Genomic DNA, 72,089 nt, shown 5'->3' with positions numbered 1-72,089 from the left:
GCGTAACGACTCAAACCTCCTCCGCGTCGGCAGCGCCTGGTTGTTAACTATTACAATATCCAGGAAAACTTAACTTCGTTCTGGAAGAAGCTTTAGAGAGGGACGTTAATAAGGGAGACAAAGATCAGAATATGGATGACACATCGTAGGAAATATTGAGTTGGGCAGTACAGAGAGATGGAAATATTACCACAAAATAGGAAAAGATAGAGGCAGCGACAAACAAGCCGCTTTGTCCCATCCTGTGATGTCCACCATCAACGTAACATGAAATTGGAACATGAGACTCATTCATCAATTTCACCTACACTCAACCTGTATACTGAATTAACAACACTTACAGTTCTCAAAGGAACGCTGCCGACATACATGAAGGAAGATAACCATGGTACTAAGAATAACATTGGTTTTCATCCGCAATAAATTTGTAGCCACATTTCGTGACCACATCCTCCATTTTTATGGAACCTTCAGAGTGTATACTCGCGGTAATGCAATTCATCATAAGTAAACCACCACAATTTGAGAAGAACGGTGATGTCCGTACACACTAACAAAAAAACTTTTATTACGTAATTAAAGATGTCAGTGGCTCACAAAGGAGTTCAAAATGTGACTCAATAAGCATACTTAAAATGTGAACAACTACATAAAATGTCTGAAAGGTAACAAAACACGTTGTAAATCTAACTGAAAAACATTTCGTCTGTACAACTCTTTTTGTCACGTGGACGAATTTTTATTAGAAAACTGGTGTCATACAAAAAACTAGACTGATATGTAGCTGCATTAGTATGTCTCAAAAATTGCATGTTAAATGTTTTAAATTAGGGCCAGTGCACCTTTCAGGGACTTGTAAGTGGCTGGCATGTAGCCATCCATTGAACCTAATCACTTATACATATCTTGCAAACAGACTCGTTCCACATCATTTAGATAAAAAACTTCCAATGGCCTATGGAACCTGTAGAAACCTAATTAACTCAAGTTTTATTCAGATGACAGAACATACCTCTTGAGGGAATTCATCCAGCAAATACAGCATACGAAGTTTTTATTAGTATTGTAATCGTATTGGTGAATTATAACAGTAGAGTATAATACTATAATGGAAGGTAGACTTTTCACACCAATTTATATTGCATGGGGATTAAACATTTTTCCAGAAACGAATCTATAATAGACAGAGCAAAATCAATACCTTTCGAATGGAATAACTAAGATGATTGTCACTTGTTGTGAAATGGCTGGTATTGTCAAAAATAATTTAAATTCAGTAAAAAATAATAACAACAGTGATGAAATAGTAACACTTACTGAGCTAAATGTTTCGAGAATAGTCCTTAAAATTCGTGCACAAAGAATAATAGGTCAGCAGTAAATATAAAAGATAGACATTTCTTGACAGAATAAAACTCTGCGGCGAATGGACATTCAAATACATACTGCTTCTTTCGCAGATAATGATGTTCTCAGCTTTTTCACGCTTTTAATAAAAAAATGTGTTAAAATAATATTTTTTTAAATAAAAATTTCATGACGCTCAACTATAAGAAAAATTATATTTGAGAATGATGATTTCTGGAATAATCAATCGCCATGTACACATAAGTCAGTAGTCCATAGCGAGTATATACGTTATTTCACGTTCACAATACGGTTGACGTTGACTGTGGGTTTATCAGATACTGTTTAGCAAATGTTACCAACGTTGACAGATTAAGAGCCATAAATGTTTGACAAAGGAAAATGTAACTAAAGGTAGAAAAAAGAGTAAAGCTACTGCATTGTACGCAGTTTAACGAATCTGGCACTCGTCACAGCTATCCATAACGCTACAAGCTAGCGTACTCATTAGACTCCCTCTTTGTTGCATCACTAGGAGAAAATACGTTGCTTTTTTGTGTATTTTTTAAATTATAGACGATACTCGCATTTGTAATATCATTTCAAAATTATAATAATTATTTTCTTCTTATTTCAGGTAAAATCTTCACTTGCTTGAGCTCGTGTTATTGCCGAATAAGGTAAGAAAGCTTGCAGGTAAAGTGTTTGTGAGCGGTATGTGGTATTCGCATTGAATCATATATTTAGAGACGCAAGACTCATTGCTAGAATAAGCTACATTCTGAAAAACTTGAGTATCAGTAAAATAAGACAGATGGGCTTCAGATAGATGAGTCAAGTAATTTGCAATACTTATTCCAAACTTCTCAGAGAGTCACTTCTCGAATTTCTACTTTTTTAAGGCCTGCCACAAATCTCTCACGAATGTACCACTAGTGATTGTTGGGAGTCAGCATCATATATACGATAAAATTATAATATTCCTCTAATATCTTTTTTTCAACGGCTCATAATATTTAGAAGCTATACCAGTATCTCCTACATAAATTTATTTTGTTTTGTGGATACCACACATATATCCCAATATATGCTTTTAATGGAGTATAAGAATACATTGGTGTGACTAGTTATGACTTGAACATTGACATTAAGTTCTGTTCTAGTACTGAATTGTGGAACACTTACCTAGAACAAGTAAGTTAGAATCCTTTGTTCAAATTCAATCTACGAATTCTTTCTTTAGTTAAAGCGTTAGTTGCATAATAAATTTCTTGGCTGATTATAATATGTTTGAAAATCTCGAAAAACTTTAACAGAATTCAGTTCTTGGCTACAGCGATGACTGTTCGAAATATTGTTTCAGTTCGGTGTACGAGTATGTTTCATCGTTCTCAAGGGTGCATGCAGTGTGTCAACAAATGTACGGCACAAAAGGAGAAGGACATATCTGTTTTGTCGTTCCATTCGTTTCGAATTATAGCAACAGTAAACATATACGAAAAATACACTCCTGGAAATGGAAAAAAGAACACATTGACACCGGTGTGTCAGACCCACCATACTTGCTCCGGACACTGCGAGAGGGCTGTACAAGCAATGATCACACGCACGGCACAGCGGACACACCAGGAACCGCGGTGTTGGCCGTCGAATGGCGCTAGCTGCGCAGCATTTGTGCACCGCCGCCGTCAGTGTCAGCCAGTTTGCCGTGGCATACCGAGCTCCATCGCAGTCTTTAACACTTTAGCATGCCGCGACAGCGTGGACGTGAACCGTATGTGCAGTTGACGGACTTTGAGCGAGGGCGTATAGTGGGCAGGCGGGAGGCCGGGTGGACGTACCGCCGAATTGCTCAACACGTGGGGCGTGAGGACTCCACAGTACATCGATGTTGTCGCCAGTGGTCGGCGGAAGGTGCACGTGCCCGTCGACCTGGGACCGGACCGCAGCGACGCACGGATGCACGCCAAGACCGTAGGATCCTACGCAGTGCCGTAGGGGACCGCACCGCCACTTCCCAGCAAATTAGGGACACTGTTGCTCCTGGGGTATCGGCGAGGACCATTCGCAACCGTCTCCATGAAGCTGGGCTACGGTCCCGCACACCGTTAGGCCGTCTTCCGCTCACGCCCCAAGATCGTGCAGCCCGCCTCCAGTGGTGTCGCGACAGGCGTGAATGGAGGGACGAATGGAGACGTGTCGTCTTCAGCGATGAGAGTCGCTTCTGCCTTGGTGCCAATGATGGTCGTATGCGTGTTTGGCGCCGTGCAGGTGAGCGCCACAATCAGGACTGCATACGACCGAGGCACACAGGGCCAACACCCGGCATCATGGTGTGGGGAGCGATCTCCTACACTGGCCGTACACCACTGGTGATCGTCGAGGGGACACTGAATAGTGCACGGTACATCCAAACCGTCATCGAACCCATCGTTCTACCATTCCTAGACCGGCAAGGGAACTTGCTGTTCCAACAGGACAATGCACGTCCGCATGTATCCCGTGCCACCCAACGTGCTCTAGAAGGTGTAAGTCAACTACCCTGGCCAGCAAGATCTCCAGATCTGTCCCCCATTGAGCATGTTTGGGACTGGATGAAGCGTCGTCTCACGCGGTCTGCACGTCCAGCACGAACGCTGGTCCAACTGAGGCGCTAGGTGGAAATGGCATGGCAAGCCGTTCCACAGGGCTACATCCAGCATCTCTACGATCGTCTCCCTGGGAGAATAGCAGCCTGCATTGCTGCGAAAGGTGGATATACACTGTACTAGTGCCGACATTGTGCATGCTCTGTTGCCTGTGTCTATGTGCCTGTGGTTCTGTCAGTGTGATCATGTGATGTATCTGACCCCAGGAATGTGTCAATAAAGTTTCCCCTTCCTGGGACAATGAATTCACGGTGTTCTTATTTCAATTTCCAGGAGTGTATCAGTGCCTAAATAGTGTAGTTCATCTCTTGAAACATCATGCTCCTTGAATTTACTGTAAACGTGATGACATCGTTTCGGAAACGTGCCGATAGGGTCTACTGCCGCAGTGTGTAGAAATTTTCACTTTACAGTAATTTTTCCCCCATCCACATGCCAGTAAACTGCCCAGAAAGTAAGTTAGTCTCAACTCGTGCAGACAGAATGGTAAGATGGTAGTGTAGGGTATTACGGTACCGGCGAGGGTTACACGGCGTGGGGCCAACAAACGGTACGGGAAGTGCAGTTCAACATCTCAAACCTACACACAACGAACAATTTCTAAGCTGTAGCTAGTGAGACTGTCGACAACCTTATTAACTGATTATGCGAGCACGACTAATTATTCGAAACATCACTAATAACCGATTGGAGTATCGAATAGGAAAATTAAACAATTGAAATAGTCACTGCTAAAGGGTGAAGGGCATAGCTTAGCAGGCCATAACAATGTCTAGGGGTGGGTAAGAATGACGCACATGTGACAGCTCACAGTGATAACGAAATCGCTGCTTTCACAATAACTACTTTACAATTTCTGGCAGTGATTTAAGTGACAAGTAGTAACTAAAATTAGTATTTAATATTCAATGCCATGTGTCTACAAGTTGGCTGAAGTATGTACTTCTTTCTAAGAATATTGTGTCACTTTATCGGTGTGGCTACCATGTCGGTGAGAAGTCACAACTGGAAATCACAGCTGCAACTGAAAGTAGCTTTAAACATTCAACCCCAATTGCTATTCTTACATCTTTCTAAGAACTTTGTGTCAAGCAATCGAGTTTGGCTGTGATTTTAGTGACATGTGGCAACTATAAGTTGCAATTAGCAACTGAAAGCAGCAATTAACACTCAACGTTATGTGCCGTCTGTGGATCGGTTTTCGTAAGTCGTTCAAAGAAACTCGTGTCTCACGCTATGGATGTATAACCTAACTATGGCCAAAGAAACGAGCCAAGGTGTTGATTTGGTCTGAGAGAAATGCTACATTCGGTGCTTTACCTGGCAGCAGCACTAGTACGTTTGTCTAGAAAGTGACATCGGACTCCTCCTGAAATCTTGGTTGTGTAATGTAGCCTGAAGTGTAGGCTACATCGAAAGGTGATAATTCGATTGAGAGTCGGTGAAGCCATCGAATGGGAATGCGAAGATTGAATATGATGACAGGTTGACGCATACTGTGCGATTGCAGGATGTTTACGTTCGCGCCATATTTAAACACAATTAATGCACTTTTCATCATAAACACTAAAACTGCTAATTAAATTCAGAAAATATGTGTTAGATAATGAACAAGGCTCTAACCAATATATTCATGTTTATCATTCACATATATTGTAAATAAACGAGGGAAAATGCAAGGGGGGGGGGGGCTATGTGATGTATACTAAAAAATTAACAGTGGGGTATTCACACGACAGATATTTTCTGAACGCTACAACATGACTTCTGTTTGTATCACTTGTACTACATTTCAAATAATCCCAATGTCAACTTTTAACTGGATGGTCTGTAATTCCCGCTCTTTTCACTAGCATATCATCAACCGTGAAACACATAACCAAACCTCTATCAGTAACTGCTTAATAGGAAATTTATGCGTATGGAACGACTTTAACAGGAGGCGAACGGAATTTTCATTATTCACTCACAGAATATTTCACATTTATTTGTCATATCTTTCAAATCCCATAACGACCTTCTTGGCACACTGTTGAAATACTCCGTTCGCTCACATTACAGGTTAGTTGCTTTGATACAGTTCACCTAGCCAGAAATACCAGTTGGCAGTATACTACCCAGTGTTCGTTAGTTGCTACTATGATAAATCACAGAAGTCTCAAAACTCTCAGAAATCGCATTTTAAGTTGGTGGACTGCGGAGAGAGATGCAAGTAGTTAATTCGTGAACTACAGTTTTACTCTGTGACAAATCGCAACTATAATAGCAGTTACCAAAAAGTAGCATTCACGGAAATCACAGATATCGGAACGTCATAATTTAGCCTATCCCTCCAGCAAATTAAGGCGGCTGCACCTCCAGAGCAAAGCGGTAGGCTCGCATAGCTCTGAGAACGAGAGTGCATGCACCACGTTGTCTACATTTACATCTACATTATTACTATTCAGCTCACAGTTAGGTGCTTGGCAAAGGGTTCACCTTCAAGCTGTTTCTCTACCGTTACACCCTCGAACAGCGCAAGGGTAAAGCGAACACTTACATCTTCCTGTGCGAGCTCTGATTTCTCTTATTTTATTATTATGATCATTTCTCACTATGTGGATAGGCGTCAACAAAATATTGTTACAGTCTGGGCAGGAAGCTAGTGCTTGAAGCTTCATGAGAAGATACTACGACTACGAAAACTCTTTTGTTTGAACGATTACCTCCCCTACTTTGCGATAGTACAGAATGAACTGCCGTTCTTTCAACTCCTTTGTTACCCGTAAGTCCTACGTGATGCAGATTCCACACCGCACAGCAATGCTCCAGAAGGGGGTGGACAAACGTTGTGTCAGCAGCATCTTCAGTAGACTGTTAAATTTTAAGCCAATATATCACAATCTTTGTTTTGCTTTTCCCACTGCATTATCTATGTGATCGTTCCAGTTTAAATTATTCTTGATTATAAACTCTAAGTATTTAGCTGAATCTACAGCCTTTGATTTGTGTTATTTATCACGTAACCGAAATTTAGCGGTTTAGTTTTAGTATTCATGTGGATTACTTCACACGTTTCATTATTTAGCGTCAACTGTCACTTTTCACACCATACAGATATCTTATCTAAATCATTTTCCAATAGGTTTTTAGCATCTGATGACTTTACAAGACGGTAAATAATAGCATCATTCGCAAGCAATCTAAAGTAGCTGTTCACATTGTGTCGTTTATGCAGATGAAGGACAGCAAAAGGGCTATAATAATTCCTAGGGGAATGACAGTTATTACTTCTAGTTTACTCTATGACTTTCCTTCAGTTACTATGAAATGTGACCTTTCTGACTGGATATCACGTATCCAATCAAAAAACTAGGACATTATCTAAATTCACGCAATTTGATTAGAAATCGCTTATGACGAACGGTGTCAAGAGACTTCTGGTCATCCAAAAATACAGAATAAATTCGATGTCCCCCGTCTACAGTACTCGCTACTTTGTGAGAGTAAACGGCTAGTTGTGTTTCATAAGAACGATGTTTTCTGAATTCGTGTTGGCTATTTATCAGCAAACTGTTTTCTTCGAGTTAATTCATAATGTTCGAACACAATATATTCTGCAGCAAATCAGCATTAGTGATATGGGTCTGTAATTCTGGGAATTACTCCTGTTTTCTTTCTTGGGTATTGGCATGATTTCTGCAACTTTCCAGTCTTTAGGTACTGCTCTCTCGGCGAGCAAGTGGTTGTATGTGATTGCAAAGCATTGAGCTATTCTACCAGCATACTCTGAAAGGAACCTCAGTCGTATACAGTGTGGATTGTAGACCTTACCTTTATTAAGTGATGTAGCTGCTTCGTTACAGCGACGATATCTACTTCCTAGTTACTCATGTTGGCAGCTGAATTCTGAAATATTTAATTAATCTCCTACGGTGAAAGAATTCCGGAAAATCGAGTTTAGCAACTCTGCTTTAGTGGCACTGTCATCAGTAATATCACCACTGCTATCGTGCAGTGAAGGTATTGATTGCGTCTTTCGTTGCGTGTTGCCGCTGGCGTACTTTACGTACGACCAGAATCTCATAGTGTTTTCTGCCTTTGCGCTAGCTGTACGATTGGCGAACGCTGTGAGAAATGTAGCACCTCTGGTAGATAGGATGCTTGGACAAAGTTTGTTACGGAACGTCCATCATCTTTCTACAGAATTTACTGCTACAGAAAAAATTACGTGAGAGGTATGAAATGTTGAAAATAGAGGACATGTAATGTTAAAAACACAGGAGAATGACAGGCTTAAGTATCGGCTATCATGATGTAGGAGTAATGGATAACTCAGAAAGGATTCACATTGCCAACGAATGACAGCAGTTGGGGTTGACATACAGCACACAGTTTTCAGGAATGCAGAGTACAGTACACAGAATAATGTAACAACAATGTAAAAGGTAATTCAGCGCTATTATCTATTTAGTTTGCCTGTTAATTTAAATTAAACGTTACTTTTAGTACAACACCAATGTCTTAAACATTTGACCAATGTAAATAGATGTATACTAATACCAAAGGTCATAGAAGTCGTGGGAGACGCAAATGCTTATATACATATGGCGGCAGCATCTCGTGCACAAGGTATGGAAGGGCAGTGAATTAGCTGTCATTTGTACTCAGGTGATTCACGCGAAAAGGTTTCCGACGAGAGTATGACCGCACGACAGTAATTGACGGACTTTGCACAAAGAAACACGGTGCTAGACGCATGGGACATTCCATTAAGGAATACAATATTCCAAAGACCACAGTGTCAAGTATGTGCCGAGAATACAAAATTTCAGGCATTACCTTTCACCACGGACAGTGCAGTGGACGACGGCCTCCACTTACCGAGCGAGCTCAGGGGCGTTTGCGTAGAGTTGCCAGTGCTGATAGACAAGCAATTGTGCCTGAAATAACAGCAGAAATCAATGTGGGAAGTACGATGAATTTGTCTGTTAGGACAGTGTGGTGAAATTTGGCGTTAATGGACTATGTGCTATGGCATCAGACGACCAACGAGATTACCTTTGCTAACAGCTTGACATCGCCTGCAGCGCCTCTCCCGGATTCGTGAACGTATCGACTGGACCATAGGCGACTGGAAAACCATGTCCTTATCAAATTTTCCGATTTTCCGATCTCAGTTGGTAAGAGCTGATGGTAGGGTTCGCGTACGGTGCAGACCTCACGCAGCGGTGGACCCATGTGGTCAACGAGGGGTTGTGCAAGTGGTTGGTGCCTCCTTAATGGTGTGGGCTGTGCTTACGTAGAATGTAATGGGTCCTCTGGCCCAAATAGACCCATTATTGACTGAAAATAATTATGTTCGGCTACTTCGAGACCATTTGCAAAAATTCCATTCATGTTCTCAGACATGGATGGAGCTTTTACAGATGACAAGTCTCCGTGTCACAACTGTGCGCGAATGCTTTGAAGAAAATTCTGGACATTTCGAGTGAATGATTCGGCCTACCATACCACCCAACATGAATCGCCACGAAAAACTATAGAACATAATCAAGAGGTCAGTTCGTTCAAAAAATCCTGAACCGGAAATACTTTCGCAATTATGAGTGGCTTTAAAGACAGCATGGCTCAAAATTTTTGCAGTGGACTTCCAATGACTTGTTGAGTCTATGCCGGCCGCGGTGGTCTTGCGGTTCTCGGCGCTGCAGTCCGGAACCGCGGGTCTGCTACGGTCGCAGGTTCGAATCCTGCCTCGGGCATGGATGTGTGTGATGTACTTAGGTTAGTTAGGTTTAAGTAGTTCTAAGTTCTAGGGGACTGATGACCTAAGATGTTAAGTCCCATAGTGCTCAGAGCCATTTGAACCATTTTGTTGAGTCTATACCGCATTACGCCGGGCAAAAGGAGATCCGACAAGATAACAGGAGTTATTTCATGATTTTTGTCACGTCAGTGTAATTGTAAGTAGTCCCGCCCTCAGGCAATGAGCGTACGGGAATCATACGCAGTAGCCCTGCACCGCTGCTCATGGCAAAGTCCTAGTGGAGATGGTTTGTTTATGTCTTCCTCTGATCTGTTGTGAAGTATCGAGTGTGTATCTGTGTCGTGTGGATGACAATAATGAGTGCTTGCGCAGTCTGGTGTTGGGTTGTCTTAAGGATGAGGGGAAGGGAGAGGGCGCCAGCACATAGACAACTTGTCTTGAAAAACATCAAGGGGACCACCTGTCTTATCGCCCTCATCCGACGGACGGATCCCCACCTACAGCGCCACATGCCCTCAGTTCATGAGATACTGCGAAGAGGTTTGGAAATTTAACCAGGACATTCGCACAAACACTTGCGATCATAAACTTTAAGGCACCTGACTCTCCTCCCCTTGCCGTCAACATACTAGTAGTGAAAATTTCATACACCATCAGGATTCGAAAGGGCTTACACCGACCTCGAGCGACACCGCACAAAAGTTCGTTACCGACCTCGGCTGCGGAAACGTGTGACTTAATGTATATGTGTCTACTTTTAGATGAATAATTTCAACTTGTTGCGCGACACGCATGCTGGGCAAATTAGACATGATACCGAAATTTAACATAGGTGTAAACGTGACAACATACTGATTGTATTGCTCTAAAAAGGACATTAGAAGCAGACATCATTCACTGTAACTAATAATATCTTTTGTTAGCACTTTCAGGTTGTTCCCCTTTAATACGAATTTACGCTTGTCGCTACTGCTGCTGATAAGTGTCCCACTAGTTCAGTGTATATATTACATTTACGGCTTACCTTTCTACACTGTTTCACTATTTACTTTAAAGACATTTAAAAACTATGTTACGGGTGTATTCCCACTGCGAGCAACCTATCACAAGTAAATTTATAATGTTTTTTTGTCCGCAGTCAGTCATGGAGCAATACAAACCGTAGGGGCACGCTCGTGGAACCCAGGTACCGCGGCTCGAATCCAGTTCAGTACATGGTTTCAACTTGTCATCGCAACGAATAGGTCTGCTGGTCTAAACAAGAGATGCGTACCAATGCTGATGAAACTTTCGTAGGTGTTAAGTCGCGTCATATTTCTTTTCAATTTTGCAAAATGCTTGATGTCTTCACCTCACTACCAGCACATTTCTTTAGAATTTTACTATAATTCCCACGTGTCCTAACATGTAAAACATTTTATCAATGAAAAGCCCAACGAAAGCTGTCAGATGTACAAACGAGGGGGTGTTGGAAAGTCATGCCCCGAATTTTTTTATGTGAAAACTCATAATGCTTAGTAAATAAAACAAACGTTATTGCCGTTCTGCATCTTTATTCTTCAAGTCTACATACTTATTTCACAATATAGTCACCCTGGTGAGGAAAAAATTTCTCCCAAGAAGAGACTGATTTGTTGATACCATATCTACAGAATATTTGAGTTTTTGACGGAGCAACAACCGCACCTTTGGTTGCACCGCTTGGTCCCAATTAAAGTGAAGTCCGCGAAGGTGTTTTTTAAGTTTTAGGAACAGATGAAAGTCTGATGGTGCCATGTGGGGACTGTATGGAGGATGATGGACGACACTGAACGCAAGGCGTCGGAATTTTGTTATGACGATCGTTTTCCTCTAAGTAGGACGGAGTCAGCAAAATATTTTCGCATTCGGAGGAGGAAGTCGAAGATTGAAATTTTGTGAGAAGATCCCGCCCCAACGGAAAACCTTTATGTTAGTGATTGCCACCACGTATCATGTACATGACACTCTCTCCCTACTTCTTGCCAATACAAAACGTGCTGCCCTTCTGTAAGCTTTCTCGGTGTACTCTGTTAATTCTATCTGAACCTCGCGGAGTGGCTGTCCGGTTAGATGCGCTAAGTCACGGATTGCACGGCCTCTCCCGTCGGAGGTTCGAGTCCTCCCACGGGCATGAGTGTGTGTGTTGTTCTTAACGTAAGTTAGTTTAAGTAGTGTGTAAGTCAAGCGACCGATGACCTCAGCAGTTTGGTCCCTTAGGAATTAACACGCATTTGAACAGTTCTATCTGGGAAGGGTCCAACACGGCGCAGCAATACTCCAAAGGAAGACGGAGAAGCATAGAGTAGTAGATCTGTTGCATCTTGTAAGGGTTCTTCCAAAAAGCACAATCTTTGGTTTGACTTCCACCCAACACTTTCTATGTGTCCTTTCTAGTTTAAGTTTTTTGTTATTGTAGTTGCTAAGAAATTATTTGAATTTACGGCCTTTACATCTGAGTGATTTTCGTGTAACCTTAGCTCAACGGATTCCTTTTAGCAATCATGTGGGTGACCTGACATTTTTCATTATTTAACTTGCTATCTTGAGAGAAAGTGAAGAAGAATTACTCCACTTAACGGAATGAACAGTCTAATGAGAACACAGTATGGATTGAGAGTAAATCGAAGAAAGACGAACATAATGAGAAGTAGTAGAAATTAGAACAGTGACAAACTTAACGTCAGGATTGATGGTCACGATGTATATGAAGTTAAGGAATTCTGCTACCTAGGGAGTAAAATAACCAAGGACGGAGCAAGGAGGACATCAAAAGCAAACTAGTTATGGCAAAAAAGGCATTCCTCGCCAAGATAAGTGTCCTAAAATCAAATATCGGCCTTAATTTGAGGAAGAAATTTCTGAGAATGCACGTCTGTAGTACAGCATTATATGGTAGTGAAAACCCGAACAGAAGAGAATCGAAGCATTTGAGATGTGGTGCTACAGACGAATGTTGAAAATCTGGTGGACTGATAAGGTAAGGTATGAGGAGGTTCTATGCAGAATCGGAGAGGAAAGAAACATGTGGAAAACACTGATAAAGAGAAGGGACAGGATGATAGAACATCTGTTAAGATATGAGGGAATGGCTACCATGGTATTAGATGGAGCTGTAGAGGGCAAAAACTGTAGAGGAAGACAGAGATTGGAATACATCCAGGAAATAATTGAGGACGTAGGTTGCAAGAGCTACTCTGAGACGAAGAGGTTAACACAGGAGAGCGTGGCGGGCCGCATCAAACAAGTCAGAAGACTGATGACAAAAGAAAAAATGGTTCAACGATAAACGACAACATAATCTGCAAACAATCTAAGGTGGCTGCTTAAATTGTCTCCTTAATCGTATAGATAAGGAACAGTAGAAGGACTGTAACACTACAGCGGGGAACGCGAAAAATCATTTCTGTTTTACTCGATGACTTTCCGTCAATTACTACGAACTGTGACTCTTCTGAGAGGAAATCACGAATCCAGTCAATAATTGAGACGATATTACATAAGCATTCATTTTACTTCCAAGGTTCTTTTGATGTGCGATATTTAAAACCTTCTAGAAATCTAGAAATACGGAATCAGTTTGAAATCATTTGTCAATAACAATCCACACTTAGTGTGAGTAAAGTACTAGTTGTGTTTCACAAGAACCTTGTTTCTTAAATCTGTGCTGACTTCGTGTCAACAGACCGTTCTGTTCGAGGTAAAATATAATATTCGAACCCAATATATGTTCCAGAATCCTGCTGCATTTCGACGTTAATGGTATCGGCCTGCAACTTACTCCTATTGCCTTTCTTGAATATTGGTGTTACCAGGGGAAATTCCCAGTCTTTTGGTACGGATCTTTCGTCGAACGGGCGGTTGCATATGATTTTTAAGTACGGAGCTATCTTATTAGCATACTTTGAAAGGAGTCTAATTGGTATACAATCTGGACCGGAAATTTGTTTTTATTAAGTAATTTAAGTTGCTGCACTGCTTCTAAATTCTTCATGTTGGCAGCTGCTCTTAATTCGAATCCTGGAATATTTACTTCGTCTTCTTTGGTGAACGTATTTCGGAATGCTGAGTGCAGTAACTGTGCCATAGCGTCCGTGTCATCATTGCTGTCGCACAGTGAAAGCACTGACTGCGTCTTACCGCTAGCATACTTCAGATACAACCAGAGTCGCTTCGGATTTTCTGCCAGGTTCCAGGACTAAGTTCCGTTGTGGAGACTATTGTAAGAATCTTGCATTGAAATTGAAGTGCGTGCTAAATTTCGAGCTTCTGTAAAATATCGCCAATATCTGACAATTCTGTGTTCAATTCGCGTTGTTTCTGCAACAGTGTTTTGACCTCCGCCTTTTCTTAATTTATTTGATACAAGTCTCTGAGTTGCTGTTGTTGTTTCTTTGAATTCAAGCCACATCTGGTATACACTTTTACTTTTAGCTAGTAAGGGATGGAAACTTTTCTCAGTAAGGTGTCAAGCAAATTTTTATCTGCTTTTTTGAATACATGTATTTGTCACATATCTTTAGTGGATTTGAGAGTCAGGATATTCAGTCCTGCTTATACAACCTTGTGTTCACTAATCGCTGTATCCGTTTTGATACTCGTTGTTACCTCAACATTATTTGTTTTTAAGTGGTCAAATTTGTTTTCGTAACTGTTAGCTATGCTAGTGGGCTCATGAACTAATTGCTCGCAATGATTTTAGATAATGCTATTAGCACAATTTTGGATGATGTTTTATGAGTACCTCCGGATTTAAACGTGTATTTTCACCAATATATCGAGGACGAATTGAAGTCAGCACGAATTATAAATGTGTGACTCGGGTAAGTGTTTGAAATTAGACTCAAGTTTTCTTTGAATGTTTCAGCAGTTATATTATCTGAGTAGGGATGTCGTTAAGGCTCGAATTATTATTTTATTCCGGTTGCCAAGAGCGAACTCTATCCGTACTGACTCACAGGAACTGTCACCTTCAATTTCACCACAAGGTCAACTACTCCTAACAACAGCGAACACACCATCGGACCTGTACTTAGCCTGTCCTTTGTGAACACCCTAGGTCCTTCCCAATAATTTCGGCTGAACTTGTCTTCGGCTATAGCCAGCTTCCAGTGCCTATAACGGTTTGATCATCAGTGTTTACTGTTAGCGCTTGGAGCACTGATACTTTACCATTATAGTTAAGACAATTTACAAAAGTTATACCAATGTTTACTGGATATACTTTCTTCCTGTCTTCGACCTGCACTCTCTGAGACTGATGCCCTTTTTGAGTTTCCCCGATACTCTCTCACCTAAGAATTCGCCCTGTCCGCGCCACGCAACTCCCATTACCCGTGTAGCCGCCTCCCACGTGTGATGGACTCCTGACCTATTTAGCGGAACTCGAAACCCTGACGGCTCATAGAAGAGACACGTGGTATACACTGCGTAGTTAAACTGACAGTGCTCCGGGTGCTACAGTGCAGGCAGTACACACTACAGGACGCTGAAACACAATAGGTATGTATATTAATGGGTACGCTTGTGGAGTGCTTTGAAATCGAGCGAGGTGGTACTCTAGACTCGAATTCGGGAGGACTACAGTTGAAACCCTCGTCCGGCCATCTAGATATTGGTTTCCCGTGATTTCCCTTAATCGCTCTAGGCAAATTCCGGGATGTTCTAGAAAGGGCACGGCCGATTTCCTTCCTCAGCCTTGACACAATCCGAGCTTGTGTTCAGTCTCTAATGACCTAGATGCCTTCGGTCGTTTCACTATTTTGAAATATTTATAGTTCCATTCCCTACCACCAAGTAAAAATATAGCGCTGTAAGCAGTCAGAATGTGAAATGATTCCTGTTTTGGTGTCGACATGCTGTTGGTCGCGTTGCAACGCGTCCTGATTTCTCTCGTGAAGTGACTATTGATTGTAGAGGGTTAAGAAGTCCGACATTTTCCGTACGACACGCAGTGGCTACTGAGAAGGAAGACTGTGCACTGCTGGTAAAGTTGTTTTATAAGAACGGCAGCAATAGCAACGCTGCATTGCGGGAATGTCACAGACAGAAACAGCTGCGAAGAGGCCCCATTTCCATAAGTGGACTATAGAATATGATCAGGAAATTTGAAGAAACACGTGAATTAGCTAGTGCAGCAGGCAGAAGGGGGCGGCCCATTCCCATGGCAGTTGTTCATGAAGTTGCTGTAGCTGTAGCCGACCGTGCAGCACATGCCTGAGATTCTGCAGCCAGGTATGCCTCTGTGAAAGAGGCAGTACTTTAAGTGTCCAGCATATGTGTGACGAATTACAGTTCATTCCAGATTCTGTACATCTTTCTCCCTCCCTCCCTCTCTCTCTCTCTCTTTCTTTCTCTCCCTCTCTGCACTTGCAGAGTGCGTCTGTGGGTGTGGTGGGTGTGTGGCTGGCTCGATACCAACGGTGAGTTGATGAGGAGTTGGTGGATTTTAGGCTTGACGAACTAGAGGCCATTAGACCCACCCCCAACAGCACTCAGCTTTCGGGATTCTGGGAGTTGGCGGATCGAATCGACTCGGTGAATCAACTAGGAGGGTCGATGTGGCGGCCAGCCTGAATTTGGTGTTTAGGCGGTTCGGCACATCCAAGTAGGTGAATATGGCTGACAACCACGTCCCTTAGCAAGTTACAAAATTCGCAGACATTTCAGACACGTTTGCACACTTTCGCACGAGATAATAATAGACGTAAGCAGATGAGGTTCATATATTCTTTCACGGAAGGTAAGAGGTGGTGACAGGAAGGGCATCTTCCCACCCTCTGATACTAACATGACCAAAGAAGAAAAAAACGTAGCGTACCAACCCCGTGAAAGTACGTGTTGAAGGCTAGGGGAAAGAAGTAGAAGAAAGAATCAGAGTGGTTTTATTTAATATGAAAGCAATATAACAGTTCCTACAGCATTAATTTTGTTAACAAAGTCGTAGTAAAGTTTATGTTGTGCTACCTGGCAAGCTAGGAAAATTGTGTGACGTCTTCGATATCTCATACGGAAACTCATTAGCTTTTTAAATACCTATTCATGAGCCATCCTGAGGCACCTTGCCACAATTCGCGCGGCTTCCCCCCCCCCCCCCCCCCCCCCAATCGGAGGTTCGAGTCCTTCCTCGGGCATGGGTGTAAGTTAGTTGTAGATTAAATAGTATTTACGCCTATAGAGCGATGACCTCAGCAGTTTGGTTCCATAGGAACTTACCACAAATTTCCAGTTTCCATGAGCCATAAAGTGTTAGCAAGAAAACCGAAAGAAAGAAGCATACAGTGCAGGAAGATAAATGAAGCACTCAGGAGCATGGTCAGATGTCAACGTAGCTTCGTACTCGTCAACACCATCGGCGGATATTTAAATGATTAGAGTTGTTATTCTCTGCAACAGGCAGAGTAGCCAGCAGAGTGCATTAGTACGTTCGTCTTCAGTGTTGTCACCTGGTCTTGCAGGGTATCAAAGGAGCATGAAGAGCGTCTGATGTCGAGTGATCACTGTCAAGGACATGGGGATCCTGCATAATCGTGTGAGTCCGTGTTATCTGCACCTGACCGAATTCGAAAGGAGTCTCTGCTTGGGTCTCCATTTAGCTGGTTGATCGAATCATGCAATATCCACATCTGCACCGGATATGTGAAAACTAGTCAGCGACTCCCTGCGGCATCCCGTGTCATCCTGCAACACTAGTCGTAGTCCACCAGCAGATTGACTAGGGTATTACCGTCTTATGCACAGGCTGCCGCTAACACTACATTACAAAAGGTGGCCTTTGGAGTGGTGCTGTGACCCGGCTGTATGGACTACTAATGAAAGACGTTGCATTGTGTTCAGCAATTAATCGCGTTTCTGTGTTACTCCGATTGATGATCATCGACAAATATGGCGACGTGCTGTGGAGAAGTCTTGTCCTTCTAACATTTGCAAGAGGCAGCGCTGTGTTACTGCTGACTAAGTGGTGTATTTGTAGTTACCACGTATCACTTCAGGTAACGGGTCGTAATGATTGATGGAACTCTGACGGCGCAAGAGGAACGCCACGAACATCCTGTGACCTAATGTGGTACTTTTCAGTTGCCATTTCTCAACAGACAATGCTCATGCACACGTGGAACATGTGGGTGCGAACTGTCTGCTTGATGCTGAAGTACTCACATGGCAACCAATGTCTTGAGCTCTCTCCCAAATAGAACGTTTGTGGCACAAGATTTTGACTTCTTCCGATGCCAGTATCCGGCATATCAAGGACTAGTTACTACAACTGTAGATCACCTCGCCTCAGGAGGGTTTACAATGGCTTTATGACGTCCTTCCGAACCGTATCACTGCGTGCATCAAGGCAAGAGGAGGTTCAGTTCATACTGATAAGTTTACTCGTACTACCAATTTGTTTGTAGATTTGACTGGATTTTGTGATCATCAAAATAACGTCACATGCCCTACCAAGCCGAGAAGTTTCATTTCCTCTTCCCTTTCTGTTCATTTTTTTAAAATTCTGTTTTCATGAAGTGTATATTTCTGCGTCAGTCACGAAGTTTTATTGCTTATATTACAACGTTTCGATGGTTAACCACTACCTTCTGTTAGAAGGGGTCTTTTACATAACTGTTATTAGTGGTGAGCACTGATGCTTTTGTGGAGCAGCATAAGAAGCGGCAGAAAAGATAGTTCTTTTATGAGTTCCTACTATTATTCCTTGTCACCGTGCCACAGAAACACATGAAACGTAATTACATCTCTCAGTTAATTTTCGGTTTGCTACGACTTGACTGTTTAAACTGTTTGGTGAAAATATATAACGTATTTGATGCATAGCAGTGTGTGTCTGATGTACAGTGAGAAGCATAAGCAAAGTTTAGGTGTAAAATGCTGCACACGTACTGGTTTATTGTACCATACGTCCCTCCAAAATCTTTCAACCATCTGTCTTATTACGTACAAAGCTTCTGTGATTAATTCACTTACTTATTAACAGTGTAAGTCACAATCTAACCAGTCGGTCTTCTCACTTGAAATTTCCAGTGGTTACCATTACTAACAACCATGTAAGAAACTTCTTCCAACGGAAGATAATTGTTAAACAACGACGCCCATAGTGTGTGAAAATTTTCGTGGTCGAGGCAATACTATACAGTTCCTTCATTCTGATATTTGTAACCGTCCCTTCTCCTTCATTATTTATATGTGACTTGATTCACTCAATGAAGGGCGTTCGTCATATCAGTTAAGCAAGCCGTTGTTACTTGAAGCATTTTCTGTTGCACTTAGGAAATCATAGTTATTGATTTCCTTGAAAGGATAACAGTCTCCCATTGAAACATAGTTTGTTAATTATTTCACAAACAATTTACGGTTCCTCATCAGACTTTCCCTATCGAACAACACTCAGGTCGCTTAGCAACAAATCAGTAAACTCTGATTCCTCAAAAGAATCAAATTCTCTTGTGTAAAACAGCTTAAAACTTCCGTTTACTGTACAAATGTGTTAATGATTAAATACGTGACGTTAAGCATGTACGGTGTAAAATTTAGGAAAGGTTTGAAATTTTGTTGAAAGTTTGTTCGAAGTCACTAATTGGTGAACACTCGATGAGCATAGTCTGGGTAATTTCGCTCCGCTCTCTTATAGAAAAGAGAGCTTCCACTCATTTCTATGCTTATGACGACATATCCCCTCAACTTCTCAACATTACAGAACACCAACGTTACTGCAAGAAATGGACTGCTGACACCGATATGTTTTAATAACATATCGATAATATGAGTAGTCTTTATTAACAGTCGCAGTTTTCACATCGTCCATAATGGATGTAACTGATAACATACCAAATAATAAAGGCACGTTAGCGTACTCAGTACCTCTAGTGAAGATCTTGAATTGTTAGTATAATACAGGGTGATTCAAAAAGAATACCACAACTTTAAAAATGTGTATTTAATGAAAGAAACATAATATAACCTTCTGTTATACATCATTACAAAGAGTATTTAAAAAGGTTTTTTTTCACTCAAAAACAAGTTCAGAGATGTTCAATATGGCCCCCTCCAGACACTCGAGCAATATCAACCCGATACTCCAACTCGTTCCACACTCTCTGTAGCATATCAGGCGTAACAGTTTGGATAGCTGCTGTTATTTCTCGTTTCAAATCATCAATGGTGGCTGGTAGAGGTGGCCGAAACACCATATCCTTAACATACCCCCATAAGAAAAAATCGCAGGGGGTAAGATCAGGGCTTCTTGGAGGCCAGTGATGAAGTGCTCTGTCACGGGCTGCCTGGCGGCCGATCCATCGCCTCGGGTAGTTGACGTTCAGGTAGTTACGGACAGATAAGTGCCAATGTGATGGCGCTCCATCCTGCTGAAATATGAATTGTTGTGCTTCTTGTTCGATCTGAGGGAACAGCCAATTCTCTAACATCTCCAGATACTGTAATCCAGTTACAGTAGCAGCTTCGAAGAAAAAGGGACCAAAAACTTTATTGGCTGAAATGGCAAGCGAACAAATGTACAACTAAATGAAACTTTATAGCTCCCTTAATTCGCCGACAGATAGTGCTTAGCTCTGCCTTTTGTCGTTGGAGAGTTTTAAATTCCTAAAGTTGTGGTATTCTTTTTGAATCACCCTGTATAATAGCTGTTCTCATTAATCATTTGTACAGATGGCGGTAGTATACCGTAAACAAGGTGTAAGATGGCAATGCATTGGCGGTGCTGTCGTTTGTATTCATGTTATTCATGTAAAAAGGTTTCGAAAGTGGTTATGGACGCACGACGGTAACTAACAAATTTTGAAAGTTGAATGGTAGTTCGAGCAAGACGCGTGAGACATTCAATCTGGGAAGTAGTTAGAGAAGTAAATTTTCCAGGATCCACAATGATAGAATTATGTCGAGAATATCAAATTTCAGGCATTACTTCTCACCCCGGACAGTACCTTGGCCCACGGCATTCACTTAACGACCGTTTGCGTAGAGTTGTCAGTGCTAACAGATCAGCAACAATTAGCAAAAGAAACTGGAGAATTCAACGTGGGACATACGCTGAATGTATCCGTTAGGACAGTGCGGCGAAATTTGGCGTTATTGGGCTATGGCGGCAGATGGCCTGCAGCGCCTCTCCTACGCTATTGACCATGTCGATTAGGTCCCAAACGGTTGGAAAACCGTGGCCTGGTCAGATGAGTCTCGATTTCAGTTGTTGAGAGCTGATGGTGCGGTTCGCATAGTTTGCAGAACCCCAGAAGCCATAGAACCAAGTTGTCAACAAGGCACTATGCAAGCTGGTCGTGGGTCCATATTGGTGTGGACTGTGTTTATACTTAATGGACTGGGCCCTCCAGTCCAACAGAACCGATCATTGCCTGGAAAAATTATGTTCGGATACCTGCAGGTCATTTGCAGCCTTTCGTGCACTTCATGTTCCTACAGATGTCACCGGGCCACAATTTTTGGCGATTGGTTTGAAGAACATTCTGGACAATTTGAGAGAATAAATTGGCGAGCCGGATAGCCCGATATAAATCCCATAAAACATTTATGAGACATAATCGAGAAGTCAGTTCGTGAACAGTATCCGGCACCGGCAACCCTTTCGGAATTGTGGACGGCTATAGAGGCAGCATGGCTCAGTAGTTTTGCAGGGGATTTATAAAGACTTGTTAACTCGATGCCACTTCGAGTTTCCACACTACGCCGGGCAAAAGCAGATTTGACACGATATTAGGAGGTATTTCATGACCTCTGTCGTCTCAGTGTAATTTATCGGTGAGCAGTGTTGTTAGTGTTATGTAGGTACGACAGTGGTCGACGCATTAATCCCCTACTAGGTGGCTGCGAACGAGCGGGCCGAAAATCAATAAGTGAAACTTGTAAATTTTTGATGCCGCAGTATCTTTGACATTGAACGTTTACAAATCAAGAGTGTAGAGTGCCAGTGGCGTCGTTCTTTACGAGAGGTGGAGATAAGCCACCGTTTCGTAGCGTTTTAGTACCGGTAATTTGAAATTACCCGCACGCCATTTATCGGTAATCTCGCCGCGCCAGACGTATTAACAGCTACAGTAAAATATTGACTGAGGCCACCGGGTATGACGGCGCTTGACGCAGGCTGCCCGCAGCGCACAATGGAGCGGCCCGGCAGCGCGCGCCAGTCGCAGCCACAGGCACCTGCACGCGCTGGCGCCAGCCTCAATGGCGCAATTAATTGTTGAAGAGCAGGGGGATGCTGAGCTGGCCGCCAGTGCGCTCCACCCCGCCGCCGCTGTGCTCACTCGCAGCCGCCAAAAGCGAATCAGATTTCAGCTAGAAGTGCTGTACGGCTTGTTCCGTGAAATTCAACACTAGCCGAGTTGCTACTCCAGCACATCGTGAAGGCTACAGACCACGGAATTACACATTCGGAGTCTGTGGGGGTAAACTATAGACATGTATCATTTATAATACAGTGCCTGACAGAAAAGGTGAAGCACCCAAAGACATGGTTGGATATTAATGTAACTCCGTGCACGTACACGCCATCGGCAGGTATGTGTATATTTAGAGTTACAGTTCTGTGTGACAGGGAGAACGGCCGCCAGTGTGCATTAGTATTGTTCAGGTTTAGTGTTGTTATCAGACCTGGAAGAGTGTCGAAGGCACTTCAAATACGACAGGTATCAATGACAAAGGACATGAAGGTGCTACGAACGTATATGGGACAGCGTTATCAGCACCTGACAGAGGGCCTCATTCTTGATCTCCGTTTGGGCTGATGGTCGAATCGAGCAGTATCCAGAATTGTGCAACATTCTGATGTGACAGTGGCCTGATGATGTATGGCTGCGTGGGAACTTGAGGGCTGGCATACGCGTCGTCGACGTTCATTCAGCTATTTCTGATCGCCACGAGGGATGATCCGAAAACAATTACTGGACTTCCTAGTGCATTCTGTATCATCTCACACCACTGGCTGGAGACGAGTGGCAGTCAGACTAGAGAATTAGTGCCCCATGCGTAGGCTGTATATGAAATGGTACCATGAATGGAAAGCTTTGACAGCTGATGAATGGTACTGCATTGTGCTCATCGACGAATCGTTATTCTGCCGTCGATGGTGAGTATGGCGACGACCTTTGAAAGGTTCAGTTCTTCCAGTGTTTGGGAGAGGGAGAGTGGTGCTACTTCAGGAGTTATGGTGTGAGGAGGCATCGAGTATGACATCAGGTCGGGGCTGTCAATGATTAGGGAACTCTGACGACAACACATACGTCACTGGCGTCCTGTGTCCGTACGTGTTACATCTCTTGCGACAGTATTTTGTACCCGTGTTTGAAAAGGGCAGTGCTCGTCCACAGATGACACGTGTGTCTATCAAATTTCTGTGTAATAGTGAGGTACTCCCATTGCCTGCAAACTAGATCTTTATTAGAGAGAACGAGTGTGGAACCAGTCCGTATGTCAGCTCTGTACCAGTGCAAGAAACCAAGGTATCAAGAACAAGTTATGGGCTAGCTTGCCTCAGATGAGAATACAATGGCCTTATAACACCCTTCCCAACTGGATAAATGCTTGTATCCAAGGTATATGGGGTCCCATACTGACAAGTTCTTTGTCAATTAGAATCGCTATTGTAATCACTGAAATAACAAAAATATCAATTTAACGATGTGAAGTTCCATTTTGTTTCCTCCTCCCTTCCTGGGAGTTGCTCCTTTTTTTTCTTTTTTTTTGTGTGTGTGTGAGGCAGTGGATACTGAACCCGTCCGGCTGGTGGTTTTTATGTAGGTTTTTAGCACGACGTAATGAATTAGGATCAAAAGCAGCTGCCTGCATGAATAATTTTGAAGTCTATACTCTTGGTCTGATGAAGCAGATTTGGCCCTCCGGTCCAGATTGTATGCCAATTAGGTTCTTTTCTAATTGTGCTGATACTGTAGCTCCAAGCTCAACAATCGCATACAGCCGCTCGCTCGACGAAAAATCCGTACCTAAAGGACGGGGCATTGGCACTGGTCACACCAAAACTCAAGATGGACAACAGCATTCATCTGCCGAATTGTAGACCAACATCACTTACACCTATTTGTAGTAGGATTTTGAAACATATATATTCTGTGCTCCGAGATTACGAAGTACCTTGAAGGAAACTGTGTATTAACACTTTGTCAGTATGGATACAAAAAATACCTTTCTTGTGAAACACAGATGACCCTTTATTCACACTATGTAATGATTCCTATCGACAACTGATCTCAAATTCCTTTCATATTTGCAGACGTCGAGAAGACCTTTGACACGGTTGTTCACAGGATGATTCCAATTAAACGACGTGACTACTGATCGTCCACTCAGTTGTACTACTGGATTCGTGGATTCCTATCGGAATGGTCAATGTTTGACTACACTAGATGACTCCGGTCAATTACTACGAAGCTATATCTGGGGTTCCCCAAAAAACCTATACTGTTCTTCATGCACTTATTTAAAGTAGGAGACCATATGAGCAGACCCATAATTATGGCTACTGATGACTGTGATACTACGAGTAGGTGACAAGATGTTGGACATCCACGCTTCAGCACAGACCTGGGACTCAGAGGCTTTTCTGCTCTGAGACTGGACAGAGGATGAATGAAAACTTGTCATCCAGTAGGATGAATCACGTTTTTCGTTACACTAGGTCGGTGGTCGTGTTTGGATAAGCCGTCATCCAGGCGAATGGGTGTCCGAAACACTCACCACTCGATGCAAGCTCGTGGTGGCAGTAAAACGTAATGGGGGACATTCCCCCATGTATACATGCAACCTGTGACATTAATCGAAGGCCCCATGAAATCCACGGACTACTTAAATACTGTTGTGGACTACCTGCATCCTGTTTTCCATGACAGAGATAACATCTCTCAGAAAGTTACCTATCCGTGTCAAAAGCCAATCATCGTACTATTCCCACGCCCGGGTTCCCGGGTTCGATTCCCGGCGGGGTCAGGGATTTTCTCTGCCTCGTGATGGCTGGGTGTTGTGTGCTGTCCTTAGGTTAGTTAGGTTTAAGTAGTTCTAAGTTCTAGGGGACTTATGACCACAGCAGTTGAGTCCCATAGTGCTCAGAGCCATTTGAACCATTTCATCGTACTACAGTGATTTGAGGAGTATGGTAGTAAAGTTACTTTGATGACCTGGTTACCAAATTTGCCTGATCTGAACCGTATGGACCACTTCTTGGACGCTATAAGGCACCATCTCCACGCAGAAAGGCGTCGGTCCAGGAACTGAGTAAACTGTGCGTAGACAGCGTGTGCTGCGTATACCTAGAGACCAACAACGGACTTGTCCAGTTCATGCAGTGCAGAAAAGTTATTACTCTATTGCGTTCGAAAAATGGACGAAAACACTATTAAGCAGCTAGCCATAATGTTTTGTCTTATCAGTGTACGGCATATCTCTCCCAAAACCCTGTAAGCAATTTATTATTCAGCTTGACATTGATTGATGGAGTCTTCCTGAGGCCGCATTCTGTTCAATACGTAGATGATTGAAGCGCCCTACCCATAATTCTCTAAACGTTCTCAATTGGGGAGAGATCCGGCGACCTTGCTGGCCCACGTATGGTTTGGCAAGGACGATGCCGATGACAAGCAGCAGAAACACAGCGATACACAGGCTGTTTAAAAAAAGGTTCTAAAGCATTTGGAGGTGGTCGGACTCATCGGAACAAGAAAAGTGGAATAGAAATGGTCCGGAAATGCATACTTTCTGCAATTTTTCAAGAGTCCCTTCACGACAATGCTCCCCTCTGCTCTTCGGCGTAACGAATGACAAACCCTTTGAAATATATCAGACTGTTGCTGTACCTGTTGGCACGCATTGAAGACGCGACCCTGCAGTGTCTGCACATCGATGATTGGCGGGCGTAGACCAATGTCCATAGCCAAAAGCCTAGGGGATTGAGGTCTGTTGAGTAACGAGTGCCAACGTGTGCCCCTCTCTCCCTCAACCAGTCCAGTCTGGAAATGTCTCCGTCAGCAAGGGAGACAATGCATTAATGAGAAAATCTAGATAATGCGCTTCAGTTAACCTTTGTGGTAGCACGTATAGCACTACTAATCTGTCGCCAGGCAGGCATGCCCATACTTCAATACGTTGATCGGTCTTGATGCACTCTTTCCTGAATTGCTTGGGAATTTACATCTGCCCATACTTGCTGTTTATGGAAATTCACAACACCATATATTGTGCTCCCTGCTTCATCGGTAAATAAAATATTGGTTTTGAGCAGTGGATCTACGGCACACCTCTGCAACAGCCATTGATAGAACTGCCGTCAGCCATGATCATTCTGTGGCACTAGGACCTGAACGCGCTGTGGATGATATGGATGCTGCTGTTAACCGTGAAGTACCCCCAGATAAGGCAGTGGGACACGCATTCTGCTGCTGCTAATTGTTGCACACTGGTTCCAGGGGTTTCTTCCACCGAACGCAGCAGACGCTTCTCCATTTCAGGCATGCGGACTGTGCGGGTCTGCCCATTATGAGTTTTCCGAGGTGCAGAGGTACATGTGTCCGTCAGAAGCTGGAAAAGCCTTCCGAACAGGTCATCAGAGAGCAATCTATGCTGTGGATAATTTTCAGCGTAGAGAACAAATGCTCACGGGCTAAGTCCAATCGCTAAATAACAGCAGAACCGCCAATTGACTTGTCGAGTAGAAGAATTCGATTGCTAACAAGTGGTGGAAGAGAGAAAATGCTAACGTACTACACCATCTGTACGTACAAACTGAGCCGGTACGACTCCTCATTTAAATTCTCTTGTTTTTGAAACCACCCACCTTCTCAATACTCGACGCGATATCAGTATCGAGATCGGATCGGAGTCCCTGGTCGCCATATATCTTTGGCGAGTTGGCTTCCCGCACGCCGCGAGGCGGAGAGAACGAGGAAGGAGGGGCTTGGTGTGAGTTAGCTCTCGACTGTGCGTGAGCAATGACGTCGGTGTCGGAGAGCAAGGCCGCTTGGTCGGTAGGTCCCGCGGAAGCAGTCGGTTGGGGACGCAACGCCGTTGGCTCCAAGATACCAGTGTGGAAGGCCGGTGCTGTCCCGATGGCGATCATTCAAGGGCTGAGAAGTGATTTCTTGGTTCTGCCCTTGGATCCCGACGAAGAATTACGGCAAGAATGGTGTATGAAGTGAACATAAGAATTCTAAAACGGTGCACGTTGGTGGTGCGTATATCGGACTAGCGAGGGGTGTAAGCTTTGCTTCGGTACTGCAGTCTCCAGTTAGAGCGCTGCTTGGGAGAAAGCGTTGATACCGGCTTGTAATCTATTTAGCTACTTTAAAGTAAATGACTGTTTTGGATCTAAGGTGGAATGAAGGACGGAATCGTTGCGTGTCTTATTAAGAAACCTAATTCGGCCCCAGCGTCTTAAACTCTGTTATCTATAGTTATAATTAGTAAATGTCACTATGGTAGTGTCCACGAGTGAACTTTGGATGTACTGTTAAGTGATTGTAGCAAGGCAAAGATTGGCTGTGGAGCTTTTCAGTCGGACGCCTATGAATCATGTTAATTGCAATACATTTCTTGTGGTATTTTACATTTCTACTTGTCGAGGCGAAATCACTGGTGGTATTTTCGTAATTTAGTTTGGAACGTCATTCTGTGGTTTGGTGTAGCTCTCCCAAGAGTTTAAAGTCCCAAATCATTTCTTACTGTCTTACTGAGGTTGCCTTGCAAGAGTTGTTAATTTGTCTCTTGTCTACCCCACCGTAGTGCTGTTTGGTGCGGCGCGGTATAGTCGAAATGTTCAGTAGTACCGCTTCTACTCCCTCGCCCGTTTTAAGATTTGTGAGCCGCATCCACATCGACGTATAATCTCAGAGTGCAATTTGTGTAAGTTTGTTGCCCACTGTTGACGTTTTGTACGTTGTGGAAAATCTTTCCCTTTTCGCAAGTGTTCCTGAAGGAGAGCACGGTGCACAACAGCGCATGACCACGAGGAAATCAAAAGATATGTGTTGTTAATTTCTTTATCGGACGTAATCACTGATATTAAGAGTTTATTTGTGTGTTTGTTTATTTACTTTTAAATGAAAAGATTACATATCTGGTCAATTACAACATCTAGGCTTAGTTGTCATAATTTGTTGGGTGTAGTATGCATCACATGTAGGGAGGTTTATGTTGTAAAGTGTTTAAAAGGAAGGAAAACGTTCTGTGATACTGTGAGCATAGTAGAGGCTACGGGGTTCGAGTGTTTCGTTGCATTTAAGTTGTTTTAATTAAAAATTTTGTGGTCAGTATTTTATTGCGTTCAGAGATCATTGGTGATATCTATGACAATTTTGGTATTGCCATGTTGCGTTAGAATCTTTTATTTAACCTTGCATTATGCAATTTGTATTTTTTTTCCTTTGCTTATGAAGCGAAGTTTTGATTTTTAAGCGTTGTAAATTGATTCTGAGAGCTGTTCTTTGATCTGTCAAAATAAAATTTCAGGAACTTTCATTAACAAACTATACTGAGGGTCTTGTTCATGATAACGAATGTTCAATTACTACTTTAAAATGAAGTTAATAATGTTGTAAATTTTTTAGGCAAGAAAAGGGAATTTATTAGAGAAACGGTGCCTGCCCGTACCCCTCCCCCACACCCCCACTCCAAACTTCCACGTATTCAGAGCATTGGCTTTCGGGTGTTGTCTGATGTTTTCCCCGGTATCTGTCCCAGATATTGCTTGTGGGGCCATGTTACAAACAGCGCAATAAGAGTACACATTAAGTGAATCCGAGCTTGGAAGAAGGTAAAACACCTTGATACCTACCTAGGGTTGACAGTGCTGTACAATAAGGCAGACAAACTCGACGAAAACTAACGTAGCCTGGAACACGACAGGAATCACACAACTGACTGCAGACCAACTAATGGCACGTAGAGTACTGTGAATAAGCATAATGCGCTGCCGACACACTTGACTATGCGCCGATGGGACGACTGTGGAGTATCGGCAAGCAAGCGTCGCGCAGCCCTTCCTGTAATTACGTGTCTATCTTGAAAAGTATGCGTTTTCGGACCGATGTTTATTCTACTTATTTTTCTTCTTTCGATGAGTACTACCCGCTCTCAAATTATTCGACACTTCATTACTGAAGCGTAAGCCCTGGATTTCTTACCATGGAGGCAACGAAACGGGGTGTAGAATGGTGTCGATGTACCACTTTACTGTAAGGGTGCTGCGGATGACAACCAAATATATCCTGCTATGGGAAGGAAAGGCACTTCAGACCATCACTCTTGATTGTTAGGCCGTACGGCTGGAGACATCAGATTGGTTTCCCATCGCTGTCCGGTACTTCGCCGATCCAGACACGACTTTGGCCTGGAATCTCAGTGCCTGGAGAGGAATTGTCTTTATAGATTAGCCCCGCTTTGAAAGGAGCCCTGATGACAACTGAAGACTTGTCTAGAGACATCCTACACAGCGGTGTGATAGCAATAGCCCGCAATATGGATCAAAATCGGGAGAGACGGTCAGGGGTGCCATTTCATTTCGTTGCAGACCGCCTATGGGTGTTATCCGAGGTGCTCTTACAGCACAGTATTATTTTGAAGATATTCTGCACCCCATCTTGTTGCCCTTAATGACAAGCCATAGTGGGCTACCGTTTCAGCAAAATAATGCCCGCCCGCACACGGCGAGAGTTCCCACTCTTTGTCTTAGTGCTTGCCAAACTATATCTTGGTTACTGCGGTCGCCCAATCTCTCCCCAAGTGGGAACGTTTGGACCATTATGGGCAGGGTTTTGACGATATAACGCGCCAATCGGACAGAATATGGCCGATATCCCCCAGGACGACGTCCAACAACTCTTTCTATCAATGTTAAGTCGAATAACTGTTTGCAAACAGCCAGAGCTGAACCAATCCATTATTGAGTTGCTTAGTTTGCGAACCTCTTTGTCTTCAATAACTCATCCGATTGTTCTTGAAATGTAACCATCTCTTTGTCTATACGAGTACATGTATGTGAGCCGATTTCCGGCCCATTGGAATAATTGTCTCGTCGTGCGTACTTTTCTCTTCTTGTTTTAGAGTGTAATTGGTAATGGATCTACTTCATCTTCAACCACCCATGCTCTAGTAAGCACAATATATAGTTGCTTGCTAAAGCTGTAGTATGGTATATTCCTGAAGATTATTTTAAGTGATGCTCTTACGTTATTCTGAAACATTCAGATGTGGCTACGGTCCCCTAGTAATTTTTATGGTTTTACTTGACCATCAAGCTATACGTGGAAACTCTTGGGGTGTTTTGAATTCTTGTTATTTAGTAACATGGCTCTGAGCGCTATGGGACTTAACATCTGTGGTCATCAGTCCCATAGAACTTAGAAGTACTTAAACTTAACCTAAGGACATCACACACATCCATGCCCGAGGCAGGATTCGAACCTGCGACCGTAGTGGTCACGCGGTTCCAGACTGAAGCGCCTAGAACCGCACGGCCACACCGGCCGGCATTTAGTAACATGTCTGTTTATGGAAGTACTCAGAATTGATCTAATGGTGTAACTATTTTCTAAGCTGCAATTCTATTTACTTTATCTTTTAAATATCATAGACGTCAGACCGTGTACGTACTTGAAGGTGAAGCATCCCCAACTCTCTTGTGGTTCCCTTTTTAGGTACTCCACGGCGACGGCTGCTCGTAGATACGTATCGTAGGTAGGTTTTCCGGCTTTACTTCCCGACGTGACAGCAACGACTCTCCTATGAGGTGCGAGCCTTGTGTTTTGCTATTACTGCGAGTCTTGTGAATATCACTTTTGTTTAGTAATTTGCCCGGATAAAACTCTCCCCTTTTATGATTAAGACAGCCTGCGCCACCTTTCAGGGGGGACTGGGGACGTCAAATAGTCACAAAAGTTAATATTAAGCAGTCCGTAAAACACGTAAACGTTGACTTCAGTTAGCGTGTTAGTTAATGCCTACGCTTTCCGCTAGACGGTGCTGACTTACTGCTGAATAGCTTTGGTTCCGTAAAACCTTCACTGATTAGTACTAGGTAAATGAAATAAGTACAACACTCTTGTATTTCACTTTCACTGTATATTCAAGGATTAAGATGGTGATGGATGATGGTCTATTTAAAAGGTTCCTAGCCTGGAGGAATCTAAATAGTCCGCAAATGCCGATATGCCCGCGCTCTACGTCCAGATTCGCAACTAACGGCACACGACACTTTCAAAAGTCCACACCTTAATATCTGAATACCGGTACCTCTGAATTCACTCGTATCAGCAGATAGTTTGAGTTTCCGTCATCTATATGTCCTTAAAGTTCCAATGTAGCACTCAAGTCCTAAAATCCCCCTAATACTCCGTTGCTACCAACAGTCAGAGACCGTGCACTACATCACTTTTAATCTCCGTAATATTCTAACAGTTTATCGTGAATCTTAACACGATAAAGTCCAATCTAATTATTGTCTCGCTGACTGACACGGGTTCCCCGCCCTTTAACGAAACAATCAAGGGTAAAGGCGGCAATAATGACGATCAGGCATTTTTATAGGTTTTTCATCACTGCCTTCTCCATGACGAATCTTCCGTTGCTTTGCTGAACTTAGACGTTAAACTACTTGCGGATACACTATAATTTTGATCTGCAGTTACCGAACTCTGATTCTACACTATTTTCCCCTCCAAAAATTCTATTCTTAATTTTAAATTATTCTTTCTATAGCTTTTATCACTGTAAACAGAACGGAGGTGTTACAAAGGATAAAAGAGAATTGTCACAGTCCTAATGCACATTATCATGTTTCGGATTCGGGACGATGCCTTGACTTACTGTGACTTTTAATATGGCACTGATCTCAGGCAACGCTTATGGATAATATTTTTCAAGTGACTATAGCCCTTAGTTATACATCCCTGTGAGCTGTGAAATGGCCTGCCTGAAGAAAGCAGTATGTCAACTTTCTGAGAGCAAACCCCTAATGTATGATTGGCTTATTAAATTCAGTTCCTATTCGTCAGCAGCTTCGTAGCTAGCTGGCAGGGTACAAGATATTACACAGCTCATGACAGCGTTTCTTTAGTTGCTTGGTAGAAGTCGCTTCATGACTTGACGAGCAAAACTGCCTAGAACACGTCAGTACCCACCTTCATATAACAGTTCTAGAGCTTTATGGGCGTTTACCCCAAACATGTAAAACATTACACTGAATTTGACTAAACTGTCGGGTTATACTTCGGTGTTCTCTCTGAAACTGACATTCAGTGAATAACACAAAAAAGCACATTGCAGAACGCAAACTCGGAAGTGGGGACGGCGCGCTAGTCGTCCGGTGCACGGTGACATCAAAGCGCTTGGTGGCCAGCCAGCCCCCATCACTGACGGCACTGGCCGTTTGATGCCGGTTTTTCGAGTAACCGTGTTTCGCTGCAGCCGGGCCGGCGGGCTCATACAGAACGACAAAAGCGGCTGCCTGCAGTAAATAGCAGCGAGTGCTGCCAACGCCTGCATCACCGTTGGTTGCAGTGCCGCGCATCACACGTCACTCAACGCCCCCGGCACAGCAGTGCATTTGTGCACTGTAGTAGCTATCCGGATGATTGTTTTGTAGCGAAAGGTCATCTATTTTTCCTCCATGCACTAACAGGCTGCTTCTAAAAAAGTTTATGAACACCTCCTGACAAAAAAAAAAGAACCGGGGGAGGGGCGGAGGGAAAGGGGGGGGGGGGGCGAGAAGCGAATTAAACTTCACGGGTGGTGTAATGTAACTGCGACACCTAGAAATTAAAGATATTTGCTGCTAGTGGGCATTGATTTATATCATTGGGCCATATTGAAGATTTGTCCTGCTTAGTGGGTAGATGTGCTAACCAGTACGCCATCCTGGTACCGGTGGTCACCGCAACCACACGGCCTACCCTGTCACGCCTCCCGTCAATTCATACCACACACTACTGACGCAGTGCCCTGCTCACCACTCTCATTACTTGCGGCGTCTTACCGAGTTCCGTAAGAATTCGAGCTCAGTGTGCATCTGGTCTCAAGATATCATTGGCCACCATCGCCTTAGCTATATATATGTTGTTTGTCCTGCTGCCTAGTAAGTGGGAGACCCAGGTTAGAATCCCAGTCCGACACAAATTCTCAGCTTCCCACATTGATATAAATCAATGCCCACTGTCAGCTAATGTCTCTGATTCCTCTGTGTCTTTGTTTATGGTGGTTGCAGGATCAAAGATGATATCTGTTCCTTTGGACATGCCCGAAAGAACAGACACCACATACATAACATAACCGCGGTAATTAAAACATCGAGCAAAGTTTACAAAGTATGTAGTTGGTCGTATGACTACATTTATACATTTATCAGTATGCCATTGCAGCCACTCTGCCCTAAATCCACGCACTGATTCCGTTGGAAAGGGTATCACAGAGCCATTGTATCCTCTCCTGATGCAACATAGCCCACTTTCGTAACTGGTCCTGATATCCTACTTAGCAGTGGTTCGCAACCTCGGGTAATTACTCTCTGAGGAGTAAAATTAAATTTTCTGAGCGGTAGAAGCTAAACGATTCGATGAAGATCATTACTATAATCGCAAATTTTAGGACTCTAATATTGATTCTATAAGTTATCAGTAATTACTTTTTCTCAATTAACAGCATTAATACGGTGGGAGCCGGCCGCTGTGGTCGAGCGGTTCTAGGCGCTTCAGTCCGGAACCGCGCGACTGCTACGGTCGCAGGTTCGAATCCTGCCTCCGGCATGGATGTGTGTGATGTCCTTAGGTTAGTTGGGTTTAACCCTTTGCCTTAATATTTAAGTTCCGTTAGCGTGAGCCGTAAGTGGCTGCAAGGTACGGACGCGCCTTACGATTCCCTGCGCTTACACACGCTAAGTCTGTGGTGCGCTACGCCTGGTGGCGTCCGAAGTCGTGCACACGCCCTCGGGATTTGTAAGTACGTGCGTGAGATACCAGTAACGTGACATTTCTACAGGTATCATAAATAATGACGATTAGTTGCGCATTGGAAATGAAACATTCATTGTCTCAAACGCAAAGATATATTCACAAACGTTTTATTTTCCTTTGTAGTGCGGCTGGTCCCGGCGGAGGTTCGAGTCCTCCCTCGGGCATGGGTGTGCGTGTTTGTCCTTAGGATACTTTAGGTTAAGTAGTGTGTAAGCTTAGGGACTGATGACCGTAGCAGTTAAGTCCCATAAGATTTCACACACATTTGAACATTTTCCTTTATAAGCAAACATACATTGATGAGAATACATCTTACTAATAATATTCACAATAATGCAATGATCTAAGACTGTCTAATATTTTGTTCCAACTATTCTGGGACCTGTTACGTTAGTACGTTGGAAAACATATTTTCAAACGTAACGTCTTCACAATGACATGTACACGAATTTAATAGCCTTCGGTTATATGATATCGTTCAAAACAATGTGGCACATGTAATGCAACCCTGCTCTTTTTGCATTCCCGCGTTGTTTCACTGCGTCGTTTATGCTTTCTGCACACTACACAAGCTCTCGCAGGATTTGCTTTTGTTGATGTCGGATCAGTATGTTTGGGAAAATGTGCCCAATGTTGCGCGTGCAGTCTTTGTGGTTTATCGCCGGATGCTAATCGTCCCTTCCGATTATATTCCGGTAAAGGTGTAGTTTTCAACAACGTTTCTGCAATGTGAATTCTATATTCCGCGTAGCTCTGCCGTTTGCCGCAATGTATTTTGTAATACAAAATGTATGTGTTAAATAAACCAACATGAAATAGGTAAAAGAATATCTTGCGGTATCCTTTCAAACATTTTCTCATCGCACGGAAACATGCGAGCATCTGATCTTGGCGATCAACTCCAATTATGCCTCTACCGTACTCGACGACACATTTCGGTTTCCACTACGCATTGCGGTGAGGTGTGTCTGTGACAGTCATTTCTGCTGTTGAATGTTTTGTGGAAAGCATGTAAACATCTCGTTTATCTTTCGATTTTAGTGCCAATATTCCATTACTATTCCTCACTGTATATTCTCCCTTCTTTAATTTTGCCTTCAGGAAGTCTGTAGGCATATTTTCTCTATTTGAGTGCACTGTTCCAATCACATAAGTTTTATTGGTGAGGAGAGTCTTGAAAAGTTTCGGTGAAGAATACCAGTTATCTAAATATAGAGTATGCCCTTTGTGTAATACCGACTGTGATAGTTCTAGAACTACACTCTCAGAGGCACTACCACTAGCATCACGTTTGTCTCTACCCGTGTATATCTTACAATCATAGCAGTATTCTGAACATGACTCACAGAATTTATAAATTTTAATACCAAACTTGGCTCTTTTTGATGGGCTAAATTGTTTGTAGGATAAGCGCCACTTAAATTTCACTAATGATTCATCAACGGCAATATTCTCTTGCATTGTGTACACTTCCTTAAATTTTTGATTGAACACATCTATGACTGGCCTTAGTTTGTACAGTTTATCTGTGTTGTTAGCTAAACTGTTATTCGCTACATGCAGAAATCTACTTATGTGCAGAAATCTCCTGAATGATATCGTTCAAAATGTTCAAATGTGTGTGAAATCCTATGGGACTTAACTGCTAAGGTCATCGGTCGCTAAATTATCCTAAGGAAAAACACACACACCCATGCCCGAGGGAGGGCTCGAACCTCCGCCGGGATCAGCCGCACAGTCCATGACTGCAGCGCCTTAGACCGCTCGGCAATGACATCGTCTTCCTAAATATTGGCGTTACTGTAACAGCCCTCCTAGACCAATACATCTGAATCGACGGTTTCCTTACTTCAGCCATGATTATACATAGTGCAATGTATATTTTTATTTCATTACAGCCGATAGGAGACCACTTTTGGTCTATCTTCTGTCTCTTCTGTTCATTGTTGAGTACGTCTTGTGCATATCTATTCGTCTTAGTTACGATGTTTTCCCAAAATGTACTATTAGATGTTACATAGAAAACCTCTAATTCTCTTATGCTTGTACTCACGTGCTGTATATCTGCTTCCTTTATTCCGGGAATTTCCGTATACGTCAAGATTGTTGGTTCATTGTCTTCCTTTTGCCACATCCACGACTCTGATTGTTGCTGGTAGGTTTGCTCTTCTTCGCCAGTATCATCTTCAATCACCAGCCGCTTACACTGTTTTCGTACAGGAGGTAAAACGTAACTACCACTGTCACTGCCGCTGTCAAAATATACTGCAAAATCATTGTTGGTTATGCCACCACATGTATCCCTTTCCTCGTGAATTCGTTTGCTACGCGTCGGGAACATTGTGAAAGTATTTTTGTAATGTCGGCAGGTCCCAATGTGGCGAAGAACACTTCGTGTATGCCGCGTGTACTCGATCAGCTCCGCAACGTGTCAGAGGCGTTCTGTTCACATTTGGCGCGACTGAGCGACAACGTCAATCACACGACATGCGAATGTTCGGCGCGGTAAACGTACCACGTATCTGATATGTCTAGTTGGTGTTGGCCAGGTCGGCAGGCTACGTCTCATACGACATTGTAAGTAGTTCTAAGTTCTGTGGGACTGATGACCTCATATGTTAAGTGTCATAGTGATTAGAGCCATTTTTTAACACAGAAGTTACAGGTTTCTTACACAATCCACTTGCTACACACACTCACTTTCATTTTATATATATATATATATATATATATATATATATATATATATATATATATATATATAATACCTGCAGTAGTCTGGAAATTTCTTCATTACTCGCTTCGAAACACATAAATGAATGAACTGAAAGCATGACACTGCAAAAACTACGTAAGGGTTACTGTAGTGTTGGACACAGTGTTATTATATCGTTATTGTTGTAAGAGCGGTTTGAACTTTGATTTTAAATGGGGTTGCAGCGTGTAGGTAAAGCAACTTCTGCATTGGAGACGAGTAGCTCTGGGTAAGTAAGTTTTGTAACGTCTACCCTCACTGTGGATAGTTAGCCTTCTTTTCAGAGAATGAGTTGTGGCTACCATTTGCGATACACCATGAATTGCTTCATCAGTCATTTTAAGAGACACACACACACACACACACACACACACACACACACACACACACACACACACACTCGCACTCACACACACACTCTCACACTTTCTCTCACACTCTCACACTTTCTCTCACACTCTCACACTTTATCTCACACTCTCACACTTTATCTCACACTCTCACACTTTCTCTCACACTCTCACAGTATATATCATTCATCTTTCATCATTTTTTAAGATGAAAGTGTTCCAAGAAAATTCATTCTACAGTTTGCGCTAAATTTGGTGACAGTGGAGGGAGGTCATACGAGTAGGGAGGAAGGGTTAGTTGTTAGTGTCTGATTCCACTCAGGGGTAATGATGAAAGAAAGGTTGGCAATCACTGCTGTATACCGATGCTGGGAAAGAGCTGATTTTCGAGCTGATCCGCCCATCTTCGGTATGAGACAGATCTGGGGATGTCGCGTGCCATGGGAGTATCCGATCATCAAGCACACAGTTCCAAGGACACTTGCCAAGTGTGGTCACGTGCATTGTCCTATTGAAAAATAGCACCACAGTACTGTCACAACAGAGGTAACAAATGAGGAAGCAGGATTACATCATGTACTATTGCGCTGTCAGATTTCACTCTCAGTATCAGTCTATGTGGCTCACCGGCCGAAGTTGCCGAGCGGTTCTAGGCGCTACAATCTGGAACTGCGCCACCGCTACGGTTGCAGGTTCGAATCCTGCCTCTGGCATGGGTGTGTGTGTTGTCCTTAGGTAATTAGGTTTAAGTAGTTCTACGTTCTAGGGGACTGATGACCTCAGAAGTTAAGTCCCATAGTGCTCAGAGCTATTTGAACCATCTCTGTGTGGCTCCTTACGCAATGATGCCAGGAGTAACACCGCTGTGCCTCTACAAAATATTGCACTAGTCTGACCCACCGACGATGGTTATCCAGGATATCGCAATACCATAATTTATTCTTGAACACAACTCCACGCAATTCATTAACAGTCTGTGCTGCCCATTCCACCACCACTCCAAAGTCACCCATTGGTGTTGCGGCGTTTTTGGCAACCTGTGCTGGGGACGTTAATTCCACAATGTAACTCTTACAGTTCTCTGATCATTGGCACGGGATGACATAGAATCTTGCAGATAATCCATTCATTGTTCTCGGGTAGCAGATGCATATGTGAACTACTTATTGTGTCTTTGGGGCACAGTGTCATTTCAGGTGTTCAGAAATAGTCTGTCAGAAGCATGATGACGAATATGCCCGCTCTTACGATCTCAAACGCCGCTCCTACATGCCTCACTAATCTGTAAACTGCACAATTCGATTAAACGTACAAATGGTGACCCACAATGACCCATTTTATGCTGTGACCTACGTGATTATACATCTCCGCGTCTTTCACAGTTATCACCCAACATTTGATGCCTTTGATATCCCTTATATACTCTACTTGGGCTGGTAACACCCCTAACTGTGAACAGTAGTAATGCAGTATTTTCGCTATTACACCCGTCACAGGGAAGGATTTCACTTACATCAGTTACATATCCATTGACACTGTGTACATATTAGCTGTTGCACTGACATGCGACCATGGAGGTGATGTGTGCAACGAAGTGGGTTAAGCTGTCTGTAGAAAGCCATATCTGTCTACATAAATGGTATTACAAAACGATACCGACAAACTTCGAGGGTCTGTAGAGGGTATCTTGAGGAACAAATTGAGGATAGGAAGTGATCGAAGTGCTTCTGGGGTCACGTTCAAAATTTGTTGATCAATGCGTGCCTTCAATGCAGCTACGTTAGCAATCAGAACACTGAACACATCCTTCAGATAGCCCCACAGGCAGAAGTCACACGGATTAAGGAGATCGGGATGGTCAGGCTGTAGGGAAATGGCGGCTGACAATTCTAATGTTTGCGAAATGGCACTTCAGCAGCTACTTAATGGGATGTGCGGAGGAGCGCCATCTTGCATAAAAATAATCCCATCGATGCATCCACGCTGTTGGAGAGTTGAAATGACGTATTTGCGCAAAAGACACTCATAGCGTTTACCAGTGACGGTATAGGTAACAGGACCGGAAGCATCTGCGTCTTCGAAACAATATGGCCGTATGATAAATGATGCCGTAAACCCGCACCACAGAGTGACCTTTTCAGGATGAAGTGGTACTGGTTGATTTACGTGTGGATTTTCCGTTGGCCATATTGGACAAATATGTGTATTGACATATCCTGTGAGATGGACGTGGGCTTCGTCTGTCCACACAATCTTCCACAGCCAATCATTGCGCACTTCCATGTGAGCCAGAAATTCTAAAGCAAAGGTCTGTCTAGCTGACAGGCCAACAGGAAGCAACTCATACTCATGGGTAATTTTGAATGGATAGCAAAGGAGGATTATTGGTACGATTTTAAGCATCGTGCTCACAGGTATGTCCGATGTTCGGGCAGTACTCCGTGCAGTAAACGTTTGTACACCACCACTCGTCTCCTGCATTGCTGTGGCCACTGCTACCACGGACGTCGAATCAATTCGTTTCCTCCCTCTTCCAGGTTGCACAGCAAAAGAAACCGTCTTTTCGAATTTCCCAATAATTTTCTCAAGACCCACGGCAGTCATTGGACCAACGCCTTTTTCGAAACCCTTCAGTTCAAAATGGTTCAAATGGCTCTGAGCACTATGGGACTTAACATCTGAGGTCATCAGTCCCCTAGAACTTAGAACTACTTAAACCTAACTAACCTAAGGACATCACACACTTCCATGCCCGAGGCAGGATTCGAAACTGCGACCGTAGCGGTTGCAGACTGTAGCGCCTAGAACCGTTCGGCCACACTGGCCGCCTAAACCTTTCAGTGTCCGGAACTTCTGCAGAGCGACGTGGGCACATTCACCATTCTTTTAATACATCTTTACAAGCAGAACGCGATCCTGCGTACTTTAATGGGTCGTACGCATGACAGGAGTTTTTATTTACCTATTCTGACACATACCACGCCATCTATTGATCAATTAATGCACTGTTTCTTTTTCTTGTGCCATACGTTTTCATCCTTCTCCGATTATATTCCGTTGCAATTTGACGTCATTCTGACCAGTGGTGTTATTTCTATAGCGTTTTGAAAGTTTAACTTCAATTATAACCATCCTGTATATTTTTGATATTAACTTATTATGGCTAAGGTGTCGTACGCGGTTGTAAGATCGATAGAAGCTGCACTTGTAATTTGTTTTCGTTCGTAGACTTCTTCTATGTGCTGTGTGAGGTTCAAAATTTGTCCACAGCTTGACCTCCCAGGGCGGAACCCTCCTTGCACTTTAATAATATTCTGCTCTACATGTGCGGACGTGCGGTTGGGGATCATTCTTTCTAGGACTTTATAGAAGTGGCAGAGGAGGGATACAGTCCGAAAATTTTTGGGATCCTGTGAGCTCTTTCCAGATTGTGGTATGGTTACTATCTTTGACATCCGCCAGATCTTGGGGATCTTCATTTCAACGACGCATTTGCTCATCATAGCTGATAACCATCGTCTGGTAGCGGGTTCGAACATTTTTAATTGTTAATGGCCGTAGATCATCAGGTCCAGCAGCTTTACTATTCTTCATTAGAGAGATAGGGTCTTCTAATTCTTTCAGGGCAAAGGGAGTGCCATGCAGATGGTCTTCTTCTTGAGTGAATCTCTGAAGCTTCTTTCTTGTACTTTTGCTGTTGGTTTTGCCATTATGTATGAGCTGATGCGCTATTTGATTTGGCGTGACCTTATGTGAATATTTAGTGTTAGTTGTGAGGATCATTATTGACGTTTTAGGAGGCCTTTCGGCTATTCTGCTTCATGTCCAGACATGTGATTTACACCATTTCGCTCTTCTTGAGTCTGATATGGCCTGGAAGACTTCTTCTGTGGCCGCACTTGTTTCTTCTGCAAACGGATTCCCCTCAAAGAGCTGTTGGTAATGTTCCAGGAGAACATATGAGTTTCCGTCGAGGCCATGTATGTACAGTACGTAGTTCTGCAACCTCGGGGGATGATTCTGCGTGAGACAGTTTCAACTCATTCAGTAAATGTTTCGTATTTTTCGGAGCTTGCGTTATTTTACCAGCTAACTAAAAATAGGAAAGCCTTGAACCCCTTCCACTAAATTTAGTTAGTATGGCTCGGAGCACTATGGGACTCAACATCTGAGGTCATCAGTCCCCTATAACTTAGAACTACTTAAACCTAACTCACCTAGGGAAACCACAGACACCCATGCTCGAGGCAGCATTCGAACGTGCGACCGTAGCGGTTGCGCGGTTCCAGACTGAAGCACGTAGAACCGCTCGGCCGCACCGGCCGGCGTCGCGTCTCGGTTCTGCACCTATTTGTCAAATTTTTCGGTGAATTTTTCCCACTCCATATGTTTAAAATGAAATCATCTTTTGAATTGGGTGGATGCTGGATTAACAACTGCTTTCACCAGACATGTTAAGGCTCGATGCTGTGTACCTGGTTTGGTGCGCAATGTGTTCGCTGACGAAAATGTTATCAGGATTGTATCCGCGGTTCCACGTGCTGCTTTTAAAGGAGGATGGAAGCTTGGGATCGTGTATAATCTTGAGTCTGCCCAGGTTTCGGGGTCTCCCTGCTTTTCTCTGTGTGGCTGTACCCCTGAGCTGAGTAATGGCAGTTGAAGTTACTCGTTATTAATTTCAGTGGCTGTAATCCGAAGTTTTATAGTTCATTGAATCAGAACTCGCTGTTCTGTGGCTTATAGATAGATATCGCTGTACAGTCAAGATTTCGATGTCTTCTTGCGATGTCAGTGCCGCAGATATGATGTCTAAGTCTGTTTTGGGAAGACTGCGCTCTCCTATTGCTCATGTGGTCTTTTGATACTAATTTCATTGCGTGAATCTTCGGTCTTCTGTTGCTGGGGCCACTATGGGTCTCTGGAATTAGTAGGAGATCACAGTTGTCTTTTACGTGCTTCAGCGAGTAATACCTGTTTCTCATGTGAGAACCCTTCAATGTTTATGGACATTATCGTCAAAGTTGGATTTAATAAAATCTATTTAGTGATGTCGTGTTCTAAACATTCTGCGTGGTGTCTGTTTGTTCTATATCGTGTCTCCCTACCACTTTCGCGCAACGACGCTCTGGGCGTGTTTTTAGGGAATTGACTAGTTTGAACCTGGGACCTGTTGCTGGTAAGGAGACGCCAGACCACACATGACATGTAGAATTCAGAAGAGGTCAGTGAGACTAGCGATGATATAACCAAATACTTAATGATTTCAGCGTCAGCTCCACTGCACTCCCTGTAAAAGAATCTTAATACTAACTAAATCTGCCGGCCGCGGTGGCCGTGCGGTTCTAGGCGCTACAGTCCGGAACCGCGGGACTGCTACGGTCGCAGGTTCGAATCCTGCCTCGGGCATGGATGTGTGTGGTGTCCTTAGGTTAGTTAGGTTTAACTAGTTCTACGTTCTAGGGGACTGATGACCTCAGAAGTTAAGTCCCATAGTGCTCAGAGCCATACTAACTAAATTTAGTGGAAGGGGTTCAAGGCGTTCCTATTTTTAGTTAGCTGGTAAAATAACGTCAAAAAAGCAGTTAAGTTTACCACTGGAAATTTTATTCTACTCACAAAACATTGTTTATAAATTGCACTATTGATAAAAGGAAATGTTTTAATACAGGATGGTAAAACCCGACTACCGTTCAACAAAAATGTGAACGAATATTCCTTGAGTGTGTTTCCAAGTTCTGCAATGGATCGAAGGATGTCCTATGCCATATCACATCTATAATCTTGGTTTAAATTAAGTTTCACAAAAGAGAAAACTATCAAAATGGTCTACAGTGACCCTCAATTATCTTTAATTACTTATCTAACTTGTCGTAAATTACAGTGGCTGATGTGGCTTTTCAATAACTATATAACAGAAAAAGCATCGCGTTTCAGATTTTTACTTCAAGTGGCAAATGTGAACACCATGAGCTTTAATTGACGATCGACACTAGTATTACGCAAAAAGGGGATACAACAGATGAGACTTCTGCAGTTCTGAGTGAAGCCTTATGCGCTCAAAAATGCGGCATCGCATGCGTTCATTACCTTGTCGGTGTTCGTCAGGGGGCGGCGGGCAGCACAGCTCCGCTCTCCTCACCGTCTCGGAAGCAACTCTGTCCTAACTTCTCCTTACTACAATTTACCGATGTTGGTTTAAAAAAAAACTATCTGGCTGTGTTTTTATCTGACCAGTCAGGGTCTCAATGTTAACCTTAAGCTCCGCCTACAAAAATTCTGTCTATCCAATGAGAAACGTTATACTTTTCGTGGTGGGGCAATGTTTTTAAAGTTTGCAACGTAACAGAGACGCGAAAAAGTCTCACGCTAAAACTTGCGGGTGGTGTGGCCATTTTTGTGTTATTTTAAGATCTATACTGTTCTTCTGGAGGGCTCTAGCTTTTAACATGGGCTGGGGGGTGGCCCTACCGTAACAGAGACGCGAAAAAGTCTCACGCTAAAACTTGTGGGTGGTGTGTGGTCCTAGCGGTTAGCTGGCAACGTGGGTGTCCGTCCGTCTCTTGTCGTAGGGTCTTCCAGCTTAACATGGTTCTGTTCTCGGCTTCTGTTCTCTTTCTCCCCTCGGAACTGCGTCTGTCTAAAAATGGTTCAAATGGCTCTGAGCACTATGGGCCTTAACATCTATGGTCATCAGTCACCTAGAACTTAGAACTACTTAAACCTAACTAACCTAAGGACAGCTCACAACACCCAGTCATCACGAGGCAGAGAAAATCCCTGACCCCGCCGGGAATCGAACCCGGGAACCCGGGCGTGGGAAGTGAGAACGCTACCGCACGACCACGAGATGCGGACAAACTGCGTCTGTCTCACGGTGGGAATGTATGACATGCATTTAGGCACTCATGTGTTAGTCTGTGGTATTCAATTTGCTCACTCGTTACTCGTATTACTTTTGTTAATTTAATGTCACGATTTATTCGGAGCTATGTGACATGCTACTGGATTTGCTTGTCATGTCAGGGTTTTCATGGAAGGTGTTGGATTTGCCTGACACCTTACAGTGTTGCTGAGAGGACTGGCCGTTAGGCAAAAACTAACGTTCCCAGGGTACTCCCGATCGCTGCCATGATCTTGAAGGAGGCTCCTTTCGTGTACCCCACACCATCGTGAGGCATAGGTAAATTAAAAACGAGGGATGGGAGTAGTATGAGGCAAAGTTCTAGGCTGTGAAGATGTCTCTATAACTAACAGTAACTGCGAACTTAGGCAATCCGGTGCAGAGAAAGGTAGGTTATTGAATGATCAGTTGGTTAGTAGAAAGCAGTTTTATTATGATATCGAGTATACCAATACATCAATCTTTATCCCGTATTTGACGCTACCTTATTAATTCCATTATCGTCTAACTTGATTATTATGTTCTGGATCGTTATGTTTCATTCTCATTTAAAATTTTATTGTTAGGTAGGTTTCGTATTTTACAGAGGTCAGTTTATCCCTGCACAGATTGTGTCTCTGCACTTATTATATCACTAAATTGGCACTGATTTAATTTCAGTAATTTTACTGATTACGTAATTTATTGTTTTTCGCATCTGTAATTTAGCATTGCAAGCGGTTTCCTTAAGTACGTTGGTTGACAAACGCCACTTGCCCTTAATGTCAGTTACTGTGGTTATATACTCTTGTCTTTACGGCTCTGTGTTTATGTGGCCGGCGGCGACGTCTTAAGTAAGTTGTGTTCTCGACCGAACTGTATTTACATTTCGTTCATTGTAAGCAACGCCCCATGTTATTTATACCGGAATGCGGTTGACTCCGTACTATGTAAGTTTTTTTAAAAATATTTTGCTTGATTTTCCTTAGTTCCTCTTTCCAGTAGAGATTGTAGTTAAGCTTCTGCATTGTATTTCTTGTTTTAGGGCCCTTATGCTTTTATTTGCTTAAAGACGACAGTGCGATGCTTCTTCATAAATTCTATCTTAATCATACAATGAAGTCTTTCACGACCGGATGTTTCAGCTGCTGAGAATTTTCCCGGGTTGTATGGCCGTGGTCCATGGAACTCTTCCATCCCTGACGTTTCGTCCAAGGCTACGTTGGACATCTGTAGAGGTATTCCTGGTTGTGCTCAGTCTTGCCGACTGACGAGTAGGACGTCGAGGAGCGGCGTAAATACCGTGGAAAGTGGGCGTGGTCTGAATTTCACATGATAGCAGAGATAAACATTGTCAAAGATAAAATTTTTTAACTGTCGATTATAGTACGTCAAAGATAAAAACTTCTCATCTATTCTGCAGCGCCACAGTCCATATATCACTGAGTTAATAGAAAAGAAGAAGCCATGAAACTCAGTGAATGTGGCGCTCCAGAATCGATGAGATGTTTTTATCGTTGACTTACTATAATCGGTAGTTCAAAATTTTTATCTTCGGCAATGTTTATCTCTGCTATCACGTGAAATACAGACCCCGCCCACTTTCCACCGTATTTAGGCCGCTATTCGACGTCCGACTCGTCAGTCGGCAATACTCAGCACAACCAGGAGTACCTCCGAAGATGTCCAACGTAGCCTTGGACGAAACGTCAGGGATTGAAGAGTTCCATGGACCACGGCCATACAACTCAGAAAAATTCTCAGCAGTTTCTATCTTAATGCCATATGCTGGCATTAAAGACGAGTTGTTGGCTCACCACATTGATCCTTACGTAATTTCACAGCTCTTGTTATTTGTAGAGGCGGTTACACATCCTGAAACTTTGCCTTACACCAATCTCATCACGAAGTTTTTAATGTACCTTTGCCGCACAATGTTGCTTATTTTTTACACCGTCTAGATTAATCTGAAGACGCCCCACAAGGACGAACCACGTCATTGGCAATAAATAAATGGTTCAAATGGCTCTGAGCACTAAGGGACTCAACTGCTGTGGTCATAAGTCCCCTAGAACTTAGAACTACTTAAACCTAACTAACCTAAGGACAGCACACAACACCCAGCCATCACGAGGCAGAGAAAATCCCTGACCCCGCCGGGAATCGAACCCGGGAACCCGGGCGTGGGATGCAAGAACGCTACCGCACGACCACGAGATGCGGGCTGGCAATAAATAGATTAAACAGTTTGCAGCCAAGTCTGTCTTATTTCAAGAAATTCATAACCGATTGCTGTACTAGCAGATTCATCAGTTTCGTTGGCAAATCCGAATTCGGACTCTGAATGCAGTTCTGCTGAGACGCCTGTCAAGGCAACCCTACAACTACGCGTCGCTTCCGCGTCTGCAGCACCGCTCAGGTCTGTCACTGCTCCTTACACTGTGCCGACTGTGCCGACTGTGGCGGTGAGGCTGTCCTGGTGCCGATAGTCGACGCACCGTGATTAATGCGGGCTGGCCCCGAAGTCCGTCCATCTGTCGGCCGGGTAATGAATTACTGCAGTGGGCTCGGGCGCCCGGCAGGGCGCCGCTGTAGCTACCGTAGCAGCTAGCTCCCTGTCTCCGCCTGTTTACATTATTCATCGCCACCTCCGGATCCGGCTTTGCGGTGCCGTCCTAGCGGAGCGTATCGCACCTAATTAAACTGCTGTTTTGCAGTTGCAATTTGTGCGCGTCGGTCATGTCACTACTGACAGCCGGAGTTTCGCTTTTCATCCTTGCCTGAGCCCGACGCTGTGGTATAACTTGATCAGCAAGTTTGCACTGCGGAGTCGTATTACAGTTACGACCTGCCATCCAACTCGTGTCAGTGAATAACGCCGCGGTTCTGTTCACATTTTTCAGGATGCTTCATTGAATTAACAGTTGCCTGGAACAGTTCTAGTCTGACACAGCAGCCAGAGTTTCAAAGAAACTCACTGCCAATTGTACATGGAGGTACAATAAGGGGAATTATGATGACGTCACAAACCGTTCGCCATCAAACATTAACTTCTAGTGGAAATGTTTTGATAAAACATGCCACCTTGCATCATTTGCAAGTGTACAAGTCGTTCTGATTATACTCTGAAGTGTGAAAGAATCACATTCCATTCGTAGGTGGTTTCGTTCCAGCGGTATTTTCTATACACATGAATTACTGTTGTACTGTTTACTTTTACTGTACTGGTTGTAGGATCGTTTCTGTCGTTTGACTTCAGATTTTGTGTCACTACAACTCTAAGAGTGCTCTGGTCGCACCTTATATTGAAACCCTCCAGATGTAGCAAAACATATTCTCAATATTTTTGGAAACAGAACCTAGACGAAACTCAGTTTCGTCATTTCGTATTAAGTAAAAGGCTGTTATTAAGGCAGATTTATCGCATCAGGTATTCTCTCCCCGGTTATTCTAAACGTATAAAAAAATTAAGTTACATTAATGAGACCAAGTAGTCGTAGTATCACCGAATCTAAACTTTCTTTAATACCTTAAAAACATCTTCAAATATCTTTCTGACTCTGTATTATTCGCCAGACCATTGTAATATTTACTATTTAAAACAACTGTTGCGCGATCTCAACGGAAATTATGAAAAAGAAGCAACTGTAAACTAATGTCTCCTAATACTTAGGGTTTACTAACAGGCAGGCATCGGCTTCAAAGCAATATAAAACGTTTGTTTGTAGGGCCACCTCCCCTTGTTATGCTGCCGAACGACATGTACGCCTTTGAAGATTCATGGGATTCCCTTTCCTCGTACCAGGTGTCTGTAGTACGGTCGACGCCTTTTCCATCCCACTTCAGTAGTTGGTCTCAGTATTCTGTTTTTGGTGTGGAGAGGAAGTCAACCCAAACGCCCAGTGTCGATGGATAACATCATTTTCAAAATAATAATAAAATGTGGTTTAAGATGCAGCTTCATGTGCTCAGTTGAAAGAGCAGGGTCAGACTAGTCGAGTACCATATACAACATTAAGAACATTTATTGACGGACGCAGAGAGACCGCGACAGTAATCATTATCAAGGAATTGTAGCGTGTCACACATGGTATTGAGTCGCTGCTCTGGATGTCAATTGTTCTTCGTGTCTCGGTATCGGCGTCACTGAGCTTAATAGCGCACCAGCATCAAAGCCACTTTACCCGTGTGGCAGTAGGTGTCGTATGAAGAAACCAATGACCGGGTTATTTTGAGCTGACTATACTTACACAACATGAAAATGAAGTCAAAAAATGTCCGTGTAACACCAGAGAATGGTTCCTGGAGATGAAGTTGATCTTGACTTATGTTTTAGTGAGAACACAGCCAAAATAATATTTTATACGAGCTTTAAGATTTTAACTGCAGGTATGAAAATCTGTATCGGAACCACCATTACTTTCATAAACAAAACTGTATAGTTGGTGAGAAAGTATTGGACATATTCATTCGGATCCTATTGCGCATATTCACTCCCCTCCATACCTGCATTTACGGAACGAGCCGTCTCTACCACCACACTGCGGACATGACCATGTTACAGCCAGTATTCGGCTCATCTGCCTGCTACAAGAAGACAACAGCCATTATTGGTTGTTCAGTAAAATTTTCCGTTCGTGCAGTGTAGGTTTAGAAAAATAGATGCAAAATGCAGGTAGTAGAAACATAGTGGTCTCCTATCGAGTACCAATTAAACACTTGTAATTAGTGGTACTCAATATACTTATGACCGGAAAACCATAACCAGTCCTTAAGAAATGCGTACATCGCCATATCATTGTCTGTCGCAACCTTTCAGTAACCTCCGAATGCTGCCTGACGATTTCGTACACACCCCCATTAAATTGCGTCTGTGTTCCTAATGTCTGCTGCATATACTAATAACTATAGTTGGTCCTTACGCATAATAATCTAAAGGACTGAAGTCAGGGGAACGAGTGGACCATGGAACTACTCATACCTGCCACTCTAGATTTTATCAGAGCATCTGAAACAACGTCACTGAAACTTGTGGGGCTCCACCAGTCATAAACAAAGGGTTTCCTCTTACACACAGGGACACAACGCTTGTCATCTGTTGAAAGCGTCCAGAATAAAGTCTTTATAGACTGCTTGACTTGAGGAATAAATAAAATCAAGACCATGGAGCCCAGTGAAATGTACCCTATACCATCTGTTTCTTTCACATTTACGAAACAGTAAGGGACTGAAGGCCAACTTTGTTTTGAATAGTTACTTTTCCTTCGTAAAAATGATATGCGCAGATGGCGTAGAAGTATTGTTAATGAACGTGTTACGTAGTTTTACGCCTCATTTTCAGCAACAAGTTAACGTAAGCACTTAAACAAAACAAAAATAGAAACACCTTAATCTATGTGGAAATGAAGTCCTATGCTTCTTTACAGAGCGTAGGGGAACGATGCGGCAGACCCGCACCGCCTTACTAGGCAAGGTCCTAATGGAGGTGGTTAGCCGTTGCCTTCCTCCGACCGTAATGGGGATGAATGATGATGATGAAGACGACACAAAAACACCCAGTCATCTCGAGGCAGGAAAAATCCGTGACCTCGCCGGGAATCGAACCCGGGACCCCGTGCTCGGTAAGCGAGAACGCTACCGCGAGACCACGAGGGGCGAACTACCTTAACCTATACTGCGCGCCTAAAAATATCATTCAAAATACAACTATAGAAGTAATAAGATAATTGAAATAAGCGAGGAAAAGATAATGCACAAACCAAATAAATTTCTGAATAATAATTATCTTTAATAAAAGCCCATCTACAAATGCTTGACTACAGAAGATCGCTCCCTCTTATCACAAAAAAATGGTTCAAATGGCTCTGAGCACTATGGGACTTAACATCTTTGGTCATGAGTCCCCTAGAACTACTTAAACCTAACTAACCTAAGGACAGCACACAACACCCAGCCATCACGAGGCAGAGAAAATCCCTGACCCCGCCGGGAATCGAACCCGGGAACCCGGGCGTGGGAAGCGAGAACGCTACCGCTCGACCACGAGATGCGGGCCCTCTTATCACAAACGTAACTAGACATGTCGCACCACTATACTGCAATAATTAAAGTGGAGAGGATACCATGCTAGTAGTATTTCAGGTTTTAATCATCACATTCGCTATACGAAAAGACTAATTTCACCATATTACACACATTATTTGTAGACTAATGAGAATTGCGTGTTCTGTCATGTCGTTGCCGCCTTCCATGACATTAACTCCATGTCGATATTGGACACATGGTTAAAACTACAAATGCACTGTCTGTGCTTCTCTGACTCTAATTTTGCGTATTTAGCAAACGCAATGTAACCCCGACTGCGCTGCTGGCTTACCTCTGTACCTCCGTATTTTTGTCGTATTGTGTCCCAACCGCACAGTACCAAGTTACGTTCAACACGAAAAAAAAAAAAAGGAGCGATGTTGGAAGCGCAGTAGTGCAAATCTATTTCAAATAACACTGTACGGTTATGATGGGAGAATAATTTAAGGGAATGGATGATAAGTGGAAATGTTTTGTATGTGTTGTTATTAAAGGCTGCTACTTCTGTTTGCCTTTCTGAGACTATTCAGATTCCGTTTGTAACATCTGCGGAACCGATGTATCCCACTTGCAGGCAATTATCACACGTCCCGAACATCATGGGACCGTGGATAAATGCGAACTGCCTCTTTCCAACTAACATACCAACTACATGTATATAAACATAGAATCATATACTTAGAAATTTGCCCGCATCTCGTGGTCGTGCGGTAGCGTTCTCGCTTCCCACGCCCGGGTTCGATTCTCGGCGGGGTCAGGGATTTTCTCTGCCTCGAGATGGCTGGGTGTTGTGTGATGTCCTTAGGTTAGTTAGGTTTAAGTAGTTCTAAGTTCTAGGGGACTCATGACCAAAGATGTTAAGTCCCATAGTGCTCAGAGCCATTTGAACCATTTTACTTAGAAATTTAGGTGCGACCATGCAGAGTACACAAATAAGAATATCAGAACTATGTACAGCTGAGATGATTGGTACCTAGCTGTGCGATAAAGGGTGGCAGTGATATAATTTAAAAATGACTGGCATACTCTATGACACACACCTAACTAGGTACACTATTCATGTAAAACCACATGCCAAACGCTTCAGTTCCATTCTTTTCCGCTTTTCCCTTAGTCCATAACTCACCTCCGTAGAATTTTGTGCTCCAGGCGTGCATTCTCAGAAATTCCTTCCTCGAATTGAGACTTTGTGAGAAATGTACTTTTTATGATAAGGACGTCTTCTTAAATGAAACTTCCTGGCAGATTAAAACTGTGTGCCGGACCGAGACTCGAACTCGGGACCTTTGCCTTTCGCGGGCAAGTGCTCTACGAACTGAGCTACCCAAGCACGACTCACGCCCCCTCCTCATAGCTTTACTTCTGCCAGTACCTCGTCTCCTACCTTCCAAACTTTACAGAAGTTCTCGTGCGAAACTTGCAGAACTAGCACTCCTGAAAGAAAGGATATTGCGGAGACATGGCTTAGCCACAGCCTGGGGGATGTTTCTGGAATCTTCTTAAATGCTCATTGCTTCGATTCTCGTGTACTATTTTACTTCGTAACATAATTCCTAAGCTATATCTAGAGCAAGCAACTAACAGTCTGCTAAACTCTCTGAAAGGGGCCTGTAAACAAAGAAGTGGAGTACACGGCAAGCTCGAATGTTGTATATAGTCTGAGTTACCTTCACATGGCGCCCTGGTTCACGTACCACTGCCGTTCAGTTGTTTTCGACAGGAGCATGCAGGGTGCTGTGGTCGTATTGCGAGAAGCGCACATAGTGTCAGGTCTGACCAAACTTCTAGTGGCGACTGAAAAAGTGACATCATCGATCAAATATGTATGACTAACCAATTACGTGTGTGTGTGTGTGTGTGTGTGTGTGTGTGTGTGTGTGTGTGTGCGTGTATGTGGGTGGGTGGGAGGGTCGGTGGGTGTGTATCACTAACCGACTGCATTTACACTATGATATCTTATTAAAAGTACCCGGACATCCCCATGTGAATCTCAACTGACCGCTAGGTGCCACGGGAGGCAGACTCGTCGGCATAAAAATATATGGGGGTTATTGTGCTGTGAGCAGAGATACTGTAACCACAGAGTGAGTCGGAAAGTGAAATAGTCACTCAACGTGACCTGAGTAACAAATCCATCAAGGCCATTTCGACCTGACTAAACTTACCGAAGTCTACCCTTGGTAATTTCTTTGTCAAGTGGAAACGCTATGGAACAACGCTAGGCAAACGTCGTACGCTGACATACACGGACCACCAAGCATTCTAAGAATGGCGTGATAACAGCAGAACGAAAAATTCGTCAGCTCCAAAGTGCTACTAGCAGTGCAGGTACTACAGAGTGGGGCGAACAACAGTGGCTCGGAGAACAGAGTACTGTGATACAAAGAAACACAGCAGAGGAAAGGAAACACAAAACTCTCGTGACTATAGTAGCTGTTCGTTTCTAGGCGCTTGGGGCCTGGTCTGCTTTGCTGAAGGCGGATCGAAGCTGCACTGCTCGAATTGTTGCACTCTCATCCGAAATATTCTACTGCTGTTCTTGAAGACTACGAGGTCTGTTGCAATAATCCTTAGACATCAGGGCTCCCCACACGAAGTAAACATACACTAACAGATCAGGTAACCTGGATGACCAGGTAGTGCCATGACCACACTGACCTCTGCTAAACTTTGTCAGGAGTGAAGATTGTGTAAATGTGCTCCAGTATGTGCAATGTATCACGTGGCGTACGCGTGGTGTGCGCACCACGGAGTTTGAATGTATGCAAAACTTTTTCTCGAAACCTGGCAGAAAATCCAAAGAGATTCTGGTCGTATGTGAGGTATCTTAGCGGCAAGAAACAATCAATGCCTTCACTGCGCGATAGCAATGGAGATACTCTCGAAGAAAGTGCTGCCAGAGTAGAGTTACTAAACACAGCTTCCGAAATGCCTTCACAAAAGAAGACGAAATAAATATTCCAGAATTCGAATCGAGAACAGCTACCAACACGAGCAACGTAAAAGTAAATATACTCGGAGTATTGAAGCAACTTAAATCACTTGATTAAAGCAAGTCCTCTGATCCAGACTGTATACCAATTAGGTTCCTTTCGGAGTATGCTGATGTATTAGCTCCATACTTAACAATCATATACAATCGTTCTTTCGACGAAAGATCCGTACCCAAACACTGGAAAGTTCCACAGGTCACACCAATATTCAAGAAAGGTAGTAGGAGTAATCCACTAAATTACAGGCCCATATCGTTAACGTCGATGTGCAGTAGGATTTTAGAACATATATTGTGTTCGAACGTTATGAATTACCTCGAAGGAAACGGTCTATTGGCACACAGTCAACATGGGTTTACAAAACATCGCTCCTGTGAAACACAACTAGCTCTTTATTCACATGAAGTGTTGAGTGCTATTGACATGGGACTTCAGATCGATTCGGTATTTCTGGATTTCCGGAAGGCTTTTGACACTGTACCACACAAGCGGCTCGTAGTGAAATTGCTTGCCTATGGAATATCGTCTCAGTTATGTGACTGGATCTGTGATCTCCTGTCAGAGAGGTCGCAGTTCATAGTAATTGACGGAATGTCATCAACTAGAACAGAAGTGATTTCTGGTGTTCCCCAAGGTAGTGTTATAGGCCCTTTGCTGTTCCTTATCTATATAAACGATTTGGGAGACTGTCTGAGCAGCTGTCTTCCATTGTTTGCAGATGACGCTGTCGTTTATCGACTAATCAAGTCATCAGAAGATCAAAACAATCTACAAAGCGATTCAGGAAAAGTATCTGAATTGTGCGAAAAGTGGCAGTTGATACTAAATAACGAAATGTGTGAGGTCATCAACGTGAGTGCTAAGAGCAACTCGTTAAACTTCGGTTACAGGATAAATAAGTCTAATCAAAAAGCCGTAATTTGAACTAAATCCCTAGGTATTACAATTACGAACAACTGAAATTGGAAGGAACACACAGAAAATATTGTGGGGAAGGCTAACCAAAGACTGCGTTTTATTGGCAGGACACTTAGAAAATGTAACAGACCTACTAAGGAGACTGCCTACACTAAGCTTGTCCGTCGTCTTTTAGAATACTGATGCGCGATGTAGGGAGTACATCGAAAAAGCTGAAAGAAAGTCAGCACGTTTTGTATTGTCGCGAAATATGGGAGAGATGTCACAGAAATGATACACGATCTCGGCTGGACATCATCTTCTGACGAAATTCCAATCACCAACTTTCTCTTCCGAATGCCAAAATATTTTGTTGACACCGACCTACATAGGGAGGAACGATCACCACAATAAAATGAGGGACATCATAGCTCGTACGGGAAGATACAGGTGTTCATTCTTTCCGCCCTCTCTACGTGATTGGAATAATAGAGAACTGTGAAGGTGGTTCGATGAACTCTCTGCAGGCACTTGAATGTGATTTGCAGAGTATCCATGTAGATGTAGATGTAGATTCACTTCCAATCGCATCTACTCGTCTGGGCCACTTTTGTATGCCCCACTTCGTACAGTGACTGTGCCCAAGGAGTTGAAAAGCATTGGGTAGAATGGCAGAGCGGACAGACATTTCTACATTTCAGATTGTGGAAAGTGCTACGTCACTGATGTGGATGACTGATGACGAGTTATCTGAATTAATGAGACGCGTTCTATGCGCGAAAATCCGACGGAAATGTGTGGGTTGGAAAAATACCTGGATATCATTACCTGCCATCAAGTGTAGTGCCAACCGTGAAGTACGGAGAATGTGATGTTACGGTATGGGGATGTTTTTCGTGGTTAGGCTTTAGACCTCTTGTTACGCTTATGAAAGCGCTAAATGTTAAGGAATGTGAACACATTTTATAGCATTGTGTACGGCGTACAGTAGACGTAAAGTTCTGTGAAGGCATAACAGTGCACCCTGTCGCAAAGCAATATCTGTGAGGCAGTGTTTTGTGGGCAGCAACTTTCCTGAAATTTATGTGCCGTCCCAGAGTCAGGACCTCAAACCAATGGAACGTCTTTGGGACGAGTTAGAAAGTCGACTTCGCTCCAGTCTCCCGATTCTATGCTTTCTTGAGAAGGCATGGGCTGCTATCCCTGCACAGACATTCGAATACCTCACTGAATACGTCGCCAAGGAGTTGAAAAGGCGAAAGTAAGACACACCCCACATTAATGTCCACTAATATGTATCTGTGAATTGATCAAATTGTATTGGTGTAGCAGAGTGAGAAGGAAGGAAATCTCCTCGCTGAAACTGTGGCCTCGTTTCAAAACTTCCTCCCAGCCATCAGACATTGCTTACGAATGCGAACGGGCGTCTCCGGTAGGAACTGCCCATACTGTTATCTAACACACACAAGTGGTTGGCTTCTCGCCAGAGCGGTAGAGGATGGCAGCATAGTGCTCGAATCCGTGAAATTATCTAGGCTGCCAGTGTGTCGAGAAATTTTTGTCTCTTTTCGAATGACCTGCAAGCTGACAAATCCTTATTTCATTGTTAAATGATTGATAAATTACTGGCGTAAGCTGTAAATCCCTTAGTTCATTGGTAACTGATGACAAATTACTTGCGTAATCAAACATTGTCAAAAATTACTTTAGCATACCATTTCTTTGAAGCTATTTTCAGCACATAATCTCTACTTCTTCGCCACAGTATGTAGTGAGATGGAACGGATGTGGGACTTAAATAACGCTCCAGATATTGAAGCAACTCGAAATTATCCATTTCGGGAAGGAAAGGAGAAAGCGATTATTTCACTTAGGTTAGGGTGACGGGCTCCATCATCTTTAACATTCCGCTATCCAATATTTGGTATCCCCCATAGCACTAAAGTATTTATTAAGGCTTTAACTTGACTTTAAATTTATTATTGTTGCCTTGACGGTCAAGATGGGCTATGAAAACCAATAAAGTCTCAATGGATTTGATGCTACAAGAATTTCCTCTGAAGTCTCAGTTTTGAATGAGAGGGTTAGCGGATAGTGTAGTTGACACATAGTGTTTATCTCAACACTCCTTTCGATCACAGACTTGATTCAGGTGATAAGATTTCATTCAAAATCTAGATTTTGAGTCTACAGTTCGGCTCCCTAGCACCACTGAGAGAAAGCATTTTCGACAACAGATCCGTGTATAGTTCTCATATTAACAAGTCAAAAAGAAAAAAAAATTGAAACAAAAATGAGAACTCCCATTTTCTTTGTGCTTCAGACAGTTTATTACAAACATATTGTGAAATATTTCAGTACTGGAATTTAGTTTCATTTTCAGTCATCATCAGGTTCCTGATGAGTTTCAAATCGAGTATCATAAGGATGACGTGTTAATTCAGAATAGGAGGAATGCGAAAGGCAGTCACCTACAGCGTCATCCGAGAACATTCAATTCAGTTTCTTTAAGAGACCCACTTCGACTGGAATGTTACTATAAAACACGTACTTTTTCAATTAAAAAAATCGACCCATACGTCTATAGTGAAAGTGTATCAAAATTAGAAATCGAACAAGACCACATAAAACATCACGAGGAAATGTATGCTGTTTAACTGTTACGGAGATTCATGTAGCGAAAAATATTTCTTTCCAACCAATACAGAAATGCAAGTGAGAGGGAAATACAAAACTAATATCAGCTGCGATACAGAGAGATTACAGCTACCTACATTTCACTTGCATGGGAATGAACATATGTTGGCCAGTTTTACATTTGTTTACGCCACAAAAACTGAAATGAAAATCCGTCCTACATAGCGAAAATGTTAAACGATTTTGTGACAGTGCTGCTGCACAAAAGGAACATTGGAAGGGCTTTAATGCACAAAATCTGAAGAGGTAGGGCAAGAGAATGTTTTCGTTTGTTTAAAAACAAACCTTCCTTGCGTTTGCATTGTAGTACACTTAAACAATGTGCAGTCAAAAGTAATATCGGTTTTAATCTTTCGTGATAAATATGTTAGGCCGTACTCTTTGTTGAGATCAGAACTCGAATCTCTTTCCATAAGCTCAGATACCATTAAATTATCAGTAATTCTCAAGTAGTGCCAGACTTTAAGTATATAATCTCGATTTATCTTCATGTCAGTTCATGTAACAACGCTCCTCCCATCACTTTCTTCACGACGTATAGCGGTACCATTAATTTTTAATGAACTATCCACTATAACACTATTTATGTTTTAAGCGACATGCTGTACGAAGATACATGTTTCGAAATATATTTTCTGTTCTGTTTATCCTAATATAAGTATACAGTAATGGATATAGTTAGTAGAAGTATATCTTAAAACATGGTATGTAAATGAGGATAAAATTTTAACAGTTTTTAAATATTTCATTTTTCTAGACTGATTTAAACTAAGAATTCGGATGAACTTATTATAAAAGTGAGACTGTAATAGAAGTGTATCTGAAAACATAAAATAAGTACAATGTAAATGACTGCGACCGTTACAACGTTACAGATATCTTAGGGAACGTTCAGATCGATAATCAAGTGGGTGATGACCATGTACTCATCAGAGATAAGAGTATCGTCTGGAGTGCCCTGGGGAAATAGCAGATAAGAGAACAGCGAGAAACTTAACATCAGGAATTCTACTACCTAGTCTCCAAAATAACTCATGACGGAAGGAACAAGGACATCAAAAGCGGACTAGCAATGGCAAAAAGCCATTCTTTTCCCAAGGAAGTCTACCACTGTGAAACATAGAGCTTAATTTGACGAAGAAAATTCCGAGAATGTACGTTTGGAGCACAGCGTTGTATGGTAGTGGAACATGGACTCTGGGATCACAGGAACAGAAGTGAATCGAGGGATCTGAGATGTAGTGCTACGGAATAATGTTGAAAATTAGGTGGACTGAAAAGGTAAGGAATGAGGAGATTCTTCGTAGAATCGGCAAGGAAAGGAATACACGGAAAACACTGAAAAGAAAAAAGGATAAGACGGTTGGACATTTGTTAAGAACATCACAGGATAACTTCCATGGTACTAGATGAAGCTGTAGAGCGTAAATTCTGTAGAGGAGGACAGAGACAGGAATACATCTTGCAAGTTATTGAGGACGAAGGTTACAAGTGCCACTCTGAAAAGAAGAGGATAGCACAGGAGAGGAATTCGTGACAGGTCGCATCAAACCAGACAGAAGAATTATGACTCAAAAAGGAAAAAAATTACGTGATGTTGTGGTAGACAGTGTGGTCAGCAATCCGTAGTTTTCTGCTTACGTTCTACGGGAGGGTGTCGTCATTGTGAGACTGTAGGAGGATACAGGATGACTTGGCCGGCCGCTGTGGCCGAGTGGTTCTAGGTGCTTCAGTCCGGATTGCGCTGCTGCTACGGTCGCAGGTTCGAATCCTGCCTCGAGCATGCATATGTGTGATGTCCTTAGGTTAGTTAGGATTAAGTAGTTCTAAGTCTAGGGGACTGATGACCTCAGATGTTAAGTCCCACATTGCTTGGAGCCATCGGAACCATTTGAATACGATGATTTGGATAAAATTTCTAGTTGGAGTGTCAGCTAGCTCGTAGAAAAATATAGGTTAATACAGATGAGTAGGAAAAACAAACTTGTAATGTTCGAATACGGCACCGATGCTGAAATCGTTATAGGTACGAAAAACTGGCTGAAGCCAGAGATAAATTCTGCCGAAATTTTTACAAAGGCACAGACGGTGTTTAGAAAGGATAGATTGCATGCAACCGATAGTGGCGTGTTTGTCGCTGTTAGTAGTAGTTTATCCTGTAGTGAAGTAGAGGTGGATAGTTCCTGTGAATTATTATGGGTGGAGGTTCACTCAACAACCGAGCTAGGTTAATAATTGGCTCCTTTTACCGACCTCCCGACTCAGCAGAATTAGTGGCAGAACAACTGAGAGAAAATCTGGAATACATTTCACATAAATTTTCTCAGCATGTTACAGTCTTAGGTGCAGATTTCAATTTACCAGATAAAGACTGGGACACTCAGACAGTTAGGACGGGTGGTAGGGACAGAGCATCGAGTGACATTATACTGAGTGCACTATCCGAAAATTACCTCGAGCAATTAAACAGAGAACCGACTCGTGGAGATAACATCTTGGACCTATTGATAAGAAACACACCTGAACATTTCGACTCTGTAAGCGCAGAACAGTGAATCAGTTATCATAAGCCCGTTTCAGCATCCCTGAATATGGAAGTAAATAGGAATATAAAAAAAGGGAGGAAGGTTTATCTGTTTAGCAAGAGTAATAGAAGACAGATTTCAGACTACCTAACAGATTAAAACGAAAATTTCTGTTCCATCACTGACAATGTTGAGTGTTTATGGAAAAAGTTGACGGCAGTCGTAAAATGCGTTTTAGACGGGTACGTGCCGAGTAAAACTTTGAGGAACGGGAAAAACCCACCGTGGTTCAACAACAAAGTTAGGAAACCACTGCGAAAGCAAAGAGAGCTTCACTGCAAGTTTAAACGCAGACAAAACCTCTCAGACAAACAGAAGCTAAACGATGTCAAAGTTAACGTAAGGAGGTCTATGCGTGAAGCGTTCAGTGAATTCGATAGTAAAATTCTATGTACCGACTTGACAGAAAATCCTAGGAAGTTCTGGTCTTACGTTAAATCAGTAAGTGGCTCGAAACAGCATATCCAGACATTCTGGGATGATGATGGCGTTGAAACAGAGGATAACACTCGTAAAGCTGAAATACTAAACACCTTTTTCCAAAGCTGTTTCACAGAGGAAGACTGCACTGCAGTTCCTTCTCTATATCGTCGCACAAATGAAAAAATGGCTCACATCGAAGGAATAGAAAAGCAACTGAAATCACTCAACAGAGGAAAGTCCACTGGACCTGACGCGATACCAATTCGATTCTACACAGAGTACGCGAAAGAACTTGCCCCCCCTTCTAACAACCGTGTACCGCAAGTCTCTAGAGCAACGGAAGGTTTCAAATGATTGGAAAAGAGCACAGGTAGTCCCAATCTTCAAGAAGGGTCGTCGAGCGGATGCGCAAAACTATAGACCTATATATTTGACATCGATCTGTTGTAGAATTTTAGAACATGTTTTTTGCTCGAGCATCATGTCATTTCTGGTAACCCAGAATCTACTCTGTAAGAATCAACATGGATTCCGGAAACAGCGATCGTGTGAGACCCAACTCGCTTTATTTATTCATGAGACCCAGAAAATATTAGATACATGCTCCCAGGTGGATGCCATTTTCCTTGACTTCCGAAAGGCGTTCGATACAGTTACGCACCGTCACCTGATAAACAAAGTAAGAGCCTATGGAATATCAGACCAGCTGTGTGGCTGGATTGAAGAGTTTTTAGCAAATAGAACACAGCATGTTGTTCTCAATGTAGAGAGGTCTACAGACGTTACAGTAACCTCTGGCTTGCCACAGGGGAGTGTTACGGGACCATTGCTTTTCACAATATATATAAATGGCCTAGTAGATAGTGTCGGAAGTTTCATGCGGTTTTTCGCGGATGATGCTGTAGTATACAGAGAAGTTGCAGCATTAGAAAATTGCAGCGAAATGCAGGAAGATCTGCAGCGGATAGGCACCTGGCGCAGGGAGTGGCAACTGACCCTTAAAATAGACAAATGTAATGTCTTGCGAATACATAGAAGGAAGGATCCTTTGTTGTATGGTTATATGACAGCGGAAAAAACACTGGTAGCAGTAACTTCTCTAAAATATCTGCGAGTATGCGTGCAGAACGATTTGAAGTGGAATGATCATATAAAGTTAATTGTTGGTAAGGCGGGTGCCAGGTTGAGATTCATTGGGAGAGTCTTATGAAACTGTAGTCCATCAACAAAGGAAGTGGCTTACAAAACACTGGTTCGACCTATACTTGAGTATTGCTCATCAGTGTGGGATCCATACCAGGTCGGGTTGACAGAGGAGATAGAGAATATCCAAAGAAGAGCGGCGCGTTTCGTCACAGGGTTATTTGATAAGGGTGATAGCGTTACGGAGATGTTTAGCAAACTCAAGTGGCAGACTCTGCAAGAGAGGCGCTCTGAATCGCGGTGTAGCTTGCTGTCCAGGTTTCGAGAGAGTGCGTTTCTGGATGAGGTCTCGAATATGTTGCTTCGCCCTACTTATATCTCCCGAGGAGATCACGAATGTAAAATTAGAGAGATTCGAGCGCACACGGAGGCTTTCCGGCTGTCGTTCTTCCCGCGAACCATACGCGACTGGAACAGGAAAGGGAGGTAATGACAGTGGCACGTAATGTGCCCTCCGCCACACACTGTTGGGTGGCTTGCGGAGTATAAATGTACATGTAGATGTAGCAGTGTCCTGTTTGACACAGTAACGTCGGTTAATTTTCTGGGGGGACGCTGGAAAGAGATATGAAATGGAACCAGGAATTGAGTATTGTGGTAGGAAATGCGAGTGGTCAACGCCAGTTTACTGGGAGAATTTCGGAAAAGTGGGGCTCTTCTTTAAGGGAGACTGCGTACAGGCAACTAGTGTGACGTATTCTAGTGTACTGCTCGAGTGTTTGGGATCCACACCATATCTGATTACAGGAAGACATCGAAGCAGTTCAGAGGTAGGCTGTCACATTTGTTGCTGGTGGGTTTGAGGAGCACGCGAGTGTCTTGGGGGCTCATGTGAGAATCCCTGGGAGGGGGTGAGGGGGGGGGGGAGGGGGGAAGGACGCCTTTCTTTTCAAAGAATACAACTGGAAAATTATGGAGAACCAGCATTTAAAGCTGACTGCAAAACGACTCTACTGCCATCAACATACATTACACGTAAGGTCGACAAAGAGAGACTATGAGAAATTAATGCTCTTGCGGAGGCACGAAGCCTGTCGTTTAGCTGGTCGGATTGGCCGTGCGGTTCTAGGCGCTACAGTCTGGAACCGAGCGACTGCTACGGTTGCAGGTTGGAATCCTGCCTCGGGCATGGATGTGTGTTTTTGTCCTTAGGATAATTTAGGTTAGGTAGTGTGTAAGCTTAGAGACTGATAACCTTAGCAGTTAAGTCCCATAAGACTTCAAACACATTTGAACATTTATTTTTCTGTTAAAAACCAATGGCAAAAACAATGCAAGGACATTGTGATAAACCTAAAACTAATGCCAGTCTGAGTGCCGGAGCTCACGCGCCGCGCTATGCTCCACACGAATCCATCACGACCATGCTGAGGAAGACCTTGTAATGAGGAACGGCACCGTCGTGCACTGAACGGTCCCATCTCACTGACAAACGCAATATGTCTGTTCTTTGAGCATAAACTAGCCGTTTAGCTGGTCAAGTGCCACCACACGTACAAACTGCAAGAAATCTGCCTATGTGTCATAGATTTATCGCCATGCGAGTTGTTCGTGGTAACAGCCAGATTTCTCCCGCTGCCTCAGAATGCACACATGCATCCTCTAGATATTAATTTCAACACTTCCTAACGATGACACCCAATAGTACTTACTGCTTATACCTCAGATAACAGCTTATGCCATCGCCCGTGTGGGTGTGGCTGCTAACCGTGCTGGCGTTTGCAACGGTGTGAAGCAGTAGAGATGAAAGAGATGTGCACAGTACTCGGGCAGTCTATAAATCGTATATTACATACGACTGAAATAAAAAAAATAATCCCACTACTGGCATACTTCTAACGGTAGCAGTGTTTTCTGTACAACAAGAATTTATTGAGTCGATTGTACTAAGACACGTTACCGATGACAAGTATACAGCGGTCATTTTGACTGCTTGGCCACCATGATGGGGTCGTTAAATATACATTTTGTTGATATATGCAGCAGTAAATTATGATCGTTGTTTCAGAAGACAAGTCCACATTGCTACTTCCTCCGAAGAAACACGAATATCGAAATTCGAAAGTTTTGATAAACCCATAAATATTATAGGTTGCTGGGCACACTTCACGGCAGTAAATCTTTCGTTGTTTGCGGAAAAGCTGTAAATCACATCATATTGACCTTTCAGAAAGATTTCTCAAGAAACAATCATGTAATGTTAAAGTTATTACAGGTAGGAAGCAGTGCTGAGAATTGACGTTCATAGCCAACACACCCTTCACAAACAAAGAAACTGGTGTTCGTACAGAGGCATATAAGTAGTCGTTTTCCTCCATCTATATACTTTTGCGAATGACGATAGGTACAGTATGGAGTCTGCAAAGTGTTTATGTTCTAAAAAGGTTTCACCCAACATTCCCATGCAGAATAAAAAGAGAGTGAGAAGAAGACAGCTAACCTACCACGGCACAAACAAAAACCTATTCGTTGTTATTTGTGTGTGACGTCACAATTAAAATCACGAATAGCTGCGGAAAAAAATCTTGAGGTACACTGAAGCGCCAAGGAAACTGGGATAGGCATGCGCATTCAAATACGGAGATTTGTAAACAGGCAGAATACGGTGCTGCTGTCGGCAACGCCTATATAAGACAGCAAGTCTCGGGCGCAGTTGTTAGAAAAGTTACTGCTGCTACAATCACAGGTTATAAAGATTTAAATGAGCTTCAACGTGGTGTTATAGTCGGCGCACGAGCGATGGGGCACAGCATCTCCGAGATTGCGATGATGTGGGGATTTTCCCCTACGACCGTGAGTATCAGGCATCTTGTAAAACATCAAATCTCTGACATCTCTGCTGCCGAAAAAAGATCCTGCAAGAACGGGACCAACGACGACTGAAGAGATTCGTTCAACGTGACGTAAGTGCAACCCTTCCGAAAATTGTTGCAGATTTCAATGCTGGGCCATCAGCAAGTGTCAGCGTTCGAACCATTCCACGAAACATCATCGATATGGGCTTTCGGAGCTGAAGGCCTACTCGTGTACCTTTGATGACTGCACGACACAAAACTTTACGTCTCGCCTTGGACCACCAAAACCGAAAATGATTACTGGAATATGTTGCCTAGTCGGACGAATCTCGTTTCAACTTGTTTCGAGCTTATGGACGTGTACGGGTATGAAGACAACCTCATGAATCCATGGACCCTGCACGTCAGCATGGGAATGTTCAAGCTGGTGGAGGCTCTGTAATGGTGTCGGGCGTGTGCATTTGGAGTGATATTTGGCCCCTGATACGTCGAGATACGATTCTGACAGGGGCACGTATGTAAGCAACCTGTCTGGTTACCTGCATCCATTCATGTCCATTGTGCATTCTTTATTCTTCAAGAATTTAAGAACCTGACATTTATGATGTTTCTGTGTTATTTCGTCTTCATTTTCATTTCCATTCTTTTCATAATCGTTTCTAGTACTACAAAGTGAGGGATTCTTCACAGACTCAGAACGTAGTTCCTCTGAAAGTTGCTGATCAGAATATCTTCTTTCGGTCCTTAATATTGTGAAATGTAAACTTTCACAGACGTAAATGTCACAGTTAATAAAATGTTCCTAGGTACTACTACCTGATCGAATGGATTTCGCGTTTAAACGCAACATTTACTCCCCATCTGTAGAGAACGAGGGGATCGTAGCTTCTTTGATTGTCTGATTCACACCCTTGCTCGATACTGATTGCAGCAAAATTCCGTTCCCATGTGCTTCCTCGCAGTGGCGTGACATCACATGTTTTGAATACCCGTGCGCAGTTGGCCGTTGTCGACTTACGTCTTCCACTGTTGCTATCACCCGTTGGTGCAAGACGGTACACATCTTCTCCAGCGTCTTCTGGAGCGCTCTGTCTTTTAACATGGGCTGGGGGGTGTTCCTGACATAACAGAGACGCGAAAAGTCTCACGCATAAACTTGCAGCAGGGGTGGACCTTTTAGTGTTATCGTAAGATCTACACTGTTCTTCTGGAGGGCTCTAGCTTTTAACTTGGGATGGGGGGGGGGGGGTCCTAGCGGTTAGCTGGTGACGTGGGTGTCCGTCCCTTATCGTAGGGCCTTCTAGCTTAACACGGCTCTGCTCTCGGCTTCTGTTCTCGTTTCTCCCCTCGGAAATGTATCTGTCTCACGGTGGGAAGGTATGACATGCAGTTAGGCATTCTTGTGTTAGACTGTGGTATTCCATTTGCTCACTCGTTACTCGTATTACTTTAGTTAATTTAATGTCATGATTTATTCGGAGCTATGTGACATACTACTGGATTTGCTTATCATGTCAGGGGTTTCATGGAAGGTGTTGGATTTACCTGACACCTTACAATCGTTGCTGGAAGACGGTACACATCTTCTCCAGCATCTAAATGCAGATGTCATTCAGTTTCGCTCCCTCTTCCTGAAATTCCTGGGGTGGTTTGCAATCTCTATGGCACCTCTGTGTATTGTAGCTGACAGTACGCGAGTCCTGTCAAAATGAATGTGGTGGTCTTCTGGCTGCAAAAGATGTTCTGCAACAGCTGAAATGTCAGGCTCCCTCGTTCTGCAATTACCCTTGCGCTCTGATAATCGTTTTTTGACTGTTCTTTCTGCAGTACACTCGTTCACCACCCCAGCACACCTCCCAACAACTACACTCCTGGAAATTGAAATAAGAACACCGTGAATTCATTGTCCCAGGAAGGGGAAACTTTATTGACACATTCCTGGGGTCAGATACATCACATGATCACACTGACAGAACCACAGGCACACAGACACAGGCAACAGAGCATGCACAATGCCGGCACTAGTACAGTGTATATCCACCTTTCGCAGCAATGCAGGCTGCTATTCTCCCATGGAGACGATCGTAGAGATGCTGGATGTAGTTCTGTGGAACGGCTTGCCATGCCATTTCCACCTGGCGCCTCAGTTGGACCAGCGTTCGTGCTGGACGTGCAGACCGCGTGAGACGACGCTTCATCCAGTCCCAAACATGCTCAATGGGGGACAGATCCGGAGATCTTGCTGGCCAGGGTAGTTGACTTACACCTTCTAGAGCACGTTGGGTGGCACGGGATACATGCGGACGTGCATTGTCCTGTTGGAACAGCAAGTTCCCTTGCCGGTCTAGGAATGGTAGAACGATGGGTTCGATGACGGTTTGGATGTACCGTGCACTATTCAGTGTCCCCTTGACGATCACCAGTGGTGTACGGCCAGTGTAGGAGATCGCTTCCCACACCATGATGCCGGGTGTTGGCCCTGTGTGCCTCGGTCGTATGCAGTCCTGATTGTGGCGCTCACCTGCACGGCGCCAAACACGCATACGACCATCATTGGCACCAAGGCAGAAGCGACTCTCATCGCTGAAGACGACACGTCTCCATTCGTCCCTCCATTCACGCCTGTCGCGACACCACTGGAGGCGGGCTGCACGATGTTGGGGCGTGAGCGGAAGACGGCCTAACGGTGTGCGGGACCGTAGCCCAGCTTCATGGAGACGGTTGCGAATGGTCCTCGCCGATACCCCAGGAGCAACAGTGTCCCTAATTTGCTGGGAAGTGGCGGTGCGGTCCCCTACGGCACTGCGTAGGATCCTACGGTCTTGGCGTGCATCCGTGCGTCGCTGCGGTCCGGTCCCAGGTGGACGGGCACGTGCACCTTCCGCCGACCACTGGCGACAACATCGATGTACTGTGGAGACCTCATGCCCCACGTGTTGAGCAATTCGGCGGTACGTCCACCCGGCCTCCCGCATGCCCACTATACGCCCTCGCTCAAAGTCCGTCAACTGCACATACGGTTCACATCCACGCTGTCGCGGCATGCTACCAGTGTTAAAGACTGCGATGGAGCTCCGTATGCCACGGCAAACTGGCTGACACTGACGGCGGCGGTGCACAAATGCTGCGCAGTTAGCGCCATTCGACGGCCAACACCGCGGTTCCTGGTGTGTCCGCTGTGCCGTGCGTGTGATCATTGCTTGTACAGCCCTCTCGCAGTATCCGGAGCAAGTATGGTGGGTCTGACACACCGGTGTCAATGTGTTCTTTTTTCCATTTCCAGGAGTGTACTTAACGTCCCATTAAATACTGCATTTTCCAGCGGTTGTCAGGCATCCTCGACCAATTTTAGGTGAGCTTGTACCTTTATGGTGGGTTTGTAGATTACCACGACGTTCCGTTTTTTTTTATATATTTTTTCCTACGCTGTCAGTAACGTCCTTAATGAAAGTCAGGATATCTTTCGGTTTCAGAGGTGCAATCCATCGCTATAACTTATGAGCGACGGTATTAAAGTTGGTTTTTCTTTTTTCTTTTTTTCTATCTCAGTGGATGAATAACCATTCTTGAACAATGCATTGGTGAGATGTGTTAATTTTACGTCAAGCAGCTCTGCTTCGCAGATGTTCCATGCTCGATCCACCTACGTTTTTACGATGCCTCGCTTTTATTTTGGGTGGTGGTTCGAATCCTGGGTATAGGTAAAGGTCTTTGTGCGTGTGTTTCTTATCATGAAAACTAGCACACCAAGAAAACTTAATCGTTTGCCTGCCTCCTTCTCCATGGGACACTGAATCTTCAGATTAATCCCTTTGAGATATCTGGGAGAACGACTTAGTTCTTCTCTGCCATGCCCTCACAAAACAAACGTGTCATCAAAGTACTGGAACCAAATATTCGGTTTCATTTTGGCAGTTTCAAATGCCCGCTCCCCAAAGTTTTTCAATATAAATTCGCTGTAAATAGGCTTAAGAGGTTCCCCATAGCCAAGCCATTCACCTCTTCATATAACTCATCCTTCCATTTGAAATAATTGATTGTCGGTCAATATTTCAACAGTTCTGCAAAATAGGGAAGAAAAACCCGATACAGCTGTTGCAATACCTCATTGAACGGAAACATTGTAAATAGCGATACCACATGAAAACTAAGTAATATGTCTCCACCATCCTCCAACTGGACCACTATGCCGTTTAATTTACTGATAAAATGTTCTTGATACACAAATCCGATTGACCCGCATACGGCCATAATAATGTTCTCAAGAAGTTAGCAGTCGAATAAGTGGGTGAACCAGTAGCACTCGCCATATGCGACGAATATATTTTTCGTGCACCTTTGGGAGCCCAGTAAGTCTTGATGGTAGCGCAACTGAACTGAACAGACTTTCCTGAACGCTCTGTTCGATAGACGACTTTTTTTTATCAAATACCTAACAGTTCTAACAACTTTTTCGGTGGGGTGTTAAGGCAATTTCCTATAGATTTGCTGATCTAATAGGTTTTTAATCTTATTATAACAGTCATGAATACGGCACAAGCATTTATTCTTGGTAAGTCATGAATATTGGAGAAGGGATGTACCGGCCATCTTTTTGAGGAGGTCTTGATATGAATACTGCGTGGCCATTTTGGCTACTATATCAACCCCAAACGTTATCTTGCTGAAATGACTTGCAGTTCCTGGAGTTTTTCCCCATTTATATTTACAGTACTTCTTGGGTGAAGCGAAATCGTCACTAGTGCGTTTTATTTTGTCTTTTCTTGATAGGCCATCTAGGAAATATCATAATCTTTTGATACTTTCGTCGAATACAGAGTAGCATAGAGAGGATCTGGTACTTCTCTACTTGCTCTGGTCACTGTTCCTATATCGGAGATTGACTTTTCTTTAAATTTCTTGGCAAGTTTTAGGGAAGTGAAATAATTATGTATAGTGAAGTTTCTGACGTTTACAGAAATGGTAGTATAGGACGAATCTACATAATCTGAAGCCTGTTCATCTTGGGATCATGCAATATCCATGCCAAGATAAGGGAAACAACTAAGAATATACGTACCATCACCATACACAGGATGCCAGTACTTCAGCCGACGCTGGTCAGGCTTCGCAGACGTGCACAGTGTCAGTGGGCACGTAGCTTTACTCAGGAGGTCTTACCCTCTGTCGTTTTGTCAGTCTACTGTGAATTTATTCTAGACAGCAGAAATCGAAGCAGATTTATCAGTCAGCAAACATATAGAGCGTGTAGACTTCTCGTCGAACCTCAGGAACCTCATAATTTTAAAGAATCTATTTCTACTCATTGTTTCCATACAAAACAGCAGGCCTCAGGAGTCTGACCATAAGCTAAGGAGGTCTATACTCACTGACCAGCTGTCTTTTCCTAGGACTCTGTGCCTGTGCTACAGTACAATTCAATATACATCTCATTATGTAGTTATCAGTGAATAAGTTCCAAGTACTTGATACTTGTTCTCACTTACGTTTCCTTTTGCGTGTTGTGTTTGTCCAGGATATTCTTTCAAAACATTGCATGAAGAAGACGTCCACCGTATGAGTTAGGCACTGCTTCTATACAGAACGTACGATTAGGAGCACTTCTTTATGAGTGAAGTTAGACGATGAAGTAACTCTGAATGTTGCTCGTCTTCATGTATACAACGTTTACGATATTTTTCAACCTTCACCACCCGCTTGCTTTTGGACACTCACTCTTGCAAAGGAATGACTAACAGAAGTTACTATCGTTACTTCATTGTTGCTCAAATGTGTATGAAATCCTATGGGACTTAACTGCTGAGGTCATCAGTCTCTAAGCTTACATACTACTTAACGTAAATTATCCTCAGGACAAACACACACACCCATGCCCGAGGGAGGGCTCGAACCTCCGCCGGGACCAGCCGCACATTCCATGACTGCAGCGCCTTAGACCGCTCTGCTAATCCCACGCGGCGTTACTTTATTCCACAAGACGTTAATTACTGTCATTGTTTGACGTTGCCAGTTGGGATGTAAGTGATCAGTTGATTTGAAACATGTATAGATAAAAATCCTGCGTCAAAAGCACAATTTTCTTTATAGATTGCTTGTTTCGTCTCATTGACGAGCCATCCTCAGATCCAGAAAACAGGAAATTACGAATAAAAATTACATATAAAAATTACATATTAAAAGTGAAAAAGGAAGAAGACATTCAATATTTGAATTTCCATTATACAATACATACCAATCTTACCAATCTAAAATGCTGTTCAGTGTATTCTTAGAGCTAAGTCGCCCTAGTTAAATAAAAAACTGATGTATGCATAACGGGTAAAATATTAAAACCTGACAAAAAAAAATACTCATAAATATGTGGTGAATGATTTGAAATATCTTACCTAAAATGAAAGGTCGTACTTGCTTATCTAAACTGACAACATTAATCACTAATTAAATATTATTACAATACTGCCGGTTGCCTGTAAACTTGTGTGGTAATCTGGACATTGTAAAAACATTTTATTTGTGGCTAAAGTTGTCTACTTTAAATTGTGACCGTAATGTCTCAACGTCCATCATACTGGAAGTAAATGATGACAGTTCATTGTCTACGTCAGATGCCAGATCTTATCTGCTCTTTCTACCAGAGAACACTCGCCTAGCATTCTTGAGTGGTTTATTAACTTTTTGAGTAACAAAACATCCTCCAAGTAGGCTGTAATCTGTTTATTATGTGTACATTTTTCAACAACATATTACAAACACGAGCCTATCGTAAAAAGAAGTGCAACTATGAGTGGAAGGTCCATTTTTTATTATCGTCTAATAAATTGTCCTTTGAAGGTATTAATTGAGGTAAAATTCATATCATCATTACATATGGGTCGTCGGATGCTGTGATTCCCAAGCTACCTTCTGAAAAACTATACTAGCATGCGTGTGGAACCTGACAGATGAAGTGTGACACTCAGGTTCGATAAGTATTTTCGTTCCAACTATTTTTATAGTGGTGACGCTGACACCAGTCTTACTGGAACCAAGTGGTAGTGCATTGCCTGTACTATTTAGAATGACGAGGCAGTGTTCCTTCAGACTGCAATACTGCATTTATCAGCGGCACCTGGCGAGCGACGTTCATATTAAATGTTTCGTCTGTAGGTGAATATATGTAATGGCCGTACTAGTAGAGGCCGTAGACAAATGGTTGATGGCGTATGGAAGTTTGGGTCTGGCCGTGATTGGTGCTGGAGTAGCCTCATGATAAAGTGACCGCTCGTGGTAGGAGGGACCTCTGGGTTAGTCTCTGTCCGACACCATTCCATTATGCAGCTGATGGTTGTTCACATTAGCAATTGCGAAGTCATTTCATGTGATTCATTTCATGTGTTAGTGGAACAAAACTAAACTGTGTACTTGATTAATATGGCTTTGTCTGAGCAGCTAGTGATTTATAAATCAATATTACTTAATAATTTTTTTCCTGTTAGTTAATACTAAAAATGTAAAGAAAAGCTCTGGGCCTGAACATACAGCTAGAAAAAATAAAGGCACGAAACACGAGGGCGTTCAGTAAGCACGGCAATACATTTTTTCTGAAAGCAGGTTGGTTTTATTCAGTATTCGAATCCACCTTATCAGTTCTCCTCACTCGTCCGGCTATAAAACTCCCATTTTCAACGTAATTTCCGTTCAAAGCGACTGCCTTACGCCATCTTTGTGGGAGCGCCTGCATGGCCACGTGGTATCACTCTACTGGTCGACGTCTGACACAACGTTTTGCAGCATCAATAACATCCCCCTCATACACGTACTGCTTCCTGCGAAGTTCATCCTTCATTTTCCCAAACAGATGGAAGTCGGGAGGTGCGAGATCCGGGCTGTAGTCCGCGTGTGGAATAACGGTCCAATGAACTTTTGAGAGCCCCTCCTGCGGGCGCGTACTTGTATGAAGTTCGTTTGAATTTTTGTGGCAACGAACACGCTGAAGTCGTTTCCTCAGTTTCCTGAGGGTAACAGAATGTAGTCCAGAGTTGATTGTTGACATGAGAGAGCACACCAAACAGAGTAACCCCTTCATAGTCTAATAAGACCGTCACCGTGACTTTATCGTTTAGGAGTGCGGCTTAATTGTATGGTCTTCTGAGGATGGCAAATTAATTTGCCGAAACTAGTCAAGAAATGTATCTAATAAAATTTGCGCAGCTGGTGACTGATTATTTTTATTTTAAAAGAGGTTACTGCTTTGATCTTTTCCTTCCGAGAAAACGTGGTGTGGCGATGTGATGAACCTCCGTGCCATCGCCTGTGACAATGGTCGACAAACAACTGGCACGATCACGCTGTAACGCTTAAGCAATTCCATGCAGAAGATCCTTCGTTGCCCTTTGTGGTCTTGTGTTTGGCGGCGAAGAACAACCGGGGCACAGCTCTTGCCCTGTCGGCACGCAGACATTCGGACAGCGATGTTCTGGTTTTCCGCCGAAAGCGACTCTCTGCTTGGAAGGCAGCGAGAATATTCCATGCTGTGAATTCCGCATTTTTTCAACCGAAATTGGAACGGAAATAAGTTGTTGCATTACTTTCTGAACGCCAATTGTATACATACGATAGCTGGTGATTTAGTAATCATGTAAGGTAAATTAAGTTGGCAAGAACAGGTGGTATGTAGATCTCCCAGGCTAATTTTGTGCGAGTGCGTCTTAGCG

Source organism: Schistocerca nitens, chromosome 4, assembly GCF_023898315.1.
Source record: "Schistocerca nitens isolate TAMUIC-IGC-003100 chromosome 4, iqSchNite1.1, whole genome shotgun sequence".
NCBI lineage: Eukaryota > Metazoa > Arthropoda > Insecta > Orthoptera > Acrididae > Schistocerca > Schistocerca nitens.
This window is presented reverse-complemented; position numbering follows the sequence as displayed.